At 45.1% G+C, this 71,259-nt stretch overlaps 4 protein-coding genes across 4 annotated transcripts; 1 reads left to right on the top strand and 3 right to left on the bottom strand.

Annotated features, from left to right (window-relative positions):
• Positions 1-5,548: 5,548 nt before the first annotated feature.
• zgc:112294 (transmembrane protein 17A) lies at positions 5,549-7,350 on the bottom strand. Its single transcript, XM_062543857.1, has 4 exons — positions 7,224-7,350; positions 6,856-6,959; positions 6,376-6,489; positions 5,549-5,875 (listed from the first exon to the last, which is right to left on the bottom strand). Exons 1-4 carry the CDS (start codon positions 7,348-7,350, stop codon positions 5,549-5,551), a joined length of 672 nt encoding a protein of 223 aa, XP_062399841.1.
• Positions 7,351-10,039: 2,689 nt separating this feature from the next.
• Positions 10,040-13,076, bottom strand: selenoe (selenoprotein e). Its single transcript, XM_062544132.1, has 4 exons — positions 12,957-13,076; positions 12,724-12,800; positions 10,834-10,912; positions 10,040-10,306 (listed from the first exon to the last, which is right to left on the bottom strand). Exons 1-4 carry the CDS (start codon positions 13,074-13,076, stop codon positions 10,163-10,165), a joined length of 420 nt encoding a protein of 139 aa, XP_062400116.1. The 3' UTR covers positions 10,040-10,162.
• Positions 13,077-22,581: 9,505 nt separating this feature from the next.
• On the bottom strand, positions 22,582-43,667 carry scarf2 (scavenger receptor class F, member 2). Its single transcript, XM_062542672.1, has 11 exons — positions 42,858-43,667; positions 39,819-39,877; positions 39,601-39,702; positions 38,687-39,206; positions 38,132-38,350; positions 37,794-37,922; positions 33,635-33,738; positions 31,455-31,569; positions 30,888-31,012; positions 27,204-27,356; positions 22,582-26,334 (listed from the first exon to the last, which is right to left on the bottom strand). Exons 1-11 carry the CDS (start codon positions 43,019-43,021, stop codon positions 25,166-25,168), a joined length of 2,859 nt encoding a protein of 952 aa, XP_062398656.1. The 5' UTR covers positions 43,022-43,667; the 3' UTR covers positions 22,582-25,165.
• A 950-nt stretch (positions 43,668-44,617) lies between these two features.
• prodhb (proline dehydrogenase (oxidase) 1b) lies at positions 44,618-56,984 on the top strand. The gene is made up of 14 exons (XM_062542671.1): positions 44,618-45,087; positions 45,907-46,115; positions 48,230-48,264; positions 48,395-48,544; positions 48,708-48,772; positions 48,902-49,018; positions 49,391-49,464; positions 49,709-49,790; positions 50,056-50,148; positions 50,418-50,564; positions 52,602-52,777; positions 53,161-53,259; positions 53,951-54,039; positions 55,225-56,984. Exons 1-14 carry the CDS (start codon positions 44,740-44,742, stop codon positions 55,410-55,412), a joined length of 1,872 nt encoding a protein of 623 aa, XP_062398655.1. The 5' UTR covers positions 44,618-44,739; the 3' UTR covers positions 55,413-56,984.
• The last annotated feature ends 14,275 nt before the right edge of the window (positions 56,985-71,259 follow it).

Genomic DNA, 71,259 nt, shown 5'->3' with positions numbered 1-71,259 from the left:
ACATATCTACACAGGCATGAGCGTCTGCACACGTCTGAGGATTAACGTTTCGATGTTTTTGTTTTTATTTGCTCATCTATTATTACTCATTCCATCCGTGTTCTCACTATGTCGCCATGTATCAACTCAGTAGGCCTACTATTGCACTTCTTTCCCCGTTGCCAGTAGCAAACTCGGCTTGTGGCTGGCTGCAGGGGTGTAGCTGTGGAGACATCACCTGAGGTGTCGGTCCCTATAGAAATGCACAAATAGCTGCAGCTTCCGGATCAAAAAGGCCCATTCTGCAGTTCAGTGTCACCGGGGGAAGAGCAGGGGCTCGGTGTCCAACTCGGGGATGACACTGAGGCAAGCTGATAAGTAATTATCCACAGTGCCCTCCCTGCCTTCCCCCTCGTCCTCCCAGCTTTGCATTCATTGACATTCAGTAGATGCCACGGAACCCTGAGATATATTACAGCTCTTTCTGCAGCAGTGGCCGTCACCACAAAGAACAGGCGTCCTCGCTCAAACGAAACATAAATTAGAATGTTTTTTCCCGTGGTGTTCCAAGTCATTATCGTCAATTAAAAAGTATTCCTCTGTCCCCACAGCTATACATTTGGGCAGTAATGATTACAGGAGGTACAAAATGGTCTACTTAAGAGTTATGAGTTGTGAAATTACAATTCTTTAACCATTTGTCTATGACTATAACTTGAGGCTTGTTTTATTTATAAGGCTTTGCACTACAAAGCATTTGAGCTTGATATGAGATCTGCATTTTAAATTATACCTGGGGATGAGATTATGGGCACTATGACTTATTCATGAGTTTTCTTCTTAAGGACTTATTGCCAATGACATACTGCATCACCCACAAGAACTTTCTCCGGCTGTTTGAAAACAGCACAGTGCTATATAATTAGGATAAACATTGCTGGACGTATTGGACACTTGGGACATCTCTGCCAGGGCTTGTTGATGCTTAAGTCTGTTTTGTGATGTTTGGCTCTTGTTCAGAAGACAGGTAGATAGTTCAGATTCCGTTCAGATTCCATGCACAGAGCCAAGCCTAGCCTTAAACATAGCCTGGTGCTGAAAGCCCGTCTTTGTCTTTTAAAAAGATCTCAAATCATTGTTGACAACTGATAACAAGGCAAAGCAAGGCCAGGCGAGTTTATTGATGCAGCCCATTTCAAACACAGGGGTAATTCAATGTGCTTTGCATAAACAAAAGCAAGGAATAGTAGTGAACAATTGAAGCAAACAATGATGTTAGTTTAAAAGTAAAGTAGATAAAAGACACTATGTATTGCGAAGTGGAGCTATGTATATGTTGTGGAGGAGCAAGTTTGTGACTGCTACATACTGTATATATTTCCTTTCATGCCTATAATGAATTTGCAACACTGAGAAAATGAGTAGGAAAAATTGGGTGTAAAAAAAAGAGAGAGTGGAGAGGAGAAACTGTCCATCCAAACAGTGTGAAAGGCATAATGAAGCCATCCACTGAGTGATGCCATCAATCACTTTCCCATTTCACATAAAAATGGCCTATTTTACACGTCATGTCAGAGAGAGATAGAGAGAGAGAGAGAGAGAGAAGCAGAGGCAGAGATTGAAAAGAAAGATTGCTGTCTCCCCCAAAAGACCTTAAAAACACTCTGGGAAGGTCTCCCATTCTCACCACCCCACCCCACCCCACACCACCCCACCCCACACCACACCGCACCACACATCCCCCTCATCATTAAATCCAGTGAGAGGGAGAGGGTAGGTGTCTGCTACACAGGTGCACCCCTGGAGCTCACCTTCGCTGACAAGTAGCTGTTCAACCTGAAGCCAAGGAGGCGGTCCCATAGAAACCATTCAGCACCTAGAGAGAGATTCAGGAGATGCTTCCTCTTTTAAACATAGCATCTATACACCTAGTCAACTGGCTGATGAAAAACACATTAGATTGTCTTGACAGATATCAGGGAAGATTAACCTTTAGCTCTCTTCCTGTCTTTTAACTTTATTTCTTTTTTCTCCCATGCACCGTTCAGAAAAAAAGACAGGACACAGAAGATGAAATTGCGTCCATGAGCAGGTTGCGAAACAAGTGAATTACACCAGTCACTGAGCCGGTGACATGAACTAATGCCGCACAAGAGTAAGTGGGAGTCATCTTGCATTTCCTGTCGTTTCCAATGAGCTGCAGTAAGCTGCAAGGAGCCCACGAGGCCTCGGCGAGAGATTTGTGATGGGGGAGGATGAGGATGAGGATGTCACAACACACCTAGCAGGATGGGACCTGACACTTGCTTCTCATTAATGCTCAGCTCGCTGCGTCGCCACTGGGCCCATGGACCAGAGTGCGTGATCACTTCAGAACCGTATCGAGTCATAATTAGACAAAAGGGTGTGTGTGTGTGTGTGTGTGTGTGTGAGAGTGTGTGTGTGTGGGGTGGGGGGGGACGACCACCACATGCAACGGAACTCTGTGCACATTTTCTGAGGGGAGAGTGGGGCAAGCACCAGCGAAACAATGTGTTGGGAGAGATAGAGGCCGTCTGGGCCTGCCTCTCCAAGCCTATTATTCAGTGCTCTCCACCAAAGACAGGCAATTTGATGAGGCAAATCCTTAAGGGCCACGCGGCAAATGGGCTCCAGATCTCCAGGGGGGGGATTTCTTTTCTTTCATTCTTTCATCCTCTCTTCCATTCTTTCTTTCTTCGTACACTCCCCCCCCCCCCCCCCCCCTTTCACCTTCTCAAAACCCCACACCTTCCTCAACTCCACACTGCATTCATTCCTTTTCAGGAGCAATGGGCTCCACACGTACTGTATGAAGTAGTGCTGATGAAAAGCACAGAAAGGCCAAATCTGTAATCCCCCACCATGGAGCAGCCCATGTCTGAGAAGAGCGGTGAAGGTGGCCTCGGAGATCCATTTTACTCTCCCTTGAAATATTTCCCCTTTTCTCACTTGCCTCAAATTAATAAAAAAATTATGCACAATCCCAACTGGACCTGGTACACCAAATTGGGTTCTTTTTTTTTAAAGGATTTGAGAATAATTTCTTTGACCGTTCATGCTAGCGGTGTTGAACATGTTGAATATGCCAATGAAAGGATCTCTGCCGCCATAGATGAATTATGAACCAAATGATAGGACCGCTGTGTGGTGTTGCTACCTGCTACGCAAAGAAAATTAAGAATGCTTCCTCGGATTTCCTCCATCCCTCCATAACTGCTTTGTAAATGTGTTTAGTCACACTTACTAAGTCCTCTCAATTTCCTACTCCTGCAACTGTTTCTAAGCCTCAAGTCTTCCATCCTCTCACCTTGGTTACTCAGTGACTGTGTACTGTTTCACAACGGCAAGTCTGCAATGACAAAGTATACTTTGGTGACACCTAAATGCACGTCTGTGTCCACATTGCGCTACTATACTGTACTTCTGGCATTACGCGGCAGTTATATTACACGTGTGTGTGTGTGTGTGTGTGTGTGTGTGTGCGTGTGTGTGTGTAAATATCAAAGAGCCATAAATGCAAGGCGTAAATGAATCCTAGGTAAAATTAGATGCTGCTCCAGAATGAATTGAATGCACACATGCACACGCACACATTCACAAGTGGTGATAGGGGTCCAAGCAGATTTGTCTGTGTCTGTTGCAGTGCTCCCCACAAATGTTGCACCAAATTTAATCTGCATGCAAAGACTGTGGCAGTGCAGCAACATGGCACATTTTGTAAACTTTCGTAAGCCTCTACATCACAAGATATTGGCACATGCATGTCTAGGGATTACTGTAAATTGCAGCCTCCTGAGAATGTAACGTTTTATGAATGTGCTAGGGATGCAGCATATCAGATCTCATTAGCTTTGAATCTTTCTATTGGACATTGGCAAAAGTTATTTTGTCTGCTGAATTTAGTCTGGCGGTTGGTGGTGACCATTTTGTTGAGTGAGCCAAATGCAATTTAGGAGATGTGAGAAAATGTGTCCAAGTGTAGGCATACTGTACCCAATTTCAAAATGGTGACCTCAGCAGTTCTTGAGATATAGAAATGCATGAATTGCAGTATCCTTTCACAAAATGTTGAGTGCAACTATGTTGCTGTAGTCATGGTGATCCTGCATCTCAAATATAATATTGGTGATTAAAGCACCGCATTTTTGGTTTTGCAATAACTACACCACAAATGAGTCACATTTGGCTGGGTTGATGTGACTCTTTGAGACCAACATACCACAACATTTTTGTAAATCTTGGGTGCAGTGGTTATTGAGTTGTTCAGTGCTATCTACTTTTGATCTACCTGGCTTTTAGGGGGCGGTGGACCAAAAGCCTCTATTCCTTATCAGAGCAGTGGTGCTGCATGCATGCCAGCTTTTCATGAGAGTGTCCCAGGAATGATTCAACATGGCGGTCATAATGAGTGAGTCGTATTGGATGCCCATCCGTATTTAAGAGCCACATTTTAATCTCTGCTCATTGTCTCAAATGGTTCATTTCAAGGCCACTAAAATGTGGCAGCAGAAAGTTTCTGAACACAGAAAATGTCTCGTTGTGCTTGTTCTGTGTCTATTCGCTGTGTGACCACCTGAGGAGTCTTTGTCTGACAGCCTTTCCCCACTTCTCCTATCTCCTGCCCTGGCGCAGCTTGCCGTACTGATTGCCAAAGAAATGCAGCCCTATCTGGCTGGCTTAATTCCACATTACCTATCATTTCCAGATCTCTCAGGCCGGGCCCAGAACACATAATGGAATGATTCCTGCACTTTAGTCACACACGAGTCTGACCACTTTATCTAATCTCCAAACCAATTACATGTCTATTTCCCCCCTGAGACTCATTTCTGGCCTGACCCACATCAATCCCACATACATCAAATACTAGAGAGGTTCCCATTTCCTCTCCGACCACTGCGGAATATCTGTTTTAGCCCAATCATGTTATAGCGTATGAGCGGTTTCCTGAACTAATGTGAGCTGAAAAATCCTCAGTTATCTGACATCAATCTTACTACATTGTAGCCAATTTTATGTCCTGAGGAATTTCTCTTCATTTTCACCTCCGTTTGAGATGTAGCCACCTACAGTATCTTCAGTAACCATTCATATGTGAACATTCAAAATACCAGCACCATTTTTACTCGTTCATATAAGAACATGTCACACAAAAAAGGTCAAAATGAATGCTGCATGTCTCAAATCAGTAACAGGGGAATACATCTTGAACATAAGTCCTTGACAAACTGTGGCATTGCTGCAAATACCAAAAAAAAATCACTGATACAGTATAATCCTTTAGTGCCACCATGTGGACACATGCCAACCACACTCTTCGCCATCTTCCTCTACAAGCCTGATGTGATGGGCCACACAATGATTAGCATGCCACACTCAAAGTGATGGCATGTCCGTCCTAGGGGAGGCATTCATTTCTCAATGAGGTAATTAATCTCTTTGATGGCATTTTTATCTCCCCGTAATCGACTCCGCAAGCCCCCATAACATCGCCCCCCTCCACACACACACACACACACCCTCCGGTGACTATCCAGCAGTCGTCCGCTCAGTAGGGCGGCATGTCGGCGCCCGTGGGCATGGGCAGGACGCTCCTGCCGTAGTAGGAGGTGGCGAAGGCGTGCGCCACGTCCATGGGGTGCAGGCTCTCCACCTCGGCGAACTGGCGCAGGTGGAACTGCAGCGTGAGCTTGCGGCTCATGTTGCGCAGTGCCAGGAAGGAGGCCAGCGTCTCGGTCAGCACGAAGACCAGGTAGACGCCGTGCACCGCGCGCTCCAGCGGCGCGATCAGGATGGCCTCGTCCGTCAGGAAGAACAGCAGGATGGGCAGCTGGAAGAAGAAGGTGAGCAGCCAGAAGCCGGCCAGCTCTGGCACCTGATGAAAGGTGGGGTGGGGTGGGGTGGGGTGGGGAGTGAGGAGCGCCAGAGGATAGGGAGAGAGGAGAGAGGAGTAAGGGCTCCCCTTAGTGGCCATAGCGACTCAGTGGGAGGACACAATGCACAGATGTGACCGCACATGGGCACTCACAGATTCCCTAATATGTACACACTGCAACACAAACACACACACACACACACACACACACACACACACACACACACACACACACACACACACACACACACACACACTACATACAGTTTATACTACATACAGTACAGTTCATACACAGACTCTCATGCTGAAGCACCAAAACACTCTGATTCACCCAGACTCCCTCATACAGAATGTATAGTATTGCATCAGAATCAGAGTCATATGTATGCTTACAGACTGTGAATACAACCAAACCGTCTTTTCAAGCTGCAGTGTACTGTATTTTGTGTAACTGTATAACTGTAAGTATATACTGTATTTTCGTGACTCACACTTACCTTTTCCTCTAGGTTGCCAACGTAACCCAGGTATATTCTCATGATCTCAAAGACGGTCAGGAGGACCACACCTGTCACTAGAAGGCACTGGTAGTAGGTTGGCAACATAGCAAACTGCGGAGAAGAGACCACAGCACGGCAAATTAGAACTAGAACTGCAACTGATCTTAGAATTAATTGGATAATCGGCAGGTAGAACCAGCACCGAACTGGCACTAGCACCAGCCCGGAACCAGCACCTGGTTCGTGGCGGTGGAAAAGGGGTATTAGAGTGATAGACTGTATATAGACCAGAGCCGTATAGTCTATACGGCTCTGATGTAGCTTAGCAGAGTCCTATGAATAGATCTATCGGCTTTGGAACAGTCTATGCTTAGAATTGAGCAATTTAGAATTAGAAAAAAGCCTTAGAATTATAACTGATCTGTTCTGACCTGACAACCTAAACATTGACCACATCACTAAAAATCACTCACTCACCTTTAACTCTAGCATGACCACCTCTGAGATCAACCAGAGGGGGAAGAAATACATATTGAAGTACATCAACATTTGCAGAGGTAGATGGGCCACCACCTCATTGTCTGAAAACAAAGTTGCAGAATACACACAGAGTAAGCATTGGTTAGTTAGGAACTGAATATCACATCAGTTATGAATCCCATAACAATTTCCTGCTAAACTGTAACACACAACCTGTCTTTTAGTCATACTGTGTAATTGGCCAGAGGTGGACAGAAATACAGTTCTGGATGACTGGCCTGTTCTTTGTGTATTTGTGTCTGCAATGTACACACTGTATGCGCTGGTATGCTTACTCGAGAATTACACGGAGGGTTTACGAATACCTGCTTTGTCGCTATTGTCCCGGAAATCGCAGCTATCTCTGGTCCTGTTGTTGGCAAACACGGAGCCACTGAGGTTTGCCAAGCCCAGGCGGATATTCTGAGGCAGGGGGGTGTAGAAGACCGGCATGCTAGCCCTTGGCTCAGCAGGCCAACCCTGCTTACTGCTGCGTTGTGAGCGGGAGCAGGCAGGTTGGTTTTTCTTAGCTTCGCTGCAGGATTAGAGGTGGACAGCCTGTCTAATCAGATTAAATCAGACGGGCCAGTCTGACATGGGATTAAGCTGCTGCACTCACCACCTGCCTTGCTGCTCCCCACGCCTGCATGCTTTCAGCATTTATAAGTCAATGCTGAAGTTTGTCTGGGTCACACTTTCTGGAAGTTTTGGCAGTTAAAGGAACACAATGTTAACCATTCATACATAGCCTACTTAATATGTGTGTATGTGTTAGTGCACAACAAGATCTGTATTAAGAGACATTATACATGTGTTAGGTCTTATTCAATCATTTCAAAAACTTGATTGTGCAACATCTGCATGTTGTATTATGAGATCCATGAGAGTAATGCATTCACAGCAGCCGAGAGAGAGAGAGAGAGAGAGAGAGAGAGAGCGAGAGAGAGAGAGGGAGGGCGGGGGGACATGATGATGCCAATTGGGCTGGGATAGATGGCATGGAGTGAGTAAAGGAACAAAAACGGACTTACCTTGTTAAAAACGCTTAATCAAGGATGCAATTGTTTTGGTTTGAATATTGTTTACATGTAATGTATTCTAGTTTGTAGTAGCTAGTAGTTAAGCACTACCCTAGTTCAACTTGTAAATTACGTTCAGTTATATAATTTAAGTTAGGTTAAAATATTACTAGTACATTCCACATATCTGTACTTGTCCAAAGTATATGTTCATACTCATATTACATAGCCATATTTGTTCTGGTCTTATAAGGTGACTGCTAATACATTATTTAACTGCTTATATATTCTAAATCACCTTCTGTCAACCAATTGTACACTACTGTCGCACTGACTGCAGTATACTACTTGTCCTGTCTATGCACCATCTATCTATACTTTGTACATTTTTTGCTTTTTGCACTTCTGGTTAGACCCATACTGCATTTCGTTGTCTTTGTTCTTGTACTCTGCACAATGACAATAAAGTTGAATCTATCTCCAGTAATCTAATTTCAAAAGAGCACTGATCAAAAGCTTACATGAGAGGAAGGGCGGAGAGGAGGCGTAGTGTGTAATTTCTCAGATATAATGACCAATCTGTACATCCATCAAGTCAATGTTTTCCTACAAATTCTCTGTAATCAAGTTTCTTTACTTAATTGAGACCATCTCTCCTCTACAGTACACTCCCTTTCTCTGTCAGCTATTTAACCATCTGGCATAGCATTTTCCTGTTTGCCACAATATGTTTTCCATAAAAGTGAGAGACATTACTGTAGCCAAACAATGTAAGTCTATTTAGGCCTATGTTAGTCTGGTTTTCACCATACTAAGCTCGATCTTTTAGATTGAACATTAGTCTGGCGAGGCTGCGCTTTATTTCTACACTTCGCGACGCTTCAGTTTCGCTATCGTCACGTCACCAGCCAATAGCTTGCCAGGACTAGAGTATGGCAGTTTCTGATTGGAGCCAAAGGTTCTGGCAGTAAACAGAGGGAAAAGATCTGCTGGTTTCCAGCCTGAGCTGCCGGGCGAAATTCGAATCCCCAACATGTCCCCCTCAAAGTACAGTATATTACCATTACTGCCTTGGATTGTTACAATATACCTCTTAAGGTCAACTACAAATAAGCTCTTTGTCCATATTAGGAGATCTGGTATCTTGAGATTTTTCTTTTGGGAGAATAACATGGGGATTTTGAATGATCACACCTGTTAAATTCTCGCAAAGATGAACAAATTGGTAATACAAAAATGTTCCTACACACTTTTGTCCTCTGCATTTGAGTGGATACTGATCTATAGTAGGTCAATATACAGTACACTTTGATTTTTGCTACCCCAGAGGTAACTTGCAATGCAATTTGGCATAGGTAGGTAGCTTCAATTAAGTCCCGATCTCCTTACATGGGCAAAGCTTTGGGAACTTTTTGAGGTCTTCAGAGTTCAATTAGACGGAGAGCTACAGTACATGTAGATGATTGCAATGAGCATTAGTGTTTTTATTAAGTTCATAATTTTGGGTTTAAAACCAAATGTTCATAATTCAGTTAATTATTTTTGTTTTGGTTTTACAATAAGTTTTGAAATGATCCAGAATATTTTCTGATCTGATAGTCATCAGATGGTTATGGTTTATTACAATGTAATGATGATGTAAAATGCTGCCATTGCTCGCCATGAGTTGGGATTCACTGGTGGCTATGTTATCCATCCCCTTCACAACATCTTGGCAGGCCAGAGAAGTAGCTGCGGATGCCTCATCTCAGTGTTCTACAGGACCGAACGGTTCAGGAGATCTTTTGTGCCCACATCCATCAGGGTTCATAACCCCACATGCAGTGGCAGGAGCTCATGACCAGAGCTGTTGATTGCTCTCTCGCTCTGTCTCTCTCTCTCTCTCTCTCTCTCTCTCTCTCTCTCTCTCCCTCCCTCCCAAGTCGTCCAACACTCTCTCTATGCTTCACCATCACCCATTGAACAACTGAACAATTATTTGTACTTCATTATTAATGTGGCTATTCTCTTTCTAAATAAATGTTGGTGTTTTAATCATTTGTCCTATCTAGTCTTTAAACCTATAAATGACTCGTATCTCATAATAACATTTTTAATGTTTATTTATCAAATAATTGGTACAGTGTATTTCAGCCAGCAACAGCATGCTTATTTCATCAGTGTCAGGACCTGGCTTGCGCTAAAGCCTTTGGGTCCTGACCGTCATTGTTAGCAGTGCAGTGGCAAAGCTTGACCACAAGGTGTCACTACAGTTCATCTCGCGGTGCCCTGAGAGGGAAGTGCTGGTACTCTTCAGGAACATCCTCTCCCTTCGCCGACCTCTTGTAGAAGCCCATAGAGTCCAGCAGTTTTTCGATTTGCTTCAACTTCATCTTCTTCACTTTAACCGTCTGTTAAAATAGCATGAATATTCAGACACAATTGGTAGCATTTGTTGGTGTTTGATTAACTAGCCTAGGTAGTCGACCTCTCTTAGGCCTTCACTACAGTAGCTCCTGCTTATGACAGTTCAACAGAATCTGTGTTGATCCGCCACTTTTCGCCATGTACGGTAGGCTCACAAGCTTATTTTGGATGGTCCTCTCCACATAATGTGTCAAGAAACATATTTGAAAGGTAACTTATTGAGTGCCATAGATGTTGTGTTCACTAGCATAGGCTAGGCCTACTGCACTGTATCTAAGGCTAACATTGGGGCAACTGAAATCCAGTGGTCTTGTTATGAACATTCACTTTACCACATAACTTATTGATTTATCAGGTACTGTTTACAACCCTATACAGGTAAGATAGGTTCAAAATACAGTGTGGTCCCCATCTCATGAAACATTTAAAATTGAAATCTCACTTCAGAACAACTGTGCTGTAGGCATAGCCTACTGTAAGATTATGATGAAGAAAAAAATGAGCACTTTACCTTGACAACCTCATCTTTATCGTTGTAGAAAATTAACCTGGGGTTCTTGTCCTCTGATGAATCATACTCTAGGTTATGACTGAAGTCGGAAGGTCAAGGCATGTTAACATATGAATTAATAAACAACAGTTTGACAGGCTTTGGTATTAGTGGCATAATACATGTAATTGATTGTAGATCTTAACAATTTTCTGGCCCCAGCTGGTGTCTGGTTCAGTTCCTCAGGCGTTGAAATTCTGTTGCAGCTCTTTGTAAATTATTAATTTGATTTAATGCCCAACACTAACCTCGGGTCCAGTAAGGTCTTGGAAGCAGAGTCAGAAGTAGTAGCAGGGATGGGCAGTAGGCTATACATGTATTTCAAACATGTATTTCAAATACAAAATAGTATTGTATAATTTATATGTCATTGGGTTGAAGAAAATAGCATCATATTTTGTATCAAATAGGTGTGGGGTTTTTTTGTTTAAAACTACTGGCAAATATTTTTGGTAAAAACAATATTTTTGGTGGTGTGACTTAAGAATGCATGCAAAATGCCAAACAATGAATGTAGCCTCTGACTTAATCATTTGCCCAGACTTGCTGGGATCTATAATATCGATATTCAGGAAGATGAACCAGTGCAAGATTAGGTTGCTCACACACACACACACACACACACACACACACACACACACACACACACAGACACACACACACACACATACATAATACACCCCCTCTCTCACACCAACCTCAAGTTTTTTGAGAACATTGAGGTTTTTTTCTAGAGAACTTTAACCATCAGAACACGGAACCTGTTGTGGTTCCCCTGCAGCATTGCTCCAAAAGTTCAACACATCAGCAACACAATGAAAACTCCATATGTTTGGCTCTTGGCATCAATATGACCTCATTTTTAACACTTACACTGTACTCAGTTAGTTGAAAAACAGTGTAACGGGTCATGATCCTAATCAACAGCTTTACACAGTGCAATATCAAGTCTACTGGGCATATATTGACAATGTCAGATATCATTCTCTGTATTATATTTCAGTGTACCATGAGTTTGAAGGCGTTATTTTAAGGTTTACTGCATTGGGTTGTTTTAAGTCCACATTCTATGGCTCTCAATATGTTTGGTGGTTAGTTTGTACCACTTGATAAGTTCAGTTTTGACTTTTTGAGTACATCTCTGATACAATAGGTTCTGAGATGCAACAGGCAGGTCAGCATATTGATCTGTTGACTGTTTGTAGATTTATGACATGTCTTGTAAGCAGACAAAAGCTGTTGCTCTCAAGCACAGTCCACTTTATCAACTGAGTCAGTGTAGTGCTGAAGAAATGGATCACAGTAAGTATAGGGATAGGCAAGGTTTGCAAAGTGATTTCATGCTCCCTTTATAGAGGTAGTATTTTCAAAATAAAAAATACAGTATTTTGTTTTGATACATGACTACGTATTTGATATGGGACTACAGTATTTTGTAGTTTGTATTTTGATACACTTAAAATGATGGTATTTTATATTTAATTTTGAAATACAGTACATGTTTTGCCCATTCCTGAGTAATAGTAAGTAGACTATACTACTTGTCTTCCATAAATAAGATAGACAGATCTTGTCCCATAGAAGCCTAAACTAAGAAGAAAAAATATACTTATATAGCAAGCAAAGACAGAAAATTGAAAGCTTCCTCCCAGATTTAGCATTTCCAATGTATTCAGAAGGTCTTGTTGCGTGGCACTGCAAGAGGATCAACATGAGCTTCCTTGGTGCAGTGAATTTGCAGAATGCTAAACGCTACCTAACCCCCAAGCTCCAAGCTCTCAAAATGATATGTGGTAATTACAGGCAACATATGCTCATAATCCTTATCCAGCCGTTTTCTAATAAGGATACTACAAGGCCCAGCGCTCCATGAGGAATTTGTAGAGCTCAGGCATTTTCTTGATGGCTCATCCGACTACACTGGGAGCCTGGGGTGAGCGGAGCAGACAGATTGAGAACAGGTTAGCACGCTCAGCTCGTGACATTACACAGAATGAAAAAAAGAAAAACAGCGTAACCCCCGAGTAGGCCTACGACACCCCTGGGGTCCCTGTCATATTAGCCTGCCTGCCCCAGTGGCTTACCATCAGTTTCCCCTTGGCTATGACAAGCTCTTCCCCTGGCGATGCCTCGGTAGCGTTCTTTGCGGCCCCCGCTCCTGTCGAGCAAAGGACTAGGACTCCGACCAGTAGTGTGGCCCACATGCTTGAGGCTATAGCCGTGTGGCTTCCCCAGCTGCTTCTCCGTCGTTTGAGGCTTCACCTGAGCAAGGGGGCAGATATGGAGGGGTGGCTGGGTGGCTGGGGGGGGTGGTGGTGGTGGCCGTTGTGGTTGCAACACGTCGTCCCCATGCGCAGCTTTGCATGTGTCACTGTGCCATTGGCCCACTCAGTATTGGAAAGGAATTCAGATCTAAATCAAATCTGTCAGGTTTTTTTGTTTTTTTTTCATTTTCATTGTTTTATTGACTGTACACAGGATATTTAATGTAGTATTACAACTTGTCAGTTTATATAACAGTTTAAAAGGTGTAATACCCTTTAAGGGGAAAAAATAGGTTCTCCTCGCTCTCCTCATTTGCTGCATTGTTCGCAGTCCTTGAAAGCATCTGTGCTGCATGCAGATTTTCTCACACCCTCGTGTTGATGAATAACCCATGCTGACAATCTTTGTTTTAGCACAAATTTGAATTATGGCCCCCACTCCTTGAAGTGCGTGCTCGCAGCTGCATTCTTGCCCCACGCAACAATGCTGACATAAAGATGGAGACCGAATCAAAAAAAGAGCATGAAAGACTCTGTGTTACATTAGCAAATTTGATCACTATTAGAAACATCTGATTCCTGAGCAACATTCTTCGTTGCTGTCTCAGCTGTGATTCAGTTCGATTTATTCGCAAGACTAGAGCCATCACAGCTTGAGAAGATGCTTTGTATTTGAATCATATGCTATTCATTCTTTTACTTGCATGACTTTGTTTAACAGCATGTAGACTGTTCTTCAGTGTCTCCAAAGTGCACTGTGTGTGCTCAATCAATGCTAGTAGCGTCATGCCCTTATTGGGCAGTGAATGGACGATATCAGAAAAAAAAAAAAAAACCACGGTCAGGCTTTTGAAAAGGTCAAAGATGACCTACAACATATAGAGTATAGACTAGAGCAATCCCTTTTCTTGTCTTACTCTCAGATAAAACAAGTATCTGAATGTCATGCATTGAGCAAATAAACAGTCCTTTGAGACTACCACCACAGTACGGCCAGACTGAGTTGCTCTTCTCCTTTGTCATTTCACCAAACATTGACTTGCTTTAAAGTGGTTCCCACAGGAGTCCGCAACCAGCATTATGCAGCATTTGGTTCTGCGGTTTGAGTTGAAATGCTCCTGTAGCGTGTCGGTAATGACCACAGATTAATGGGAGGTCTGGTTCTAAAAGTGCCCGTTGAATTAGGAGACAGGAGTGTATTTACACTAGGTCACCCTCAGAGGGCGATAATGTCTAAGTCTATATTTATTGGCAGCGCGGCGTCTGAAATGTACTTCCAAACGCTAGCCACAGACAATTATGCTTCCAACGAAAATAAACCATTCCCGATAGGAATGCTGCAGAAAAACCATCCCGTTCTGTCTTTTCCAGGCAGAGACGGAGCCCCGGCGTTCGCACTCTGGACGACGTGTGCAAGCGATGATGTGTCAGATGACAAAGAGCTCTACATTTTAAACAGACCCAGAGTTACTCTGCAAATCTACAGTCCAAACACTAAAGGCTCCGTGCGGTTCGTTCGGAAAATTGGTGCGCATGTTTAATGCAGTGGGCCCGTTTATCTACATGTACATCTGGAAAAGGAAACCTTGACCCGATGAAAAGGGGGAAAACACCAAAAGGAGTATGTGTGCCTGCCTGCACGTACAGTTCAGTTATTGCTGTGTGCACATCCATGAGTGGCAGGGCCCAGATAGACTAATAGCCCATAATGTTTGTCCAAGTCAACGCTTCCGTTCCGCAAGCAAACGGAAAGGAGTGAATGAAAGAGGAAGCTCAATTAATCCTAAAAATACGAAGAGTCTTATGTGCCTGTATGACCTCACCCTGGTGGACACATCCTCTTTTCTGTCCCCGAGATTTCTGGAGCTTATGTTCTTTAAAGGATGCAGAAAATCTCATAAAGGCCCATATTACTCCAAAACAAACAGGCAGTCGGAGATATAGTGTGTGCCGATATAATAACCCTCATCCTAAACATCCTCTCCTGAACACAAACACATTGATCCAGGGCATATCCCACCTGTCGCTTTCATAAGAGTTACTCTTCACAGACAAAGCCACATATCCTTGGACAGAGATCAGACGTCCTGTTTTTATGGCAGCCCTCCCTTCCTCCCTCTCTCTTTCTGTCTCTTTCTCTCGCTCCCTCTCTTCCTCTCTCCTGTGATGGAGCCTCTGATCCAGCAGCGGCTCCCAGCATGCTGTCCGCACACACAGTGGAAGAAGCGGAAGCTCTCGTGTTTTTTCCCCTCCCTCGTTCCACTGGACCTCTAGGCCCTGGTCTTCTGGTTTCTCAGCCCTCGGCGGTCAGCTTGTCGCATCCTTGGTCATTAACGTGTCCGACACACAAACAAGCCCTGCGTGTGGTCTCCGGGAAATCCACAGCCGGTCTTGTTTCAGGGACAGAGGGCCGGTAACACAATCAGCTCGGAGAGTGCAACATAGTGTCATGGTCAATCAAGGGAATTATGTTAGCGTTTATGTTAAGTTATGCACTTAGTCCTTTGAGTTTGTGATGTGTTATGGTTTGTATAATGTATTGTTTTGTTATAATTTGTCTATTGATAGAATTTGAAATTTATTTTGCTATTGTCCTTAAATTTAGCCATACCATGCTTTAGTTATTATTATTATATATAATTAACTGAGTGACTTATTTGATTGCTATTCTCATTTCACTGTTTTATTTCTCATTAGGTTAGTGCTTAAAATTATTGTTTTACTGATAATGTTACTATTCTCCCTAGTTTGTAATTGTTCACTGTTAATTTAATTTGTATTGTTATTTATTTGTATGTCGCTTTGGACAAAGGCGTCTGCTAAATAACCATAGCCATAGCCATAGCCATAGCGTTTAGCCTTCTGTAGCAGACTGCACAAGTCACCTTAGCCCTGTTCATTTCGGGGGGCCAAACCTGGTGCTTGAACTCAGCTCCTGGGCCAAGAGAGGTTTATACTGTCCTGGGTTAAGCTTGAACGGGGCCAAACCTGGAACTAATGCCATAGGGCCACGGATCAAGCACCGGGTACTTACCCATCACAATGAATGTTTTGCCTGGATGAATTTATGAATTTTGGCAGTTGGTAAAATGGCCCATGATGGAACTCTAGCATGGTGCTTCTAGCCTAGGCCAAAGTTCTTTGGTTGAAGTTTCTGGGCTGGTGGCCCACAGTAAACAAGGCTCTTGTGCAGTAGACTAGTCGAGAGTGGTACTCACAGTAGCACCACTATGGATTTTCTCTATTTCTCTCGCATCTGTTGTTGGTCTTTGTCACTGCTTTGTACTGGGTCATACACTCACAGTGCTATACCGACAGCACGTTTGATTCATGTCACATGACTTACCTATGAGGGAACAACTTGGAAACAGTCCATCCAGCAGCTTGTAGATATCGGGCTCATGCAATGTGATATGAGATTATAACACATGCACCAGCACACTTCTGACAGCTAGAATGTGTCTGAGTGAGACATGCAATATGGACACAGACGGACCCTGACTGAGCTTAAACAGGACCCACCGAAATTGTATTCTAAATGTCTGGCCAAAATATGCTGTCAACAGCTTTGTTAAAACATATATGATAGGTTATAAATCTGATAGAAGTACACAGAGGGACTTGAGACCCCACATCACATAGGCCACACATAACCACAATCATTTAGTTCAACATGGACCAATAATTGGTCCAGTGTGATTCATTAGCGCATGGCTCTCTCAGTGCCATAACAAATGCAGTAGCTCAGACATAATCCATTTAACTGCAACCAGACTGTTGAATTTCCCACAGACTTTGTCATAACGTGTTTATGTGATGGATGGAGTAAAGAATGGCTGAAGAAACGATTAACCTTCATTTGATAGCTGATCCTCGAGGCTGCAACCTTCATTTGATACTTGGGGCTGCTACTACCCAGCTTGTATTTTTATGACAACTCTAGTCTGGTTCCCCAAACAATGAGATTGCATCATAAATGTGAGCTCATGTGAGCTTGTTAGGAATATGGTTGTTTTGTATGACGCTATGCCAACATGCCATTCTTCTATTTTTATATGTTAGAAATGCTTCAGTCAGGATTGTGAAAAAAATCTTGGTAATTTCTGTGAGTGTGTCTATAATGATAATTAGACAACATACCCATTTGTTTTTCTTATAGTCGCATATTACACTAGTATCTCACTCAAGGATGCTATTTTGTCAAGATTAATTTGGCAATTTTTGATCATGGTTTTAGCATATTATGAAATTTATGACTTGCAGAAAGTGAAACTAACTATGCACTCTTCATGTCTGCAGTTCACATCCACAACCGATTAGAACATCAGAAGACGACCTCTATAATGTAACATCTCTGTGGTTGCTAAACTCCAGACATTTCCTGATTGCTAATTTTTTGTTTTCCTTTCCTGCTATTTGGCAATCCAATGCTGTAGAAGCACCTAGCATAAGGTGACTTTAACAGTGACATGCCCTGTGTGTGGAACCTGTAGTTTCCTCATCGCGGACCGGCCATAGTTCATGAAACGCAAGTCAGTCAATAATGTCACCTTGTGCATCATTAAAACTATAATTAAGATATTGTTGTAGACGATACAGTATGTATATCGCACATCCTTATGTTCAGTCTAGCAAAGTTTCATGTAGAGTTTCAACTCTGTCTTAAGAATTTCTGTGAAACAATTGACCAAAGCTTTTGGCAAAAGAATTGAGTTTTAGCTCTGTCTCAAGAATTCCTGTGGAACAGTGGACTAAACTCTTTGGCGGGAAAAAAAAAAAAACCCATGCAGAAACTCTATCTTCTCAATGGAATTCATCGGAGCACTGCAGTGTGGGGCAATTTTGCGGGTTTTTGCCCCGTAAGACTGCAACTGGGCCCAGTGTTTACATGTTCGGAGATTGGAGGAAATTGAATGGCCCGTGACATCATGCCGGATGCGAGGAGGGCTTTAATGCTCAGTGTCCAGGCACTGACCACATCACAGCTCCAGCAGGGGCACCCGGGCTACCACTGCAGCTCCTCTCTCTAATCCGCCACTGGCTAATAGGAAACACATGGCTGCCCGTATAATGGCGGCAGCGGAACGAGCAGGGCCTCTGCCACATGCGCACCGCGCCACAGCCACGCTCGCACGCTCGGCCCCCGGGCCTGCTGAGTCGGCCATCCAGCTCCCGCTCCCGCTCCCACTGCCGATTTTTGTGGATGACAATCCAGTAGCTCTCACCTGGAGTAATGAGAAATGGATGGCTTGGGCTGTTACTACTGAAATGAGACTGACGGCCGGTTTATATGAAACAGTTACTGCCCACTCGTGTAGAAAAATTGGTCAAAATGTGGATTTAGCAAAAAAAAGAAGAAGAAAAAAAAAACTTGAGTGCGCAATGGTTTTTCAACTTTCAATATACTGGTATGATACTGAAGTCATGATTCTTCATTTTGGTTTTGAAATTGAGCTTTTGAGATGAGCAGTCAGTGACAGGGAACTGTGCTATTCTTCCTCAGTGTGGAGAGAGAGAGAGAGAGAGAGAGAGAGAGAGAGAGAGAGAGAGAGAGAGAGAGTGTTCAGCCTGCCTTTAGAGTATGTGAAAATTGAAACCTAGAGCCAACGCTCTGCTTCCTTCCTCTACACAGAGAGAACGAGGGAAGAGGGGGGAGGATAGAGTCAGAGAGAAGGAGAGGAAGAGAAGGGGGAGAAAAATAGAGGGAGACAAAAAGGGAGGGGGCTGTGGAGGGAAAAGGAGAGAAATGAGGGAGGGAGGGAGGGAGAGAGAGAGAGAGTTTGACCTGTTTTCCATTAGTCCCAGATCCTCTTTAATAAACTCGCCACAGAATTATGCTGACAAAGGGGGAAAAAAGCACTGCAATTTAGAGGTGCAGACAACAGTCACCCAAACCTGATTATCCACGTCTAAAGTGTAATAATAAGGATAGAAGATTATTACATAGTCAAAATATAGAAGGGGTCGCTTTCCAGCATTGAAGCTTTCAATGCAGTATTGGCATTTAAGAAAAAGAAGTTATATAAGCTGTTCACTTCTGTGTTGACTCATTCCATGATGCTTAGCATAGGTTTCCGTGCTTTAGTGTTAAGGTAGCCTTGGGTGGTAATGTTGAACTTTGGCTTTGGTACTGTTTAGAATGAGCTTGGCAACTGCCTGATATTGGATTGGTCAGTCTTAAATCACGGTATGAGAGGTCTAAAACGTTGCTTGAAATAATATAATGCTGGAGACTCGTGTGATTGCAGAGCCATTTCCTGGGTTAAAAGCTGACCTCAGCATTTTGTGGTTTACTTCGAGGACAAGTGCCAAATGTTTCCAGTAAATGTCGTTTTATGGCAACGCCATGCATAAGTATATTGGTACATTCAGCCAAGACAATATAGGGTAATAGTGCAGAATAACATGGTTTTGACTTGAGCGCTACGCCATTTGAAGATCCATTAAACAGACAGAAACAAGCCAAAATGACCCATGACTTTGCAGCTATACTCCGACCAAATAATCCTCTGAGCAAAAAAACTTGCCTGCAAGCATAACTGGCCTTCAGCAAGAGTGCCAAAAGACTGAAATGGACCACACCATGTATGTATTTTGTTACCAAAGAAAAAAAAATACTTGTGGTAGGAATGAGGAATTTTCAATTCTGAATATATGATCTGTAATATATAAGATTCTAGTTTGTAAAAGCCTCCACAGGCGTCTTCATTGAGCCCAGTGATAACACATCAAGCATGAGGTACTGTAGGCTAAACATGCCAAGGTTGTTTTATGCAATGACTTTATACTATACAATTATTGGTATTTGTTGAAAACAACAATTGTTAGTAATACTGTTATTGTTCATAATATGGTAATACTAATAATAATAATAACAATAATAATAATGATTATAATAATAATAACAAACGCACCAACAACAACATAAAGTCCTTTCAAGTGAAACTTTATCCGAGCTTCTTTCTGCTTTGCATTGCAGAAAATATTTGTCTTTTTTTCCTTCACTCATAAATTTCTTTTCCTCCACTTTTTTTCCCTTCTTCTTGGAGCTGAAATAGCTACCAGATGTGGATGCAATCTGTTCCCGTTGCCATAACAACGAGGGGATCTGAATAGGCCTGTGGCCCTGGGTTTTGTTGGCTGGGTTACAGGTCTCAGTCTTAAGGTCTGGTTGTTTCTGTAGAACTGGCACTTGATTACGGGCCAAACTTTGAGAATATGTTTGGACTGGCAGTCAACATGTCATTTCATCCCCTCCCCCCACCCCCTCCTCTGCTGCTGTGCACGAATCTCCCTCCCCCACTTTCCACTAACATCGGCCCCTGCCATATCTGGAAGTTATCACGTATAGGCCCAGTGTTTGTCTTTTTAATTCACGCCACAATCCATACAACCCACACTTGGTATAACCTACATTGTTTTATTGTGGTGATGTTTCCATTTAAGTTGTATGGAATGGAAGAATATGCTAAGCTGCGTCTGAAAACACCCCAAAGTCTACTGAAAACAATGTACATTCCTGGCTGAGACGCACACATAACTTGTTGAGAGTGTAATGTAAGCAGACCCATAAGATGTTAGGCTTTCAGAGCTTCTCTGTACAGCTCAACAGAGCATCAGCACCTACCACTGAGATACTGACGCAAACGTGATTCAGTGATTTTAGTGCCCCAGAACTCTCGTCCCTGCCTTGGAGCAGTCTTCTGCTCACAGGCTCGGCAGCGGTCGCTGCAAAGCAGAGGTCTGCTGCTAGGTTGTCAACCGCTGCGTCACACATGGTCAGCTCTCACGGCCGCAACCTCATGCAACATTTGTGGTCTTTGTTTAGTCTATGTCAACCCCTGAAAAAAAAGTCAGACCCCCCCCCTCTCCTTTTCCCCCCGCCCCCCCAAAAAACAAAACAAAACACACCAAAAAAAAAAACCCAGCCATGTTAGTGGGGCGCCATGTCAGCAGAGCCAGCCCAAAAGTCTCAGCCCCCGAAAAAAAAAAAAAAAAAAAACTTTTCCTCTTCTCTGGATTCAATTACAGGTCACATGATCTGCGTGCGCCTGTGAGGGCACTGGGCTGCCGTTGCGGCTCCTGCTCCTATAGCCACTCGCTGGTTGGCGACCGTGCACCCTACCCCCCTACCCCTCCCCTCCCCTCCCCTCCCCTCGGAGCGAGGGAGAACAAATATGTGGCGCATGATGCATTAACTGCAGGGTCCCCGTGCACAGACCCCTGACTGTTCCCCTTCATGAAAGGCTGCCTTGTCCCCTGAAGTGGAGGCCAGTCGTGGCTTTCGCTCTTCCTTTGATGATCCTGTGTGTGACCGTGTGCTAAACCTCACTCTGGAGACACACAGGGGGAGAACAAGCCAGAGAACAGCAGAGATGGAGGGAGAGAAAGAGACAGAGAGAGAGAGAGAGAGAGAGAGAGAGATGATGATGCCTTGGGGTTCTGAACTGCTCGCACTCTGTGAGAGGGCCAACCAGCTACAAGTTTTGTTTTATTTTTAGGAAGTGGGACTACGGCTGCACACATCTACGAGGGCGTACAGTAGCAATTAAGAGTGAGGCGCTGTGTACCAAAACAGTAGAGAGGGGCAGTGGCTGAAAGGAGGACGGTGAGGGTAAGAGAGAGAGAGAGAGAGAGAGAGAGAGAGAGGAAGAGGGGTTACTGCAGGAGAGAGTGGAGGGCTGGTTTCAAAGAGGCTGCAGAGAGAGTTACCAAACCACCAAAACCGGAAGCTGTGAAATATCGATGACCGGTCAGAGGTAGCCTGATTACCATCGACTTTCAAAGGCTCTGCGAGACTTTAGTCTGACCAACAGCCTGTGCTAACATGGTTTCTCCAAGCGCTGGTTGACCCGCCTCCTTCAAGTGCCTCGATTTGCTACTGGTCGATGTCAGAAAGCGGTTTGCCGAGTTTAAACCAATAACAACACCCTTTCCTCTGCCTTGAACACGCCTCTACCCAGAGCCGTTGGAGCTGCTCAAAGTTGATTGGTTCTCGACCAAAAGGGGCAGTTCCGCAGATTTCGGGAACTCAGAAATCCTTTTCCGATTAGCAGTTGACCAGACCAGTGACAGCAAAAGCCTGAAGGCGTTACGTCACTGGGAGGGCGTGCCAGGCTAGGGGTATTCCCTTAAATATGAACATTGAGTCATATATGGATGACATGTTGTCAAGTGGAAATCCGGTGGTAAATGTGTTGTAGATACAGTATGTTAAGTATGACCATAAGTTATGAGTCATGGATGAGGAGATTCATATTTGTTGATAGACTTATCGGCTTTCAAAATGTCACCTGGAATAAGGTCAGAGGAGCTGTGCGGGCAGGAGCAGGGCAGAGCTGTGTGCTCTGACCATCACTGTGGACGCGATCTCATCACGGGAATTTTGATCTTTATGCATCAGTAATCAGGACAATGCAGCCGACTGCACCAGGAACACAATGTGTCCAATTGCTACAGTTTCATTTTATTTTCTTGAAGTAACTGAGAAACAACGCATTTACAAGAGGAACACACTGTCTAGTGGAAACGAGTTCTGTTAACATACCCAGGTTTACTGGTGAAAACGAATGACTGGACCGGTTAGATATAAGATTCTCTTTTGTGTTTTAAGCAAAATCTCAGTCCTCAAAATCTCATATCAGACCTCCAAACATTTACAATCAAAGCATGTTTTCACATAGACATTTGTGCAAAATCATGTATAACTGGTCTTGTCGGAGTGAGTTATTTGAAAAAGGCAATTTTAAATAAACCCAGTGGACCATTAGAAAAGATGGATATGAATTGGCAAATCATTTATCTGCTTCATGCAGTTCATATTCCAAAGAACAAGAATCTCCACAGAGAAATGACAAAAATAATATCTCACAACCACTAAAAAGTCTCGAGTATACTGTAAAATCATATTCAATTTTTGTACCTGATGTTTATATATAAAACGAGGAAACAAACAAAAAGGTATAAAGAAAAATGAAAGCCAGTTCATTTAACGTAAAAATAACATGAGATAGCAAAAAAATCACATAAGCACAGCTTACAGACATAGACAAAATATTATTACAAAATATTTTAACGTAGAAAAATAACCATTATAACGACTAAATAGTTGTACCATTATAGAAAACAGTTGCAACCATAGTAACAACAAATTTTTCCTTTACATCATAAGCACGTGGTCTTTATGTCATACTGCTGTCTGTACACACTGACACTCACTCTTACGGTTTCAATCGAACGACGCACAGGACAGTACAAAACACCTAAATACATTGCATCTAAACTCAAAAAGCCTCCAGTTTTCTTCTAGTTTCATTCTAGTATTTGATTCTAGTCCTCAACTTAATAGAGAGGGTATTCCTGGTCTCAGAATAACCCACAAGTGCTTGTTAGGCCTATAACTCTGAACATGATGTGTTGTTCCATAATTACATGGTATGACAGACTGACGGGAGACAATGTGTGCAGGAAAACCGCTCAGAGAAGACAGTCATCGGCTAAGCATGTATGTGGCCGGCATTCGAGAGATGGTCCACGCGTACCATTCAGCTCCGGTGTGGTCTCTTGCATAGGAAATAATAATAATTCACATCAATACCTGTGATTTAAACAGTATGGTTGGAGCTTTGATAGTGATTACATGGACCTGTTATGGTATATTATTCCATAATGCTGATACAATGAAAGATAAACATTTGAGAACCATTGGCTCAAGTGAATAAGCAGAATACTATTATTATCTTGGCAGAGACGAGTATCTGTGAGCATGTGTTGTGTCTGTAGAGTAATTTTGGTATGCAGTTTTAAAAAAGTATGCCACCTTTGGTTGAATAATAGCCACCACAGTCTGAAGTCTGAAACTGCCATTATAACGGTACTGTATCTCAACCCATCTGTAAGAGAGCCTAACACAGGATTGTCTCACACACACACAGACACGCACACATTCAGTCCCAGCTTGAATAGGAAAGGCCACTGTTGACTAAAACCTTATACCACTCAAAGGCATGACTTAACTTTTTAAAGGCACTTTACTGTTAAACTGCATGGTCAAGAATTCCAGTGTGGCTCAGTTGATTGCACTGCCATGGGCACAGACCGCTGCATGTTTGGGTTTTGACAGGAAGGTTATTTTTCACATCTCCTTATGCAAGGCATCAAGTGGTCCGAGGGAGCTTGACAGTGGTATGGTGATGGGCGCCGGCCAAGTTCAGCCGGGCCGCACTGAGGCATAATTTATCACAATTAAATTGCAGTGTGCACTTTGAACTAAAGAAAATGAAATGCCAATCATGGGTGAAGCCACCATTTTGGAGATGACAGAGAGTTAACCTCAAGCCCCACAGGCTATTCATCTCACTAAAACGGGTAATCATGGAGCCAAATAAGTTTTCCAAGTTCCAAGTATTAACCGAACCTTGTTGTAGATACATATGGTCTATAGATTACAACAAACTGAATTTAACCCTATATATGTTGAATATGATCAGGATCTGGATTGGGCAAAGTCAAATGTGTCTGCATAACCAGTACCAATCTTTGGATAGGTCAGTAGCTGATAAACAAAATCTTTAAATACTTTGTTTTGCATAAACCACCTTGAAAGTACTGGATACTGCAGAACTCAACAAAACATAGGACTTATGCCACTGTCTTCGAACACAGATTAGAACACCCATCAATAACATACCTTGTATAATAGGAGAGTATAATATATACTAAATTAACTGCGTATAGTTTGCATACACTTCAATTTATACTATAAAACCAAGCTTATAACATTACCTCAAAACCCATGTACACATTAATACTGTATGGTAAAGCATTCCTCTTAGTTCTTTGTACTCAAGATTATTCTCAAGATAAATTGCTGCTTCAGGTGCAGTATGCCCTGGACCTTTTACTTCTTCTTCAAAAAAAAATCTTGTTTTGTATCTGTTTTCTTGACACACTCTAACAGTCGTTTGTCACTAATGAGAAAAAATCAACTGTGGGGTTCAGCGAGCAGCACCGTTTGAGACGGAACAGCACTAATTGTTTTTCACTACTTGAGGTGGCATGATTGCTGTCTTTGGAGTGGTTTTGATCTCGGCGTCGGGGGCGTTACCCTCCTTGCCTTTCTTTCGCGGCGGCTTTTTGATGGGGGTCTTCTTGGGCGTGGACTCCCCCGCCACCTCCACAGTCTTTGAGCCGTTCATGCTCGGCTGTTTCGTCTCCGGCGTCTCCGGCGTGGTGTCCGTCACGGGCCCCACCATCTTCTGCAGGCTGCCCGTGGTGGGCAGCAAGGGTTTGGTGGAGGCCTGCATCTGCGAGCCGCCGCCGACCGTGCGCTTGGCCTTCTGGGGCGGCGTGGGCTTCTCGCGCTGCGCCTGCGTCTGCGCGGCCGACAGCCCGTTGGTCTTGACCCCCACCAGGCCCTCGTTGCGGTTGATGGACTGGGTCTTCTCCTTGAGCTGGGCGGCCAGGAGGGTGGCGGCCTCTGAGTTCATGTGCGGATGCATGATTTTGGGGCTCTTGGGCGGCTCCTTGGGGGTCGCCTCCACCTCCTTGGGAGCCTTCTTCTCCGAGTGGAAGTTGCTGATCTTCTTCAGGGCGCTCTGCACCACGCCGTTGATGTGCTCCCGGTGCTCCTCTGCCGTGCGGCCCTTGTGAGGCTTGGCCTTGCTGGGGGACTCGCCTCCCTCGGTGGCCTTGCGCTCCGGGCTCTTCCTGTCTTTGGGCTTCCCCGACTTCTCCCGGCTCCTCTGCTTGTCGCCGGCCCCCGAGGAGCTCCTCTTCTTCTCCACGGGCGGGGTCTCTCCCTTCCCTTTGTCTGGCTGGTTGGTTCCCGCTGCCGTGCCGTGGATCCAGGAGACCTTGGGCTTGGTGGAAGGGTCGGGCGGCCGGGGCTTGGTCCTCTCCGGAGACGGAGGCTTGCCGTTCCCTTTGACCTCCCCGGCGCTGCTGTCCTCGTCCTCCTTGGACTGCTTGGAGAGGCGGGCGATGCGGGCGTAGAGGGCGCCGGCGGCCGACTCGGAGCCGCTGGTGGAGCCCTCGCTGTCCGTGGATTTGAGCAGCGGCTGTTCGCTGCCGTCGCCCGGCTTGGCCGGGGTGGTCTCCTTGAGGGACGTGTACTCCCCGGCGTCGTCCTCGCTGGACGCCACGGTGCTCTCGGCCACGGGGACAGGGCCGCACTTCTCGTTAGTCTCCCCGGTGCTCTCTGTGGAGCGAGAGGGAAGAGCGCAGCACGTGAAGGAACAGGTAATTGCACAGCCATTACAGGAGAGATTGCAAACACAGAGCAAAGCTCAGCAGCCTTGTCATATCAGCCCGGGCTTTCTTCGGAAAGCAACGAGTGAAATTTATAGCACTTATCTGCTCAAGCACTGCAGGCCTATTAAATGTGCATTTTTGTAAATTAATGTACAGCTGTGTCAGACTATCAACATGGTGATAACGGGAAAAAAAGTGGATGCCTCTGAAATGAATGTAATTAATTTGTCATTTGTTCTGCTTAATTAGGATTGAAATGGTGGATAATATCAGAGACGCCTGCAATTAGTTCTTATGACTGGAGCTGAGTTAATGCTTCACTTGAGCATGAGTCAATGGCTTCACTTAGAAGTGACAAAGAGGCAGACAGTCACAACAAGCACCGGGAGAAGACAAAGAAATCCTGGAAGCTAGAGGCAGAATGAAACGACAGAAGAAAAAAGGCAGAAAAAAGGCAAAAAAGAGAGAACGAGAAGGAGGGGCTCCTCAGAAAACACACGTCTGCCCCCCCCCTCCCCCCCTCCTATAATTTACTCAGTGACTCATGCCTTGGCCCTGTGCCACGTGCTGACTTTACCATCCTTGCCATTTCCTGTTTGTATACTGAAGCACACACAGGGCAAAGAGCTCGAGGCCAAGGCCTATCATAAGCTCGATCAGCCTCTACGATGCTATCCCTCAAAGTAGGTCACGCCATAATTGCTCCGAAACATCAACCCGCCCGTCCTGATGGCCCCGATAGCTGGGTCAAGCACCGATCCCAATAAGCGAAAAGTGTTATCTCTGTGCACTGGGCTTTTCCCAACTGGGACTCACCTTCGTGGGGTATGCAGTACACGGGACCGTCCTCGCTGGTCTCGAAGGACGAGAAGGATTCCTGGTCGGACCAGGAGGGGGAGTGAGGCTCGACCTCCGAGGGGGGCTCGATGAAGCTGCAGTTGAAGGTGTTCTCAGGATCATGGTGGGCTACTGGTTGACGCAAAAGAAGGGAGGCAAAAAAAAGGGAAAAGAAAGAAAAACAAACCCAGGAGCATGGGGTCAGGCAGAGTAAGCCCAAAGAGGAGTCACTACATTCTTGGTGAAACAATACCTCCTTCAAACATGACCTTTTACACACCGATGATAACAGTTTAGGCCACAGCCGTCAAGCGACTGTGACAACTAGCTTTAGCGGAGTGAAGCCGGTCTGTAATCAAGGTGTCATCGTTAGAGTGTGAGCCGAGGGCTGAGAGTTGTGGTCTGTGCTTCCCAGGAGACTGCAGAATGCTCTCTCTCTCTCTTTTTCTCTCTCTTCTCTCTCTCACTCTCTCTCTCTGCCTAATGTAGGTCAGAGCTTTTTTGTCCAGTTGAAAGCTCTTCCCTCATGCTTAATGTTAGGGCTTTCTGCTGACCTACAGAATGGGGACGTCTGTGGGATGCCTGTGGTTCAGGCACATCTAAATCCCCGCCGAGAGCAGAGAAGGGAAAAAGAAGGGGGGGATACTTTTGACATCAGCTGCTTCGCAGCGTTATTGCGCGTGACTCCAGCCGTTCCGCTCTCCGCAAAAACGTGCCAAAGGAGGCCGACTTTCCCCGTAATTGAACTGGAACACGCTCTCCAGGGGGAGAATCTACAAAGGAGCGACTATGACAAAGACTGTCCTTGTCTTATTGTCTGTTCAACTCACTGAGGGAAGAAGAATTATTGACATTCAATTATTCTTCCATTAGTACGGCGACATGTCTTCAGTCACATCATTATCAAATGACCAAGAAGCTATAAATCTTTTTTTTTTTCTTTTTTTTTTTTTTTTTTTACTGACTTCTTGGACAACATAAATGCTAACATTTGAATTACAGTGACCCATCTTCAGTCAACAGCAATCGTGGCACAAAAAGAGGCAAAAAGCACAGTCAGGGTCTTTGTTCACTTTGTGGATAAGAGCAGCAGACAACTGGTGCCCCAGAAAGGGTACCCAGACAGGCCACTGGGAGACGAGCGCGACTTGGACGCCAACGGGAGGCCAACCCCTCACAGTGGCCTATAGACAAAGGGACATATTTGACGCTCCAAAACTAGAGTCCAATGCCCCCACGCCCACCCCAGCTGCTTGGGACAGCAGGTGGTCTCCGGTCCCCTCAAACTTTTTTTTTTTTAGCGTATGCGTATGGAGGACGGGAGGGCATGGGATTTAGTGGAGAGGATTTCAAAATGGCCCAAGGCGAGCCAGAGCCTTTCAGAGTCACAATTAAAAGCCTGTCCCGATGTGGGGATGCATCTGGACAAAGTTTGCTCGGGCTCAGCTATTTTGGTGCAGATGGAAAACTAATTACACAGGAAAAACATTGACTGACTTTAAGACAATGTGAGTCATCTTGTTTCAAACGAGAATAAGATCCATGAGTCGAGATTCCAAAATGCTATGAGTCATAAAGACTCAGGCTGTACCCCTGGGTAAAGAGGAAGTATGTGTGTGTGTGTGTGTTGCATGCGCGCTTATCCGTGTGGATGTGGGGGAGGGGGACTATTTTCACCTACAGTATCTTGTCTTCTCCAGCTCTTTTGGAACTAGTGCCACATTGGACTAACCTCGGATCTAACCCATGCTGACCACTTCCTGTTTTGTGCTCCTCATTTATATTCCTAAGGCCCCCCCCCCCAGCCCCCCCCCCCATCCCTTCTCTCTCTTTCTCTGGAATGCACAGGTCTTAGGTGTCCCTCAGAGAGTAGAGTTACACAGCAGAGGAGCGCAGGACCTCGAGGCAGCGGGTGGCCAATGAGACACGCCACGCAGCATGCTCTGAACAGGAAATGGGGGTGTGTGTGGAGGGTGTTGGGGGGCAGAGCGAGTGTGTGAGAGAGAGGGAGAGAGACAGAGAGAGGGAGGGAGAGAGGGAGGAAGGGAGAGACTCCTACTATTCAGTGAAAGACTTTTCCAGGGACTAGACATTGCATGTGGCAAATTTCAACAGCAATTTTCCCCATTTGTTCTTGAGCACGCTTGTTTAGGGCCTGAGAAATGTGTCCATGAAGCTCTGTGTCATGGGATCGCGGCCGATTTGCCATCGGGCCATGCCGACGTTATGGGATGTCTTGCTTTGTGACATATGGATGAAAGAGATTGTTTGTGTGAGAAGCTGACTGTTTGACCCCCTTACAAAAATGTGTCTCTCTCGTTTTTTATTACCCCAACGTGAAGCTTATTTGCTTTTTACTCCACGGCTTTTGTAACCTTTATTTTTTTTTAAGGCAACAAAAAGCACTGCGATTCAGACTCTTTTCTGCACTGCCAAGCCAAGGACATCTTTTCACAGAAGGGGCCCATGCTTCAACACAGACAAAAAAGCACACAAACTTCCCTATACTTAAACCCTCCCTAACCATACACTGCACAATAACTGCAACATAACAAAAATATTCAGAGAGATGCACAATGGTCTCGTTAAAATCATGTAATTTCTAGGGGAGGGTGTGGTGCCAATAAAACTAGTTCTAGGCTCTGGGAAGGATTAGGCCGGCGCAACCCCACTAGGCGTTTCTGTCCAGACACAACGCTTTCAAATCAGCCAAGACCAATGTCACTGTAGCGGCGCTCGCACTACGTCAGGAGCTGAATAAATTACAGGGGCATTATGCTTCCCCTGCTGTCAAGATCTGAGACAGTTCAAATGTGGTGTGCTTACACGAGTTACATTTCTCCCCGCCCTCTTAAGATGTAAACGTGTGCGAAACACCTTGTGTCTGACATTTGCTGATTAAACAGTCTGAGATTTAAATCGTCTCATTTTTCGCACAACATCAGCTTTTTTGGCATTGCAGATGTATTTAACAGACAGGTTCAGACAGCCTGTATATGACGAATGTGGCTCTGCCTAACCCCCCCCCCCCCCCCCCCCCCCCTCCCCGTACTAAAGAGGGGATCTGGCAGGCATGAGCCTTCCAGCCACACAGTCTCCTTAGAGAGCAGGAGCGCTAGGCCCCAGACACAGTGTAGCCTTTGATAAGGGATCTCTCAGCGCTCTACCCCCCGGTCCAGCGGTGGTTTAATAAGCGCTGGGAGGGAGGGAGGAGAAAAAAAAAAAAAAAACAAGTGAGGAAAAGAGAGGGAAGGAGAAGGGGCGACCGGGGGGGTTGGTGGACTGTGTTTAAGACTGAGGCAGTATGAGCACATGGCATTCGTGTGAGCCAAGAATAATAATATGGCCTGCGACCAGAGCGTGCCTTTCCGATGAAGCGGCATAGACATTAGGTAGCCGCAGTACACTTTTCAACTTTATCCACGGGCTCAGGTTTGTTTCCGCGGGAGCCTAGCTCAACACCACCACTGTGTCTGCCTCTAATTTAACGCACGGGTACACACATTCTGACGTTCAGCAGGCGACAGGTAAACACTGGAGTCTGTCACTCGCCGTAAACATCATAAACACAGACAGGATAGCTGTGCTGGGGCTTGTGTGCTGTGTGTGTACTGTGTGTGTGTGTGTGTGTTTTTTTTTTTGTGTGTGTGAGTTTGGACATACCGACGACTTTGGGCAGCTTCTGTCGACGTAATGGAATCCGCGGCAGCTTGGTGCTGATTCGGCTGAAGCGACCGCAGAGGAGACGCTTGGCCTTCTTGCTGCTGGTGGAATTATCCTGGTCTGAGCTGGGAACGAGAGAAGCGTTGGAGAAAAAGAAAAAGAAGAAAAAAGAGAGAGAAGTTTTAACTCCAGCATAAAGACTCGGCGTTACGCAATAAGCCACAGAGTGCACTGCTAACCATAGTGCATTATATTACGATGAAACTCAATGCTCTCATACTCTCTTTCCGTCTCTCTCGGCCTCTCTCTCTCTCTCTCTCTCACACACACACACACATACACACAGAGAGAGAGAGACACACACTGCACAGACTGTGCCATTTTTTCTCAGATTTGTGTGCCATTTTCCTTCAGTTTGGTAAACATCCAAACTAGAATTGACACGTCTCTCTCTCTGTCAGTCAATCAGAAAATGGATGGCATAACACTGACACCCTTCCGTGGCTGCTAAACAGCTCCTTGCCCTCCGCGCTTCTCCTGCCAGTGCCCTGTCTGTCTGTCACTCACTTGATGTCCCCTTTGCTGTGGCAGAGACAGCAGCAGCAGAGGAGGCAGAGGAGGAGCACCAGGAGGAAGGCCACCAGCGACCCGGCCGCAATCACTCCCATCCGCTGGTTGGGCTCTGGGAAGAGGGAGAGAGGAAAACAGGAATAAAGGGAAAAAAAAAATAACAAGAGGGTATGCCAATCTGCTCCCCACACACTGCCAATCACACACTTACACACACACACACACACACACACACACACACACACACATACAACCGTATGCCAACACGCCCTCCTGGCCTCCGACGCTTGGGGTTTTGTGGTGCCCTGCAAAGTATGTCGAGGGTAAACCCTCAATCGCTTTGCTCTCTCTCATATACGGCACCTGGAGTTAATGGCCCGACATAAAACCTTAGGAGACTTTTAATGCCTGCTGTATTAGTCATAAAGAGCAAGGGTTGCCGCTTTTTCTTTTTTTTGCTGCGATGGCACTCACAACAGGGCCGTGTGTCTGCGTTTGCCATTGTCCGAGAGTGCTCGTCTCTGAGCGAGTTAGCAGGGGGAAATGAAGGGAACGGATCCCCCTAAATAACACGCCTCAGGTTAAATAGCGCGTGGACGACCCTTGGCCCCTCATTTAATGGCCAGTGTTTGCTTCTTTCGGTTTGTGGAGGTTGTGTGTGTGTGTGTGTGTCTTTGTGTGTGTGTTTGGGGGGGGGGGGGTACTATTCACGCTTAAGCCGATGTGTGGAGACAGATGTCTTTCTGTGTGTGTGTGTGTGTGTAAAGGATGTGTGTGTGTCCGAGCGAGAGAGAGAGAGTTGGGGACATGAGTGTGCTCTCTGTGTCCACAGCTGTATGAGGAGAAGGGGGAGGGGTCTGAGAGGGGGAGTGGCGGTGGTCAGGGGATTCAGTGACATCACCACCTCCTGACATGAGCGCTGCTGCGCTGAAACCTCTGCTGATCCTGTTCCCCTCAGGATCCCTTTTCCCTTCCTGCACAGCCTCTCTCCACGCAGCCCCCACCACACACACACACACACACACACTGGGCCAATGCAGGCCCCTGGCCAACAAACACAGCCGTAAAAATAAGACACCGGTCTGGAAACGCCATCAGGCCTCCCTGTGTTAAACCTCGGCTAGTGTCTGCTACAGTGACCTACATACTCAAAGACACTCCAGACAATGTGTGTCACCAGTAACAACTGTATTTTTCTCCATTCGCAGACTTTGTAAACACTAGACAGAGTTTTTATTCTTCTTTTCTCATTTTCCCCCCCTTTCTTTTTGGAAAGCGCTCTCGATTGTTTTTTTAGGTCACAGTAGGGGAATTATATGGTTGGGTGGAGAAAAAGGATTTTCAGTCAGCGTTTTGAGGAAAACTGTTGTAACAACACACCACCTCTTGTATCTGGTCTTCAGCTCTTGCCATGTCCTGTTCTACCCCATACTCTCTCAGGCCAAATGTATTTCAAAAACATGGTGGGGAAGGGGGGGGGTTTCCAACTAAATAAGTATTAAGAAATACTACTGGCAACCTAGCAATGAAGGACGATGTGACTGGGCCACCATGATAGATGTAACGATGCATTCTAATATCCTTATGCTATGAACCTTTGAACTGAATTTGTTGCATTTTAATTAAGATGTACTGTTTGCATGAGTCATTATGGTTGGAGAGAAGCCGTTGGCATCTCTCGCTATAGAATATAAGTCATGTATTTATCTCTGTTTATGGTTCCCATAGCAGCAGCTTGACCACTCTGCTTCTGCATGACCATTACGTCTTCCACTCTTAAGCAACACGCTGTCATGCAGAGCCAAACAGGAAGTGACATCAGTCATCTCACACAGCGAACTTTTTTCTTTTTTTTGGGCCACTGCTAAAGCTCTTCCATCTTTGCTTGGAGCAAAGGGAGAAGTTCGGCGGAGGTTTCTGTCTTAATAGTTTTGACCTTCTGCACAGGATATACTACCTTCCTATTCGCTGACACAATGGAACAAACAGCAAAGAGAGAGAGAGAGACAGAGACAGAGAGAGAGAGAGAGAGAGAGAGAGCCATTAGGGCCGTGGCAACAACACACAAGAATGTATCAAAACTATTTCCCATGCAGACTCCACGGCAGTGACGTAATGCGCAATCCATTCATCTACGGCCAAAAAAACAGTGTGTAAAAGATTGTTGTTTTCCTTACGCAAATTGCAGGCTCCAGACACAGGGTTGCAGTTTCTGTCGTGGCACGGGCAGGTCTGGGCACAGTTGACTCCGTACTGGCCAAACTCACAGGTGAGATTACAGCTGAGGAGAGTTGCAAACACAGAACAAAGGGGGTCTTTTGAGTGATGATAGAACGTGCATACTGATGGAGATGTTAAAAGGTAATGTGGAGTTTGAATCTTTTGTAAAAGGGGAGGAACTAGCAGCTCTTTAATCCGAGCGGCACACTGACAGGCACTCGAAAGGCACTGAATAATGCCATGCATATATTAATTTCTTCCACCCTTTGATCTTTGCGTGTGGAAAGGTGCATGATGTGAAAACATTATAAAAATATTACTTTGATGAAAAGATAAAAGACTGCAAAAAGTCTGAGTCATTAAACTTTTGTATTGAGGTGTGTATGAGGCTTTTAGTTAAATAAAAGCCAACCATTTCGACAAGAGATGATATCCATTATTAAATCAGCAGAGACAAAGTCAACTAAAACACAACAAAGAGTTATGTGATATTGATGGCATTAGATAAATGGCTATCACAATTTTTGATGTACTAAGTGCTTGCACTTTACATTTCAATTAACTGAAAAGAAAAACATGAACAGGTTCCAAAAGAGCCTGTTGCAATGTGGATAGGTCTGAGTGAATCCTATCCTCAGATCATTAACTTAAAGGAAAACTCTGTTCATTTTTCATTTAGATCTCCATTTCTCAAGGTCACGGAGTAATGTTGGTATGACAAAAAAAAAAAAAAACTACAGTACCACTTACTGTACACTCCGGGGGCACGATTTTAAAGATGCCCCCAAAGTGTAGCACTGTAGCTGCCTGGATGATCTAGCTGTTGGCCGCAGCAACTCAAGCTACAGTAGGCAGCACTAATTTCTGATTTGTTTTCTGAACTGACAGTACTCAGTGACCTTAAAGAGACCCTATGCAACTTTCTGCAGGAGACGATCGCTCTTTGTTTACATCTGGAAGTCTGAGACGAAGAACCACGCTTGCAATTTATATATTTAAATATAGCCTATACATGTATAAATATACACGCTAAAGCTGTCGGGGAAGCTCTGCAGAGAAAATGCAAGCATAAAACGAGCGAAAACGAACAACGAAACCGAAAGAGAGAAACAGAGATGAAATCGCCAATCCTGCATAGTTCCTCTTTAAGAAACCAAGATCTATGTGAAAAATTGCCTGGATGTTCCTTAAAGTATCACCAAGCTAAGTTAGAAAGCTACTGGAGAATCACAGAGACACTACTGACTACCTATTATTACTACCAGGGATGGGCAGTATCTACGATACTTAAAATACGCATCTCAAATATTTAGCATTATTTTGTAATTTGTATTCTATTGAGTAGAAAAAAAGCTTTGTATTTACTATCAAAAAAACGTTATAGGTGTTTATTTTTGTAGTTTTAGAATGTTGCCAATGTTTGTAGAAAAAACCCACAATAGCCTACTTTAGGTGATGTGATGACATCATACAAATACAAAACAATGAATGAAGCCTCTGACTGGTGCTGACTTTGTAATTTGTCCACACCAGAGCCATATAGATATCTCTAGGGCTCTGGTCCACACTAGTTGTGACCAGAATACTGAGGTTCAGGAGTAACGTGTAGGTTGCTCACACACACAATACACCCCCTCTCTCACACCAACCATCAAGTTCCTTTAACCATCAGTTTCTTGAGAACTTTAATTAGCACATAACACATGGGAACCATTATGTGGTTTCCCTGCAACATTGCTTGTGTATCATCCATATAGGCCCACTGGTGTCAACAAAACCCAATTTATTGTTTAGTTTTAGTTAAATTTGTTAAAAAGCAACTAAAAAGGTCATGATCCTACCTGATCAACAGCTTTACACAGCGCAATCATTCTGAGCATGCCTTGACAATGTCAGAGACATTTTCTGTATTATACATCAGTGTACCATGAGTTTGAAGCCGCTATTTTAAGGTAATAGAACTGCATTGGTTGCTTTAAGCCCACATTTTGTGGCTCTCAGTAGGTTCGGTGGTTAGTTTGTACCACTTGACAAGTTCAGGTGACTGATCTGTTGACTGTTTGCAGATTTATGGCATGTCTCATAGGCAGAGAAAAGCTGTTGCTCTCAAACGCTGCCCACTTTATCAACAGAGTCAGTGTAGTGATGAAGGAGTAGATTAAATAGACAAATATGGAGAGTTTACACAGTGATTTCATGCTCCATTTAAAGAGTATTTATAAGAAGATGGTATTTCATTTTCTTACATGACGTTGATACTGTGTTTTGTAGTTTATTTTGATACACTTAAAATGAGGGTATTTGATATTTTATGTAAAATGCAATGTGATGTGGGTGATTTGACATCCAAGTGCAACATACTGTACCACTAGGATTTTATAAAGTGACAAAAACGAAGTTTTTCACACACGTAAGCAATTCAATGTGCTTTGCATAAGCAAAAGTAAGAAATGCTTAAAGTTACAAAAGAGAATATTTTAAACATAGCTTGAATTAAGTACATCATTAAAAGTCCAATTTCACAAGACTAAAGAGACCAATAGACTGAGTAAGCACAGTAACTGAGTAAGAAGAGACTATTATGTTTACATTCTGTATCCTTTCAGACTGTTTGGGTCAAATTAACCCTGGATAATTTTGGTATTTGAAATCAATAGAAACATTTACATTTGTGTTAAAGTTATTCAATATGTCTTTATCTCAATTCCCAACTAGTTTCAGTTTTGACATTCACATTTCATATGTTGAATAATGTCTGATTGATCACTTTCAACAAAGTAAGTAGCATTCATTATTTGTGATAATACTATGACATATAAGAAAGCTGAGGAGGTCCTTCAGTGTCACTAGGACCTCAAATGCTTCACTGTGGGATTCCTTTAGTGGCCCGCTATGGGATCCACTGCTGTAAAATAATGTGTTCTGTTATTAGTAATATTTGTCATGCCTATTGTTTTTACAGCATGGTTTCTTATTACTGTGACCAGAGAATACAGTGGAATTTCTGGAATTGTATCATTATAAGTTACTGGCCAATAGCTGCCAAGGTTATTAAACATTTCACAGGAACTTTGTCTTTTTTTGTCACAGTTTTCCTTCAGTGGCTGAAAGGTTCTTCTACCTGCTCTCAGTGTTTAGTGACTTAAAGGGGCACTTCACCGATTAGCATTAAGCTTTGTATCTTTAGAAAACCAGTCATGTTTTTGAATGGTCGTGCATCATTCCCTCAGTTTGCCTTGAGATGGGAGAAATACGGATTTCAATGTTGGACTTCCTGCTTTCAATGATGTAAAAATCATAATTTTACATCATTGAAAGCAGGAGGTCCTATTCATGGGTTTCATTGAAATCCGTATTTCTCCCATCTCAAGGCAAACTGAGGGAATGATGCACGACCATTTAAAAACATGACTGGTTTTCTAAAGATACAAAGCTTAATGCTAATCGTTGAAGTGCCCCTTTAAGCGTTTGGTTCCTCTATCAACTCACTGTGAGGTTCCTTCAATGGCTTACTGTGAGGTTCCTCTATCAACTCACTATGATGTTTCTTCAATGGCTTGTTATGGGGTTTCTTCAGTAGCTTACTCTAGGGATTCTCCAAAAGCTCTGATCGCTCACTGTGTGGGTCCTCTCAAGGCTAGCTCAGAACTTCCTCATCAATGCAGGCTCATTTCAAATTCTGAATGATCCTCTTCCACTACACTATCGCCCAGTCCTTACTCCGTGGTTCTCTGACCAGATAATCTTCTCCTAAATATCTCGATCTTCAGTCTCCAGCTTATGTTTCCGGTGAAGGACTCTAATTGAAGGGTCTATACACAGGGAATTGACCTCTGCACTGTCAGGCAGAGCTGTTTATCGGTGCAGATTTGAGGGTGTTTAGAATGTTTTGGAATAACGTTGTGCAGGATCCCACACTATAGAGGGTAAAGACTGCATTACAGCAGGAACGTTTTGGGCTTGGATGAAAATCGGTAGCTTGTATGTAAATGAGTGCATGAGAGTATGTGTGTGTGTGTGTGTGTCAGCTGTCAGCCAAACTATAGTTTAATTTAAAACGAGTCATTCTGACTCGAACACCACGCACGCGTTAAAAGAGAATAATGACAAACTCACTAAGTCCCATGGAAGCCAGGATCACACAGGCACTCTCCGGTCGCAAAGTGACACTCCCCGTTAAAACAGTGGCTGCAGTCATTCTCACATCTGTCTCCATAGGTACCGTTGGGGCAGCGCACCTCACAGCTGCAAGAGAGGAGGTCCACAAAGACAACTTGTAAACAGGCATCGTGGCACTATCTGTATACATACCGGTATACGACTTGTAGAAATCAATTCCTGATTCTGATTGTCTCATTTGATTGATGCATTAGTATTGACCAACTGAGCATACTGTCTAAATGAGCACAGAAGTCACTGTAGATTGTAACAGTGATCGTAACAAGGAGTTATACCGATCTCCGATCCAGCCGGCATTGCAGTGAGAGCATTTGCCATCGATGCGGCTGCAAAAGTGCCCATCTTTGCAGGGCGGGCACTCGTCCTTGCAGTTCTCCCCGAAATAGCCGGGGGCACACATCTGGTCACACTTGGTGCCATTCCAACCCCGCTCACAGGTGATGCAGCGACCCTCGGTCACCTTGCAGGGCTGCTGCCCTTTGCAGTGGCCACACCTGAGGAAGCAGCCATATTGGGGTCAGTGTAAGGAAGGATGTACTGTACGTACACTCCTCTGTTTGCAAATGTTTTTCTCCATCCACAAAGAAACCACATCCACAAAGAAACCACAAAGAAAATAACAAAAATTGTGTACATGACATGAATACATTAGTTCTTGGTGGCTTGACTTATGCTGATGTAATGTAGGCATTGCAGAATGAAACCACGCACTCTCATCTACAGCCGCTTGCATTGATTTTGAAGTGACATATCTGTCCTGAGTTGAACTGAGTTGGCTAGTTTTAAAGATTTGTTGTTGTTGTTGTTGTTTCTCTAGTTCTTCCTCTCACCTGTTCCTGCAGTTCTGCCCGTAGAACCCAGCGGGGCACGGCTCGCGGCAGTACTTGCCCCGGTAGCCCGGCTTGCAGGTGCAGGAGCCGTCGGCCTGGTTGCACTTGCCGTGCGCGCACTGGCAGTAGCGGTCGCAGTGCTGCCCCCACAGCCGCTCCCGGCACTGACAGCGGCCCGTGAACTGCTCGCACGGGCTGCCGCTGCAGGTGCACTGGCTGTTGCAGCTGCGCCCGTACCAGCCCGGCTGGCACAGGCAGCGCCCGTTGGCCTGGTCGCACACCGCGTTGATGTGGCAGTAGCAGGTGTTGGCGCACTGCGGCCCCCAGAAGCCCGACTGGCAGGTGCACTTGCCCGTCTCCTGGTCACACTTGCCCTTCTGGCAGGCGCAGGCGTTCTCGCAGTTGTGGCCCCAGCGGTTGGGGTTGCACGTGCACTGGCCCGTCACATCGTCGCACTTCCCGTTGGGGTAACAGTTGCATTTTCCTTTGCAGTCTGGACCCCAAAATTGGGTGGGGCACTCTGATGAGAGAGAAACACACACACACACACACACACACACACACACACACACACACACACACACACACACACAACACATGTTTTTCTTTCTAGGCCAGCTGTCACACCCACCGTTTTAACAAAGGCAAGCAGTGGTTATGCAGTGACCAGACATCCCTCGTCTAAATCATCTCAGAAGACGCACATCTGTCTATCTGCGCCACATTATTTGCTCTTTAAAACACATCCAAGCACTTTTTATCTCTCTTGTGTTCTTCGTGGAGTTCATAGTGCATACGCCAGCATGACAACAGATGCATGCTGGGATATGTTTGTGATAGTGAATCTCAATAATTCATCACCATTGATGCGATCTGCCAGAGAGTTTACGCGAGTTCAGAAAGTGTTTGCTTACTAGTATCGCAGCTGGCTCCAAAGTATCCGTGCCGACAGCGGCATTCGTTGGGCCTGACGCACACCTCGTTGTCCTTACAAGTGAAGTTGCCCTCACAGAGAGCTGTGGAGCAAAAGAAAAAAAAAAAACAAGGATCCGAACAAGTCGGTGGGGTCAACACAACGGGACTTGAAAAGACGACGAGACGTGGCCTAGTCAACAAAAAGAGCGATACGTACCCCTCATGCACTCATCGCGCTCCTGCTCCCAACCGCCACAGCACACAAGCTCGGATGACCTGGATAAGAGAATGGAAGATCAGTCACAGGGGGAGAGGGGAGTAGATGCAGACAGAGCAGCCGCGTCGCCTGCGAGCTTATATCGCTCCCAGCCCACTCCCGTGTTTGATCTCGGCGCTTGTGTCGGTTTGTGCGGCTTACAGCACATACTCGGGACGTCTGCTTGCCATCTGCGACGTTTCTTCAGACTTGCATATCACAGATGCTTTACAAGTGCATCTCCCAAGCACTGAATCATTGAATACATAAACACCACACACACACACACACACACACACACACACACACACACAAACAATAACACATGTCTCCACGTTTGGTTTTTAAACTAATGGAAGCCCTTTCAAACATTAACCCATGGGGGTCATGGCACATCACACATCTATGTGTGGAATGAAGTGACTGCTGGAGGAGAGGCCTGGGTTGGGGCGTGATTAGCACTCCTCGGGCTGAGTGTTAGCGGGAGACAGCATGTCTGGGCCTTCTGACAAAGCCCAGGCGGCATTGGCTTTTTTCTCTCATGGGTATACTATACACTCTCTTACTACGGAGGAGATACACGCCACGCTGTAGAGTTCACATCCCTCCTCCCTCTCCTCTGAAGGATGTGACCTCCCCCAGCTCCCTCTCCACACTTCTGCTTCCTTTGGAGTGAAAACCCCAGCTTTCAGCCAACATCACCCCCCCCCACACACACACACACACACCACCACCACCACCCCAACCCCCTGTTTGCTTTTCTCTGGTTGCAACCCCCACTCCCTTCTCTAACCAGGGGTGTACACAACCACAGCCTTGATTTCTCGGCTTCAATAAAACACACTACTCTAACGTCACTCGGCCTAGTTTTACTAACATCACTGATTTATTGTCAATGTGTCAACACAGCGTCCGGAGAAGGTAAGGGACAGGTTAGATCCCTTTTTTATCAGTGTGGTTTTGCCCATTGTACGCACGTTGCACTGCAAGTTGAGTTACAGTTCCACACATTTACGTAACTTAAAGAAAACTCTTCATGATGAAAAAGCAGTAATATTTCATATACAGTCTTGTGATGTGATTTCATTAAATCTTTGCTGTTGTTGTTTGAGGTCTCAAACAGATGGGCTTATGTTGGAACAATATCGCTGTGGGCATAGTTAACACCCCTTGCCCTTGGTGAGGTTTTGTGTGTGTGTGTGTGTGTGTGTGTGTGTGTGTGTGTGTGCGTGCGTGTGTGTGTGTGTGTGTACACATCCATATGTACAGTGTGAACTTATGTTGTCAAATTTCTTTTCTTTAAAAAAAAAAAAAAATTAAAAGCTAAGGCTGTCGAAATGGTTATGTTTACAAAAGGGCTGAAAAAAGAAATGGTTTGAAAATAACTTTTCAATTCCCAGCTCTGCAAATAACTTTTCAATTCCAAGGCCACAATGCTACAGCTGCGATAAAAAAAAAAGGCACCGCTTTATTGTAGAATGAATAATGCATGCCAGAGGGGAAGAAAAATAGAGTAGCCATTTAAAATCATTCAACAGTATATACGTGTGACCTTGCGAAACGGGACTATTTTACGACTGTAGCTGTGAAAAAAAGATTCTGTATACGATAAATGTTTGGAGACTTTCCTGTCATGCCCTACACTGAATGAACTGGGTCAATGTAGAAATGAAGCCACACAAATGGCGAATGAAGTAAGGGAGATTTAAAATTGATAGTGAGCTATTTCCTGTTGTGGATTAAGATCGTAGTGGGTGGCGCCATGTTTTCTCTCTCTCCATCTCCAGCCTTGACAAGACATGGCCTCAGACTGGAACTGCTGACACTACAGCGATAGCTGAGCTGCTATTTCTCTCCTCATAAACAGTCTGAGAGGTCTATTTACAATACTGCTCAGATTGGTTCCATAGCATGACATCTAAATGTGATATACAGTAATTGCCTTATTAATACAGTCAATATTCTTCCTATTAACTGTTTACAACACTCTTTAGGTTTGTTACCATTACACTACTTGGTTAAACATGGATAGTGTCCCACAGCACTCAAGAAGTCCTGTTTACATAACACAATAGTGTGGCCTCCGAAGTCATGTGATTGAATTACACGGCTTTTATCAAATCTCACAGCATATAAACTGTGCACTAGCCTACCTGTCATCGAGTTACATAATTTACTCCTGTTTTCACCTTCCACATCCAAGCCAAGTCCCTGAGTTTCTTGACCACACTCTTGACCAACTTTCTGGACTTCTTGGCCATGGCTTAACCACCCTCTCTCTCTCACACACTCTCTCTCTCACACACACACACACACACACGCACACACACACACACACACACACATACACACACACACACACACACACTTGAAGAGCAGAAACCTGCCAAAGCTCACAGTGACCCTCGATTTTACAGAAATGGGAGCAAACCTCTCTAAGCACATGACAGAGCCAAGCCTGAGTCGAACAACATCCCAAAGAACCCAACAGAATGCAGAAAGCAGAAAACAAAAAAAATCATATTTTATTCTAAATTGTCGTCGACGACCTGTGCCACGACTTCAGGCAGTGGCCTGCAATTATGGCGCCCCCTAGAGGAGCATTGACACGGGCTAATATCCAGATGTGAACATCTGGGTGGCTGCTCAACACATTTCCAGTATGTAAATGAGCTCTATCTTGCAGTAACGTGCTGGAATCTTATCATAAGTATTTTCTTAGGGTCACTTTTACCCATAAACCACTGCGTTTCAGATGTACATTTCTTAAAAAAATAAGCCACTGTAAACGTTAAAGGGTCATTGCATAACACTCTGGTATATTTTCATCAAACCTTTTGTTTTTCTTGCATAGCAAAGAGAAGTCGAAAACTTTCAGGGAAAAGTTTAAGAAGTGCAATAAAAAGAAAAGGGAAAAAACAGAAGCATCCGTGAATAGGCTACTTCCCCCAACTCTATAAACCGTTATTCCAAGCATTGCTTTACGTTGGTTACACTTACCCTGGCAATTTGCATACATTCCTACCCTTAGGATTGAGTTGAGTTGAGTCTTGGCTGAAAGTCGGAGAAATGAACAAACACAACACCACGGCAACTGTAAAAATACTTTTCAGTTCCATTGTACAAGAAACAGCATCCTTCCATGCGCCTCTTTTGTCAACCATTCCTTCCAGTTAGAAACAGAAACTTTAAACTGATCTTTTGGCGACCCTCTGTCTTCCTTGATATAAAAGGTACAACCACACACGTCAGGAAAACTCTCATTTGAGTTTTACTCCTCAGAAAGTATTATCCAAGTTCTTCGGAAACAGAAGAAGATATGACGACCGTCTACGCCATGAACGATTAGTGCGAGAGGGTGTAGCAACACCAATCCACAGAGAAGAGGGCGCACAAAAGTTATAAAACCCCAAAGTTTTACTCGTTGCTTCGATTCCACTTCAACAAGTGACTCCACCACTGGAATAGTACTCCAACCATTTGTATACGCAGCAATGGATTAAAAACAAAAATCCTTAAAAACTATCCATTAGCCTAATAACTTTGCTGGTGCTAGGACGATGGAAACTGGCGCCCGTCTTCGTGCAACTTTTTTCAAGATAGGTAGGCATCCAGTGGTTCACTGGAAAAGACTGTACATTTGAACACACATAGGTATATTGTAGACCTTCATTTTCTGAGCGGAAACGGGAGGCGTAAAAATGAATCGTTGCGCGTTTGCTTTTTCGTCGCGCTCATTTCCAGGAGTGGCAGAGGGAAATTCCTGATTAGTTACCCTATCCTTGGCCCTGGCTATGGGGAATTAAGTAAGCTAGCCTTTCGTGCGCAACAGTTGATTTCTCGGTCTGATAGAAGTCACTGGACGACCGCTACAGGGTGGGTGTGCCACAGAAAAGACGCTTCTTTTCCTTCTTCCCCCCCTACTCAAAACTCCATCATACCCAAAACATAAGCCCACAGTTAAACAAAGACTGTTCAAAAATCTGTTGTGAGGAAAAATGTACACTGTACAAGTACACGTATATTTGTCTCATCCAAAGTGATTCAGGAATATGACTATTAAGCCAGACAGGCCTCAAAGGTAACATAAAATGCAAATGATTAGGAAGACAACGGCTCCCCCCTCTGTCTCCTTGAGTGAACTTTCAAACCCTCGTTGACGTATAACATGTGGTCATGATGGACAGGACTGTAGTCCCGGTTCAACGTTTCTATCATGTAAAACATCAGATTGTTTATCGTTTCCATTGTTAAGAGATACACAAGGCTTCAAATAGGCCGCTGAATATCATGGTATGTCATCCTCATAGCGTGAATGACATCTCCCAAATAGCATACATTAATGTTTGATATGACTTGAGTTCTTTGACTATTATTTGTCCCTAATGGAGAAGTCCACTCCCTTGTCTGTATGGATCGCAACCGCCACCCCAAAACAAGAGAATATGTCGGTGGGAGACTGGGAGTTAATCTTGATATCATAGGCTACTTGTTTTTGTAACAATAATCAATAAGACGACAATGTGTTGGAAAGTGATGCACGTGTCAATATCATCGTACAGTATATCTATGGTCTATGTGCATAATAAGGGAAGGATCTGGCCATTTATGCATGTGACAAATAAACTTCCTTGTTTGTATCCTTGTATCAACGCAGTTGCCTATGTAAGCGCGCCCGAATTCGAATGGAAGAACTGATGGCATAATGTTACCTTATCAAAGTCAAGCGTCATAGAATCCTAGCCAACCCAGCGCTCACGTTGTGTGATCACGTTGGCGGTCTTGGCAGGTGATGTATAAACACAGGGCGCCGCACCTCCTAACTACAACGAATGCTTAAGCACTAATAGTAGGAGTGTCAAGCTGCTATACCTTAAAAGTTATGTCTTACGCCAAAGCAGTGCCTGTTTTCGCGCGAGCCGGTTTAGACGTGAACCTTAGAAATATATCCGCCGTGTCCGGCCGACGATTAGGATCCACAGTTGCTTCCACGCAACGGAACCAGAGTTCAGAAGAGTCAACAGATATCGACGGCGCAGTGCCCAAAACCGACGTCCACGCAGATCTCATCCAGCAGAGCAGGACGCATGGCACCAGCAAAAACAAGATCTCAATTGATTTTAATCAGACCAAAGAAGCATACAAGAGCAAAGACACGGGTGAATTACTCAGAAGTTTGGTTGTGTTCAAACTCTGCTCCTATGACCTCCTGGTTGATAAGAACAAGGAGGTATGTGCGTGCTGTGCTGGTGTGCTGTGTGTTCAAAAATCACGCTGAAATGATTTAACAAAAGGTTAATCCTCTTTATTTTCGGGGAAAATGTTAGTAGCCTATTCCTGTTTAATATTGAACATTCTTATAAAAGAAAGGCCTATTAGCCTATGGGTTCGTAATTTATAATTCATATCAAAATAAACCATGAAAGGAATAATATGAATGATAACTGAAAGTCATTTGTGATCTGTGCGTCATTCTCTCCATGGTATTACTGTCTCCAATCATGTGAGGTGTCCAGTTACATCACCTATGGTCAGCAGAGAGTTTGGAATTACTTCTGCAGTTAGAACTCTCTTTGTCCCGGTGATGGTCTGTCCTGGCACCTTTTGTTACTGTCAGGCCTATTGTGTCAGATTACTGCTAACTCAAAAGAAAGAACACTGTGTGTGTGTGTGTGTGTGTGTGTGTGTGTGTGTGTGTGTATGTGTGTGTGTGTGTGTGTGTGTGTGTGTGTGTGTGTGTGTGTGTGTTTCTAAAGTCAAAGGGGGACAGGTAGATACCATTTGATACAACATAATGCTTTACATTTGAAGAGGATAGGAGCAAAGGGCACCCAATGCAAGTCTCAGGGATCAGATATTGAATGCCATTAGACACTGAAAGCATGACATTTTGATTTAAAGGTGGGGAAATGCTTCATTTGATATGAGCACATTCCTGCCAAGCTGAAGCACAGGATCCTCTTATTGTAAGCAAAGCATGATGTAAAGCAAAGCCTCAGTGGCTGCTTTTAATTCAGCTGTAACTATAGTCTCAGTTTTGTTTTCGCAGATTATGGATCTCAGTAAGAAGATCCTGGGTCAGAAGACATTTGAGCGACTCATGAAGATGACTTTTTACGGGCAGTTTGTGGCCGGGGAAGACCACCAGGCGATCAAACCCCTGGTCCGGAAGAACCAAGCCTATGGAGTGGGAGCCGTCTTGGACTACAGCGTGGAGGAGGACTTGACAAAGGAGGAGGCTGAAAACAAAGAGATGGAGTAAGCAAGCACCCAATCCAAACAAAACCTCCAAACACAGCCCTGGAGCGGGCTTGGCATGTGACAAGCAGAGCAGAAACGTTCAGTAGCGTCGGGTACGGGTGGTGTGTCGGTCTCCTCCTCAGGCAGCCATATGTGATCAATTGAAAGCATAACTTTGAGACATGGATTCTATTTGCAGTGGTACACAGGCAGCCCCTCTTTCCAGGCAAATCATGGTCCCGGCAGTGTATTCCATTCCGGAAATATGTAGCAGCGGCTAATGCAGACCTTTAATGCATGCACATTTAACCAGAAGTATTTGCCACACTATAAATCTCTCCATGTTTGAAGTAATCAGAAATAGATCTTAATTTGATCTGCAGTTCAGAATGTAAACAGTGTGCTCGCAGATTATTGGTGGATGCGGTAAAGGCCCCCCGAGTCTGATTGGATGACTGTGCAGCTGTTAAAACAGTCGGTTGTTTGGCGTTTTGTAATAAGCCACATGAGTCAGATACTCTGACTAGTCTTGTATAAATGGACAGCAGGATAGCACTTGTTTTAGACGACATGATCATAATCTTTGTGAGAGGCCTTCCCTTTATTCTCTAAAAGAGCATTTTAGGTATTTGTTTTATTTTCTTTTGGAGCTTTTATTTTTATATGTGTGTTCTTCTCTTGTAGCATTGTAATAATCTGAGAGTATTCTTCTCAGTACTAATATCATTTCTCTATTGTAATACCATCAGAATTCCTTCTTCTATTTTAGAGACACAAAATATTCTTTTAATTGTAAAATAGTCGGAGAAATGATGTTTAAAAATTGCAATAAGCAGTGAAACATTTCATTCTATTTAGATTGAGGAACAGAAAAAAAGAAAGAGGCCCCTTTTCAGTGAGAGAGAGGTTACATCAGGACACTAGGGGGGGTGGGGGGGACAAATCAGGCCCTGGAAGGTTTCTGGCAGCTTGCTTATCTTCGAGAAGTGCCATAACCCCATCTGAGCACTCGCCCAGAAAAAGTGCCACCCTCCCGAAGTGACCAACTCGAGTCAATTACTGGAAACCTATTTTTTTGTTACCTAGCCTGAGAGAGAGAGAGAGAGAGAGAGAGAGAGAGAGAGAGAGAGAGAGAGAGAGAGAGAGAGAGAGAGAGACAGAGCAGAACCTGATCATCAACAAATAAAAGGCCCTTTCCTTTTCCACCTTGTGTATGGGAGTGCTGCGGTTTCAACCGGTCATGCATCATATATTCCCCCCATGGATGTCATAACAATATTGTTCAGGCATTCTGTGCCGCTCAAGTGCTGCTTTATGCTAGCACGGGCTGTATAATGAGTCCATTACTGTAATATGTGCGACTTGGCGTTGTGGAAACGGTAAACAGAGAAGGCGCAAGGTCTCCCTGTCGTGCATTCTCAAGGAGGTCTTACATTCTGTCCAAGGTGCTCATGATGCAGGGAGGAAATAATTTAGCACTTGAGAGCAGGCATAATTTGCGTGTGTTCTCCCATGACCTCAAGGGTACACCTCACGCTAACACTCTCTCTCTCTCCCTCCCTAATTCTCTCTCTCTCTCCCTCTCTCCCTCCCTATTTTTCTCTAATAATAACCAGCTGGCCAGCCAGGCCCGAGTCTGTAGACGTCAAAGCCTTGTCTGACCAGTGAGTGGTTGTGGGAGGTGGCGATGCACGGCTCTTGTGAAGTGTGCGGTGACATTGACGCGGGGATAGTGGGTGTCGTGTGACAGCGTGCCGGACCTCGTGATCTCGTGAAACAGATCCAGGCTGTCACATAGAATCCTGCCCTTTCAATAGGTCACATCATACATACACCTTTGTGTATTGAGTATTGAACATGGTGTTTTTGTGCTGGTCGTATGATGTCATAACCTTCGAGGGCTTCGGGAGCACCCATTTTTAGAATGAGGCTATTTATAGAACTGTCTGCTAGTCTAATCTGTCATCTGAGCAGAGTATTGAATGACTTTATTTTCACCTTTAACTCAACAAATATCTGCATGACAAAAACATTACGCAAGCCCCTGTTAACTGTCGGAAGTCATAGGAATGTGTAAATACTGTAGTAGAGCCCTGATTTTAATCTCTGGTTTGTTTGCTTCTCTCTTGAAGGTCATGTGTGTCTGCTGCAGAGAAAGAGAGCCCAGGTAGAAATCAGCCTCCTTGAATGTCATCTGTTCCGTGTTCTATTTGATTGGTGTGTGTTCTGTTTGTTTGTTTGCTGTTGTTTTGTGTTGTTAATGGATACCGTTACTCTTGCATTTTTGGGCAATGAAGGGGAGAACCTGCGTGAGAATAAGTACAAGGCCCACCGACAGTTTGGAGACCGCAGGGGAGGCGTGACCGGTGCACGCACCTACTTTTATGCTGACGAGGCCAAATGTGACCAACACATGGAGACTTTCCTCAAGTGCATCAAAGCTTCAGGTGAACAGGGAGCGTATGAATATCCAGCCCATAATATAGGGGGTGGGGAGGGGTGGACTCAGGGGGGGGGGGTCTTAAGCCAGTTTTAGAAAGAGTACAGGTTCAAAGAAGAGCCCCGGCCTTTAAAGCTGTCCTTTCCATCTCTCCTGTGAAATGGCAATAGGAGGGAGTTCTGAAGACGGTTTCTCCGCCATCAAGATGACAGCTCTGGGGCGGCCGCAGTTCTTGGTGAGATTGATACGGTTCATTCTACAGTGATTGAGGCTCATTTCCAAAAAGACCTATTTATGCAAAGGCCACTCCACACACACACACATTCAGTCGCTCAATTCCAATCCGGTATGTGTGTCAATGCAGCTTCAGTTCTCAGAGGTCCTTGTGAAGTGGAGGTGCTTCTTCAATTTCCTAGCTGCCAAACAGGGAATGGAAGGTGTGGACGTGCTGGAACAGAAACTCGATCTGGGGAAGTTGCAGGTATTACATGTAATACAGTATAGCCTTACATTGCAGTTTATTTGATTAAGGTCCTTGTTTGTTTGTTTGTTTGTTTCTTTTAAAGGGACACTTTACATTAATCAACATGCTCTTCATTAGCATAAGACAAGTCAATTTAGTACATTTGGCTACTCAAGCTCATTTTTTACTTGTATAGAACATACTACACTATACACACTCTTTAAAATACTCTGTGACCAATACAGCTATGAGTCTCTGAGCTTCAGAGATGTAAAACGCATCATGTACAGTACAGTATGATTTAATCATTTGTGTCACTGTGATTTTTTCCTGATTTATTTATCAGCGGGTGAAGTCTGGTACATTACTGCTACGTCACTTATGTTGCAGGCATATTTGGAGAAGCTCGGTGCCCAGGGTGACTTTCAAAGCTGGTTCACAGGAGAGAAAATCGGCTCGTCTGGGTAAAAGAAAAAAAAAATAATATTCCATATATCTTATATCGCAGATATCATGGTGTCTTAAAAGCACCATGCTCTGGGTGAAATTTGTGTAATGCTTCAGAATGATAAATGATCTTTCACAAACTCACTGACAAATAGATTTTCTTTTGCAATACTCTAAATGTCATATTATTGATGAGCCTGTTGTCTTATATCTGCCCATTTTACTGAGCAGAGTAAACAAACATTGTTTTTATTCCAACAGAACCATTGACCTGCTGGACTGGAACAGCTTGATAGATGACAGAACAAGGATTTCCAATCTTCTCGTTGTTCCAAACCTTGAGGTAGGTAAAGTGGGTTTGGATATTTTAAGTGGAGATAATGAAGGGGCTATATTGATCGTCTTTATCTAAATAGTCCCGTAACTCTCTACACATTTTAGTGATGTCCGTAATTAAATAGATAAGATTGGCTATTCATTTTGTTGCCAAAGCACGCGTCGCGCGCGTGTGTGTGCTTAAAGTCGGATGTTAACAAATTGCACGGCAGCCGGCGCCGCAGCTCAGCTTATCGTGCTGCTTCAGCGTGTGTTTCTGCTTGTTTGACCAGACAGGTCAGCTGGAACCGCTCCTGAACAAGTTTACCGAGGAAGAGGAGGAGCAGATGAAGAGGATGCTGCAGAGGATGGACGTCTTAGCCAAGGTACGGCGACGAGCGGGGGTTGAGCGAGCGAGCGAGCGAGCGAGTAAGCCAGGGTCACGCACGCAGTGACTTTTCTAAGCCATTATCTGTGTGGCGCTCAGCTGAGACCCCTCCAAAGGCCATCAAGAAAGGGAGGACGAGCAGGACACCTTTGATGTTGTCCGCCCATGAGGCTGCCCACGGATGAGGGCTCTCGTGGGGGGGTGGGGGGGTGGGTGGGTGGGCGGAGAGGCATGTTGTGTCAACAGATTTGTTTTGCTGTGCTGCAGCATGCCGTGGAGAATAACGTGAGGCTGATGGTGGACGCCGAGCAGACGTACTTCCAGCCGGCCATCAGCCGCCTGACCCTGGAGATGCAGAGGATCTTCAACAGAGAGAGCCCCGTCATCTTCAACACTTACCAGTGCTACCTAAAGGTCAGCCTCGGCTCCTCAGTGGCTTTTGTGTGTGTGGGTGTGTGTGTGTGTGAGTGTGTGCGTGCGTGTGTGCGTGTGCGTGTGCGTGTGCGTGTGCATGTGTGCGTGTGCATGTGCGTGCGTGTGCGTGTGCGTGCGTGTGTGTGTGTGAACGCTGAGTAATGGGCTTAGCCACGGGAGGCCACAGTATTTGAAAGACATCAGAAAACTGTTCATAAATTTACAACATATGTTCAGAGGACAAAAGTGACCATGTTTTGGCTTTTAGCTACTATTTATAAATCTTACAGGTCATGGAAATTAGCCACATTGTTTTGGTACCAGATGTCAGCTGGTCAACTTTTCGCTGAGGTGTTTTGATACTATGGATCAGGCTGCTAATTTGGTTCATACAGTATCAATCATGTACAGAACAATTACTCACACTTCTGTTAATTGCACTTGGCCCTGTTATCGTTGTACTCGTGGTATCAGCTATTGCCATTTCGCCACTCTAGCATAGCGTGCACAAGCTTCCCTGATTGACTTTGTCAGGAACTGCTATGAATTGCAACCAGTCAGGCTTTAGATCTCACTGGTAATGTGTGACAGTGAGTCACAGAGAATAGGCTGTTGTGATTATGATCTTGCATGTTTGTTTTGGTTACTGTTTTGATGATAGGAATTTGATCAAGGTAAACACCGGCTCTGCATAGACATTGTTTTTCTCCCTCTAACTGCCTAATTATTTATTTTCAGAATATGTAGTGCAGATGTTGTTGGACAAGCATTGGTGGAAGGACTGAAACTCATGAAAACATACACATCACAGCTTGTAGCTCAGACTACTGAGGAGCTTAAAAATATGACATTTGATAGAACACCTAAGATAAGGCCTTACATTTTTTATTTCAATTACAACACAGTCATGGCCTGATGTGCACAGTAATTGCATTTTGGTAACATAGGGCATTTAAATGCTTGCCGTGACTTCTTTTTTTCCCCCCTTCTTCTTTTAATTTGCGTACAGGAGCGAGTCGTGCCGCACAGGCGAGCCTCAGGTGTCATTTTCTGCCTGAGCTGCTGGAGCAACACATTAGTGACACAGACACAGCCCAGCCATGTTGGAGGAGGCCAGGCCACGAGCTTATGGCAGCAGTCACTCCATTAGAAATGTCGACCGTTTTTAATCTTCCTCGAGGGAACGGCCTGTTTTTGTTTTTAGAATGCATGTGGCATTCTCAGTTGTACACTGAGTAGTTTGAAAAACACCGGAGAGAGTCGGAGTGATGGCTCTTGAAGATGAATGATGAAAGTGTTTGGCATTGTGACTGATGTGCAGGCAATGATGTGCAAGAGACATGAGAAGATTGACGGACTCATAGTTGTGTCAGTTGCTTAATAATGATAATTAATTATTATAAATGATTATTGAAATAATCATTTATAAATTGTGTTGGCCGTTGGGAAAATATACGTACTACTCATGCCTGAGATGTAAACAAGGCATTATTTCTGCTGGGTTTATGAAGAAAATGTTTGCTTGCGTCTATGGTGTCCATTTGAAGAATATGGATGATCTCCACACAGGTCTATCTATCACTCTGCCAGTCAAGCTTTGTCCTCCCATTCATTATCTAACAGGGGAGGGTTTTAATGACCCAGTCTAGTCGAACACTTTCACTGAGAGGTCGGAACATATTTGATAATGAGTGTGAGGGTATTTATTCCAAGTTCACATTCACATTCGCAGTGTGAATGAAGGCATTTTTCCGTAATGATGTTCCCTGAAGCAATTAAAAGTCTGACCTCAGTCGTGACATGTCGTGATTCACTCGTCTGCAGTGTGCAAGATGACGAATCTCGCTTTTTTATAATTCTGACAAAAGAGCTTAGTCCCAGCAGACAGACACAACTTTGCCTCCATTTGGGGCTCTATTTTCTTCTTTCTTTCTCTCTCTCTGTCTCTCTCTCTCTCTCTCTCTCTCAAACTCACTCACTCACTCATTCTCTCTTTCACTCTCTCTCTCTCTCCTTTTCTTACCCTGTCTCGCTCAGGAAGCCTTTGATAATGTGTCTATGGACGTGGAGCTGTCGAGACGCGAGGGCTGGTACTTTGGTGCCAAGCTAGTGCGGGGCGCGTACATGTACCAGGAGAGAAGCAGGGCTGAAGAGATCGGCTACGAGGACCCCATCAACCCCGACTATGAGTCCACCAACCAGATGTACCACAAGTGAGACACACTCTCCATTATCTTTCATGTTTACCTCTGAATAGCTATTTTTGTGTCATCAAAACACTCATGATTCCACAGACAGACGGGTTTTTATAAAAGTACACAGACTGCACCAGGCCATTCATAAGATAAAATCAATCTTCCTCTTTCTGAACTGGATAAAACCAGGCAGTACAAAACTAGCAGATGAAACCAACAGAGTATTGCTGCTCCCTTTTACAGAGTAGAATCTATGATGCATTCAAGAAGAAATGGATGCTTAAAACACACATATCTGATGCACAGAATGGCTTTCAATAAGCCTTTGAAGCGACGGTTTGTGAATCGATATAAGGGGCTGACTTGAATGTCAAGCCTCCTGCTGTCTTAACCCCCTATAGGTGTCTGGACTATGTGCTGGAGGAGATTGGCAACAGCAGAAGCGCTAACGTCATGGTGGCCTCGCACAATTTGGACACGGTCAAGTTCACCCTCAGGAGGTACGGCTCGCCTTCAGCGGCTCACAGTCAGAGACCAACACGTGTGCAGGCTGCAGATTCGCTACTAAACACACACATATTCACTCAGCCTCACACACACACACACACACACACACACACACACACACACGCACACACACACACGCACACACACATGTGCTGATAGAAGGAGCTGGCTGGGTGGGCGGGTGTGTTGGCTAGCCTAGGCTGCAAAGAATTCTTCAGAGGTGGAAATTTCAAAGTGCTTTCCGGGAAGGGATGCTTCATCTGGCTATTCGTGGAACCTTTAACAATACAGAATGGTTCCGGAGTGCGCCCGTGCTCCCAGCGCATACTAACAATCATAAATGAACGCTTTCATATGCGTATACTGATTGGTGAATTTTGATTTCATACATGAATGTGCTAGACACACGGCAGCCACCTGAAAAGCTTAATATCACAAAGCGAGTGAGTCATCAGAGGGAATCTCATTAGAGAGATGTCTCGGATAGCTGCCTGCCTGCCTCAGCGTGATTCTCGCGAGCCTTTTCAAGATAGCATTGAGAATGTGTCAGTGTCTTAGCCCTGGCTATCCGTTTGTGCAGTGTGTGAGCTCCTGATATGCACTGCATTTGTAATAGCACTGATCCGTCTGTCTGTCTGTCTGTCTGTCTGTCTGTCTTGTCATTTGTGTGTGCCTGTTAAACAGGATGAACGAATTGGAGCTGGCGCCGACGGACAAGAAGGTGTACTTTGGCCAACTCCTGGGCATGTGTGATCAGATCAGCTTCCCCCTGGGTAAGGACATCAACCAGACCAGATGGAAGAGCAAGTAGTAGCACTGGAGCAACCATATCCCCTTCTCTTCACCTCTCTTCTCTTCTCTTCTCTTTCTCTTTCTCTTTTTCTTGCCCTCTTCTTTTTTCTTCTCTTTCTCCTCTGTTCTCTCCATTACCATATCTCTTTCTCTTCTTCACTCTTCTCCTCTCTTTTCTCTCTCCTGAACCCCTCGCTCTCCTCTCCCTCTCTCTCCTCACCCCCCTCTCTCTCTCCTCACCCCCCCCTCTCCCCCGGCTTTCTCTCACTCTCCTCACCCCCCCCCCCCCCCCCCCTTCTCTGTCTGTCGTTTATCCTCAGTGCTCTGTCCCCATCTGAGGTTGTCTGTGTGCATATGGGGAGTGTGTGAGCGTGCCAGAGCTTAAGGCATGGTGCGGTGCATACTGATGTGGTGGCAGCGCCGCGCCACGCCGCACACGCTCAGTAGGAGCTCCCCGTCCGCTCCCGTGGGCTGACTGACACCTAAATCACCATTATCTCGGCACAGGTGTCTTTTGCCACCAAACGCAAGCGTCTCATGATGACGCGCTTTTGAGAGAGGGGGAAAAAAGGAGGAAAAACAGAAAAAGTGACTCGCTCTATCTCATTTTCTCTCTCTCTCTCTCAATTTCTCTGTGTCTGTCTTTCTCTCTCTGTCTTTCTGTTTAGAGTTGACTTTTCTTCTTTTCCTTCTCTGCCTCCTGTTCCTCTGTTCATTCCCCGTGAGCTGTGTGCGGAAAAAAAAACATTTCGCAGCTAATGGGTTGGGCCCCCTCGCAGCCTCTTTAAGGTCATCCTGCCCCAAGAAACATCCTTTTATTTCTCCCATTCTTCTCCTCTCTAAATCAGCTTCTCAGCCCCCCCTCTCTCTTCCTGTCCCTCTCTCTCTTTCTTCTTTCCCTTTCTTTCTTTTTCTCTCTCTCTCTCTCTCTGTCTCCCTCTCCCCCACTCTCTTGGTCTGGCAGGTGAATGAGGTATCCCATTACTCTTAACAGTCTATCTGTGATAAGTGTAGCAACCTCCCTGCCTCCATCTCTCCACCTCTCTCTCTGTCACTCTCTCTCTCTCTGTCACTCTCTCTCTGTCTCTCTCTCTCTCTCTCTCTCTCTCTCTCTCTGTCTCACTCACTCACACATCCTCTCTGTCTCCTTCTCTCGGTCTCTGTAGGCCAGGCGGGCTTCCCCGTGTACAAGTATGTGCCGTACGGGCCGGTCAGCGAGGTGATCCCGTACCTGGTGCGGCGGGCCCAGGAGAACCGCGGCTTCATGAAGGGGGCGCAGGGGGAGCGCGACCTGCTCTGGAAGGAGCTGGTCAGGCGGATGACCAGCGGAGAGGTCTTCTACACGCCAGCCTGAGGACAACACACACACACACACACACACACACACACACACACACACACACACACACAGACAGACAGACAGAGACTGTTTCTCTTTCTCAGCATGCCTGCTGTCTGCCTTGTCACTATCTCACTTTTCTCCGGCAGCAGTCTCTGCAACCCCCTCGTTTTTTTCCAGCTGCTCTCTGTTTCTTTCCGTCTCCGTTAACACTCCTGTACAGCACCTCTCTCCTCTTTCTCTCTCTCTCTCTCTCTCCTGTTGTCTTCTCTCTTCACGCAATCCTTTTTGCTCTTCTTCTTTTTTTTCTGTCAGCGCTTCCTTTGTATGGCTTTATTTTCTGTCGGCCCCTGAACATCCTCCCTCTCTCATCGTTTCATTTCCCCCTCTTCAGCCTCCCACCTCCTCTCCCATAAGAGCTCTATATGGGCTCTGACTCTCAAAGCACTCGCCTGTCTTCAGCATTGCCTCTTTGTGCACGTTTTGGTCCCCACTTTTTCCATCTCCTGCTCTTATCTTTTCTGACTAGGCCTGCGCTCTCTCTCTCTCTTTCTTTCCCTCTCTCTCTCGCTCTCTCCCTTTCTCTCTCTTTTATTTCTCTCTGTCTCATCCACATATTTCACTTTCCCACTCTTTTCTCTCTTTCCTCTGGCTCAGAAGCATCCCCACAATGCCAACAGGCAGCCAACGCTGATATATCACACAGGCATCTTTACTACTCCAAAAGGGCTCCCTAAAATGTCAGGCGGTCCAGCTCTGCTGGTCTTTTTTATGGGCCGGTTCATCATCAAGTAGGACAACAACAATAATAAAAAAAAATAAGCGTGATTTAAATGGCAGTAAACAAGTGCATCAATATCACTTTCTGTTTATAATAGTTTGGATGCGAGGATAACGACGCCTCTCTGTGTGACGTATATGTTGTATTTATGTGGTGGACATTTATTCATAAAATATATATTGCCCGCGCTGAACTACACTCCGTATGTAAAGACCCCTGGAGGTAGCTGTGCCTTGTCGCACTGAAGGAAATACAGTCTAATATAATGCCATTGGTCGTGTCGCCCAGTATCACAAGCACACACGTGGGTGCACTGTGCTTATACAGCATATTATCGCTTTGGCAGAGACAATGCAAAGAGAGAGTTTGTAAATAATTTATGATGTGAATGTTAATATTATGTAAAAATTTACACAGAGAGATTAGTTGACTGCGGATGGATTTGCACCCATCCTTTTTTTTTTTTTGAATGATAAATGAAGGGTTTTGAATAATTCATTGTGTTTTCATTTTGTGATGTTATTGAAAAACTTTCTGTAACAGCTATTTTAGTATGGCTCTTCACTGGTTGTATCATGGAATGAGACATCGAGTTGTTTTGCTTGGATGTGTGAATGCAAACATTATATAGGGTATTTGATGGGGTTTTTTTTGGATATAAATTTAACTTAATCCAGCTCAGAAATTCTTCAGAATCAGAAGTGATGTTTTTCTCACATTATGAATTCCTGTCTAAAATGCCACACACACACACACACACACACACACACACACACACACACACAGTAATTGAAGCTGAAAAGTTTTATTTTGGGATAAACCTTGAACTTCCACATCAATAAAGATAGGTTACAGACTTAAGTTACTGGTTCCTATTAATGTCTCCATGCATGCCTTCATACAATAAAAGGATGTGTAACGTTCAATACAGTTCTAAGACTCCCCTGGTTATACGCATGGTTAAACAGTAAGACTCCTGTCACTCCAGATAAGACAGGCCACCCCCTTAATACATACATGCATGTATCACCTAACCTCCACTTCCTAAGCCTGTATTGCATTGTAAGCATGTGTGTACTGTAGGTGAGCCAGAGGTAGTTTCTGATGCAAATAGAAATTAACTTGTGCAACCACACAGACTACTCCTTTACAATGAGCCCAGCAGTGTGTGTCTGTGTGTCTGTGTGTCTGTGTGTGTGTGCGTCTGCATTGTGGCATGATGGACTGCAAGTGTACGTTTTGCTGGCCCTAATGCTCTGTGGTTACGATTTAATGGAAGCCAGACATCCAATTAATGCCTTCTCTCTGCCTGCCGCCCTCCTCCGCCTGCCTGCTGTGTGGAAAAGTGCTGACTGCTCACATGATGTCTCAGTAGCAGCACAGCTGAGCACTGGAGACGGGGAGGAGAGAGCTAGAGCTGGGTGCCCTGGATGGGCAATAAAAGAAAGGAGCCCTGATTCTTTGATGGCACACTTACGTAAGTCTCATTAGTAACTACTGCGCAGCGTGGGAGTTAAGTGGAGCCGACGCATCTCCGCCATGCATTTTTCTGTTCGGAAATGCTCGTAAATAAATAAATAAATAATAAAAAATACGGCATAATCTGCCCATTTCCGACCAGAGTGTATACACACGATCGTCTGGCTGTGTGACTGTGGCTGTGTTGTGTTACGCAAGTGGCGATCTTGACACACACTGCTACTCTGCTGCTACATCGCCACGGCATAATCTCACATTAATCTCCACGGGGGTGAGGCGGGGTGGCGGGTGGGGGTCATATTGTCTCTGGCAATGTGACACAGCCATGCACGGATGCCTGTTGTTGACTGTCAGAAGCCATTTCAGTTGGGTGATGGTCATTTGGCGCATTGAAAGGGTCACAGGAGTATGTGTGTGTGTGTGTGTGGGAGGGGGGGGGGGGTTATAAGGCCTGTGGATGTGATGGTCAGTCCTGCTGGGCCCACTCATCAGAGCCGGTGTTGCAGTATTGGCACCAGTGCCACCCGCTCTAAGCTACATGTGAACAAATGGTGGGCAAAAAGCAACAGATGCTGCACGCAGTAACTAATCTCATTGGTCTGCTGAGGGCCATATTTGAAGCAAAACAACAACAACAACAACAAAAGCAAGAAACAACGGCAAAAAAGCTTCAAAGCCAGCCTTCATTGGCTATGAAACAAACTGGCATGTCATTGATGTGGTTCCCAGTATAGTAATGGATGAATGACACAGATTGCTATTTGGACATACGGTGTGTGTGTGTGTGTGTGTGTGTGTGTGTGTGTGTGTGTGTGTGTGTGTGTGTGTGTGTGTGTGTGTGTGTGTGTGTGTGTGTGTGTGTGTGTGTAGGTAAGTCAGAAGGAAACGTGGTGCAGTTTTTGACGAGATGAAGGTGACAGAGGTGCAGTGAGGGACGTCACACGCACGCACATCACACTCGCTCCGAAATTAATTACCTTTTCTCTTGAATGCTTCAGCTGAGAGGCTGTGCCTTTTTTTTCCTTCTTATTCTCCCCCTCCCCGTTTAATTTGATTTTCATTTGGTGGCAAGAGAGGCCATCCTGATAGGAATACCAACAGAACACCCGAGCGGAAACAGGGGACGTCTCTCTATCTCACTCCCTTTCCCGCAGTGTCGTTCTAAATTGACAGGCATTCTTTTGCAAACCTCTTAAAAAAAAAAACCCTGCTGTTCTTCTTCCTTTCTTTCTCTATCTGTCTCTCTCTCTCTCCTCCACCCACCCGCCCCCCCACCCCTTCATTCAATCGGCGCACATGTATAATACATCATTAGACCGCTTTCATCTATATACTTTGATAGGTGTCCCCGTTTCCCTTTGAATAGGATAGGTCCATTCAGAAGGCACAAGCAGCTCTCGGATGAAAGAGGGAAAGGGAAAGGTGGGTTGTGAAGAGGGGGGGGGGGGGCATGGGGAGATGGAGAAGGAGCGGGAGTGGGTTTGGGGGGGGGAGGGGGGGTGTAGGTAGAGGGCTCTGGCTAATGAAGAAAATCCTCCTGCTTTCTGACAGAATGTGAGCTGTTCTGCCCATAAGACTTCCTCTCAGGGAGGCTGGAAGAAGGGGGAAAAAAATACATCAACCCTTCAAAATATGTTCTGAAAGCTTAATTTCATTCAGCCAGTAATCAGTCAGTCGTGATAAATTAATTAGATAGGGGTCATGCTTTGGTCCTTGTACTGAGATTAGAAGGTAGGGAGATTGAGGGAGTAGGGAAAAAAAGAGAGGAAATGACACAGCCAGCTACAAGAACACGCTGCGAGGTCGTCTGCAACATCGGTTGTGCTTTGTGTGACAGATGGAAATGATAAAGCATAATTAGGAGATTAAGAAAAAAATACGTTCTTTCACTGAAATGTCGGTGAAAAAAACATGATGTGATGAATTACAACACAAGTCCATGAGAGACACTTCTGAACTGCTGCTGTGAAATGTTTATTGCAGACTTTGCAGTGGAACATCTGAATCGGCCTGGCAAGCACGCCAGAGCTGAAACTCGCCTTGCTATTGCTGTGGAAGGATTGGGGTCATTCTTATTTCAAAACTGACAAAACATTTTCTCTGACTTCGGGGTTACCGCAGAAACCTCGAAGTGAATAATTGTGTGGAGGCAAACATACCAATGACAGCCCCCACATTTTTATTTATTTAGCTTTCTGAGTTTTCTTTAGAGGAAGTGATGAGTCACGCAGGGTTCTAGCCTTGTGCATTTGACCTCAGGCTTAATGAGAATGTGCCATGTCACTCCATATTACTTCACCCTCGTTATACTTAAAACATCTCCATTGATATCTCCTTTTCTTTTATCAACTTCATATCCGCTAGTGTGTGTGTGTGTGTGTGTGTGTGTGTGTGTCTTCCTCCACAACAGCATGTCTGCCTCTTTTCTCTGCCTCTACTCCCACTCCCAAACAGAAACAGTGATTCATTCCGCAGAGCCCACACATTTTTGTCATATGCCTGAGCAAATACAGAGGTAGAGATAGAATTCCAGAAGGTATTTCCGCTAGGTTCCAGTAGGGGGCAATGGCGCTTTTCCTGACCTGTAATCCCACGCGACAGAAATCCTTTCTCTCACTGCAGAGCGCGATAGATGCACACACGCGCGCACAGTCAGGCGGGATGTTTGTCCCGCATGGCGCTCTAGGCAAGAAAAATAGAGAATATTAGCATGGAGAGCAGTATCACTGATTCGAGCACATTGTTCTCATCTCTGTCTGGCTATGAAAGCAATATCACATTTCTATACAATATACACAGGCTTGCTAAGGGTTGTCAGAGAGTTGCTTCATCATCTTGAGAGGGGAAAAAAAGGACACGTTTTTCTTGAGGGTTAGTGACTATCTTACAGCATTATTTTAACATTATTTTCGTATTGTTCTCTCACAGCAATTCTAATAATGAGTCTAGAAAACCTTTCGTGAGACGATGTAATATCCCACTGCACTGTCGTTACTTTCGAGGTCAGTGTACCAAGGGAGCTTTAAGTTGAGGCTTCTCCGCCCACACATGTAGCCTACAGTACAACACCTCTCCCGCCCTCATAATGCGTTTCCCAGAAGCACTGTCATAACGCCTCTACCGCAGGCCCGTCCATTTCCTTTCATTTCCGGGACTGTAAACTGCTTAATCCCCATCTTGTAATATAGAATATTGCAATTATCATGTTTTTTTTTTCTATAAACATATAGGTCTACTAAGGCGGAAAGCTGTACATTTATATTCATTTCTCTGTGTACGGTAGGCAAGTCCTTTGTCTGATAATGACATACAAAGGTCTCAGACAGAGGTGGGCTTAAGGGTTTTTATTTATCTTCTTAAATCTGTGGATAGTTTTGGCCGCTGGAGAGAGAATTGTTTAACCTGTCTGAACAGCAGAAATCTCTCTCTCTCTCTCTCTCTCTCTCTCTCTCTCTCTCTCTCTCTCTCTCTCTCTCTCTTGCTGTTTGAGGTGATAGATGCCACGCTCACTCAGAGAGGCAGCACGCCACACATGGGAGCATGTCTGACTTTCCCTTTTCGTTCCCATTGATACAAGCAAAACAAAAACAACTTTAGCTTCACACATGCAGGAATACAAGCAGGTGCCACTGGTAGAGGGAAGAAGCAAGAGACAGATGAGAGAAATCTATAGAAAACGACCCAAGTCTTGTTTTTTTTTTCACGCCCTTGCATCAATTAATTTCACTCCCCACCCTCACAGCCACACACCCACATATATGGCTCAACAGTTTTCATTACCCAGAGCTAACCGAGCATCACAAATTGTTTGAGGTAGATTTGGTTGGCCCGTGATCAATGTGTCTCCCCTTTCAGATAAGCAGTTAAGGAGTGAGGAGTGGTGACAGTGGTGATGGTGGCAGAGGCAGCAGAAGGGGGCGAGGCTTTGGGTAAGTCTCCAGCTTTGATTTTCCTGCTTGAATCCAGCCGGTTAAGTGAGGAAGGACGTGTGAATGTATCGGGGCCAGGATTACCCACCTCCTCCCTCCCCCCACAACCCCATCCCCATCCCCCAGCCGTCTCTATCACTCACAGAGGAGCTCACATGCCCGGAGAGGGCTGCCTGCTTGCCTGCTTAGCATAGCCTGCCCTCCCTCCTCTTCACCACCACCACCACATACACACACATATGCAAGCATGAACACACTCGTACACTCACACAAACACGAGCGCGCGCGCACACACACACACACACACACACACACACCAGACAAGAGCAAACAGCCAGGCTCACTCCGGCATGACTCACACTGCCTCATCTCAGGCTGCTCCACAGTACTGCACTCAATGCCGCTACCCCACCAACAATCATATTTGTCTCACAGTGGGGGGTATACACACGGTCATACATATAAAAATCCACACTCGGTCACTCTCTCTCTCTCTCTCTCTCTCTCTCTCTCTCTAACACACACACACACACACACACACACTCTCTCTCTCTCTCTCTCTCTCTCTCTCTCTCTCTCTGACACACACACACACGCACACACACACACGTTTCTCTCTCTTTCAATATCACATGGGTATACACAAGATCCTCCACAGACACCCATATTTGAGAACTCGCAGTGGGAGTCATTAATAAAGAGTGAAAATAAATACACATTTATTTAAAACCAGGAGCGGATTTAGAGCCTGGCTCCAGCTGTTGCTTTCCTAGGCGACCGACCTTGAGCCCACAGTAGAGAGGCAGAGGGAGAGATGGAGGGAGCATGTGAGGGTAGAAAGAGTGAGAGATGGAGAAAAAGCAAAAAAAAAAAAAAAAGATGCAGTCTCTGAACTCCATAGGCAGACTCTCACACTTCTGATTAAAACTCAACCCTAAAAGAGAGAAAAAAAACAAGGCTGTGAAAAAATGATCAGGCAGTGACTTGCACAAGGTGAACTGAGACTACATTTGACCGGCCCGTGCGGTCACTCACCCCAGCCTTACTGGTAAAAAGCCGCCCCCAGGGTGACCTAGATGCTTTTTACGATGTACCAGTGAAGTGGTAGCCCGTTAATCGAGTGGTATTCAGGCACATTAACCCTAACCTCTGGGCTCAGACCGTAAGAAGCTTTATGCAATGGAGTAGGAGGAGGAAGAGGGGGAGGACGTGGAGGAGGAGGAGGAGGAGGAGGGGCATGGCGTTGGGTTAAATCACACCATCACGGCACTGAGTCAGAACAGATGGTGCAGATGCCGGTGACAGCGGGCGCTCCCACTCCCTCGCACTCTCCCTGACGTAGAGGTTCCGCTGGAGCCGGAGCCGGCGATGAGTCCTAGCATCCTAGTGAGTGACGGCACAGCAAGGTCATGGTGACCCAGACCGCCCCCCGCCGCCCCCAACCCCAACCCCACCCCCTGCCACTTCCGGATACCAGAGCTGCCGCCACCGCCACCGACCTCGACCTCGACTCAACCCTACCTTAACTCAAGTCAAACAAGACACAGCACAACACAGCACAACACAGCACAACACACAACTCAGCACAACACAACAGCTGGTCTGGTGCAGCACTTGGGTGAACTTTGCTTGGTGCCTCATCCAGGCACGGTGGTGTTGTTCTGCTGTCTCCCAGGAGAGCTTGTGCTCGTCTCTCCCAGCCTCACGCTGCACTTCATTGACACGGCATCTCCTTTACAGCTCTTGACTTGGTTTCATGTTCAACTCGTCGGTGTTGGCAAGAGACTGTAAAAAATGATATACTGCATATCTATTTGTGTGTGTGTGTGTTTGTGTGTGTGTGTGTGTGTGTGTGTGTGTGTGTGTGTGTGTGTGTGTGTGTGTGTGTGTGTGTGTGTGTGTGTGTGCGTGCGTGCGTGCGTGCGTGCGTGCGTGCGTGTGTGTGTGCGCATACACGTGCGTGTGTTGTGTATTGTGTGTTGTGTGTGTGTCTGTCTGTGTCTGTGTGTTGTGTTTGTTTGTGTGTGTGCGTGTGTGTTGTGTGTGGGTGTGTGTGGGTGTACTGTATGTGTGTGTTTATGTGTTTGTGTGTGTCTCCACCACAGCCCTCTCCAACCCCCATTCATGGTGTCATTAAACACAAGTAGCATGTCTGGGAGGTGATGCTGTCACCGCTATGATTGACAGGCATGCCTCCGGTCAGTGTCGGCAGACAAAAATCAATAATGAGGCTAACTGACTGACTGATGGCGGCCCAGATGAGGACCTAATGACTGTCACGCTCATATCCTCCAACAGCCAGTCCCAGTTTAGCCCCGACACAGTTTTTATACGAGCTGACTTGAATGGGAACATCTGCCCGGTAACACACATAGACGCACACCAACACACTCGGGCAGCACATGTAGCCTATTCATGATCACCCCCCCCCACACACACACACACACACACACACACACACATAGAGACACACCCACACACACACACACAAACACACAGAAAAAGGGAGAGAATTCCTTTCTACTGTATGAAGTTTTATGGCTGTATCGATCTGGAAATTCATTTGGCTGTCCATGCCTGTTTGTTTCTTTAATCAATAGGTGATTTGTTGCCGTGTAATGACCTTGTTTAGGACACGTGCAATCGGCTCCACAATTGCTGCTCTCCGAAAGCCCAGTGAGTGAGTGAGCTGATCTATACTCTCTGAAAGAGAAGAACAAGAAAGAAATATAAAAACCGCAGGGTGGATAAAATAACGAAATATAAAATAATGAAATATAAAACATAAATACCATCATGTATTCATTTTCTACATGTATAATACCTAGCAGATATGTCATGATGCAATAAGTGCACTTGCCAGGATATGGTGTAGGGATATTTCGTAAGAGATTGTCAAAAGTTCATAGCAGGACTGTGGGAGCTCTGTGAGAGTCGTTCTGATTAGGCGCATGAGGCTGACACACTGTACCCTCCGTTAGGATTTGGAGAAGGCAGCAGCAGCAACGAGAATAACAAAGACAAAACTGACAGCTCCGATTCGGCAACCGCCGAGCAATCATGAGCGCTCAGTATATCTGTCTGTCCACGAGCACCCCGGTGATTTACACGGGCCTGCCAGGGCCTGGCACATATACACAATTACTCATATTTACGGCGCTGCTTTTATTTGGCCAGTATATTGGCCCCAAACGAGCCTCGTTCTAACCTCTGCCTGCATATGTTCAAACAAAGGCACCATTGTGTGAGGGTTGTTAATAGTTCTCTGATGAGAGTCAGTGTGGCTGTTTGAGGATTTGGCTTTTTTTCTGTTGCGCACATAGGTGCGTACTTATATATATATATATATATATATATATATATATATTGATGCGATGCTGATTGCAGTCAGGAGCCCTGCAGAGAGAAATATAGCCACTTCCCATGTTCTTTATACTAAATATAAAACATCTGAAGCATCATAAGTCACAGCTAAAACAGCTACAATGCCAATGGCCAGAGTGCTTATAGGGGTTCTATTAAGAAACCCTCATCAAAGTGTTCTGTGCTGTACTCCAAGAGTTCCTCTATGAAAACAAGCTGCAGGGAAGTTTCTCCTCTGCCTGAGTTGCATGGTTAGCACTGTACTTTTCTGAAAATGAAAAAAGACTTCGTTGGCAAACAAAGTGATGGCTTCCATCTGTTCAGCAACGTGAGGGGGAAAGCAGAGAGAGTTTTATACAAAGAGAAGTGACGCGCACGCACAAGAAAAGGTGTGAAAATCCGCCTTCATCTTTGTGAGTCTGATTGTAGTGTCTCTCCCCCCTGTGCGCAGATACGGTAGACGTTTATATGCCTTGCAAATTTCAACTCCTCTGTCTTCTTTATAGCTTGAATGAAGCAATGAGAGAGTTTCTTTTACCCTCAGCTATTCAAGTCTCCCTGACACATCGTAACCTAACCTTTGGGCAAATTTTTTACAATACGCGTAATACAGTCAGTGAGTGAAAACCGACTAAAGTTTAGGTCAATAAACCTTTCAGATTTGCCTGGGGTCAGTGAAATCATCCAAAAGAATATGGTAGATAGTATTTTGCATGATAGGGATTCAGTTCACTGAGAAAATCAGTGGGGGTTATGTTCAGTGATGGATTAGCCTGTCCTGTCTCACAGTTTGTAAAAGATTTGAAGAAAGAACCAATATCGTTTTTGTTGGATGGGTATTGTTCTTTGAAAGAATATTGACAAATGATCTGTCAAACATAGTGAACAGTTGGTCCAATGGTATAGGGGCATCTTCTGGAAGAGTGATGAAGCCTGAAGTATGAGACAGTAGAGTTGAAACGCACAGCTGTACAGTTTGAGAACACACACACAGAGATTGGTGAAGTCGATCTTCGAAACACAGGATCCTACCTAACAAAGTATTCAGTGAGACAGGCTATCTATAATGCAGAGCATATCTGAGAGAATATAAAAAGGCCTCCTTCTGAAGATGAATGTGAGTCTCTGCATTTTATATAGTATAAGTCATCGTAGAGACCACTTACAGCTGTGAAGTAGTTGTTGTACATTTAACATAAGAACGTCTGCGCTTGGTTGGTTGTTAGGTTTCAAAAACACTGGTTGCCTAGCAAACACGAAAAAAAAAAACCCCGTCACATAAATCTTCTTATGACACTTTAGAATGCTTAAGTCAAAATTCCCCATACGCTCCTTAAATGACGTTTGGATGTATTGCTAAGACTATGAATTATGTCGACTGGGTACTGGAGGGCCCTGCTTCCTCAGTCGGAGAGAAGGCAGTATTCCAACTTTGTGCCGTGAGTAGACAGGGCATGGAGTAATGATTAATGGCGTTTACATTACTGCTCGCTGCCAAACTTGTCCATGCTCCTTCTGAGAAGATGGGTTAGCACAATTTAACCTCTGGTTGTGGGAAATCTCCGGATATTATGAAGGGCCAGGTTAGACTGATTAGATTCCAGGGAGGTGAATTAATCATGTGCCTATCAATACAGGGGACACACATTGATCCTGTTATTTTAACTGAGACGAGCAGATAAATAATAATAATAATTAAAGAACCTGCCATGTCACAGAGAGCCCCCGATAAATCCACCAATTAGCTTCCCCCTCACACTAAGAATAACTCAGGTGTGTGTGCAGCTTTTGAAGGCGTTTCTGAGCACTCCGTTAATGGGGAGGGGAGGGGGTATTGTTTGTTTGCGGAAATGCGTGGGTGAGTGTTTGCTGCCAATTAAAAGGAGTCAATACTGCAGCAGCTCCAAGTCTAACATTTCTGCGTCCTATTTTTTCGTACGATTATCGAGGGACCGGCATCATTATTTTTTCCGCCCAGGCTATTCCCTGGCCCTTAATTTATAAGCCGCACAAATAGCAACCCAACAGGCCCGTGAGAAAGTGCATGATAACCGGGCAGGCCCGGGGTTTGATGAGCGGGCTAACGCAGCACCTGACGAGGCACTGACCCTCGGAGGCTAATTAAAACGTGGAGAGGAGACTCCGGGCTCGTGTGAGAGCAGCTGTTTGAAGATGCGTCATGGTTGGGGTGCCCCCCAGGAGACTGAGGAGGTGGTGCTGGGGGGGAGTGGGGGATTCTCCTGATTGATGCAGGCTGCATGTGATATGGGAAAAGCCAGGGCTCTACAGCGGCAGAAGTCCAGAGAACAGCAGAATGGGAAAATAATAGGCTTTTTTTTCTCTCTCTCTTTCTCTCTTTCGCAGGGCTGTCCTTATGTGTGCATTTGTGTGTGTCTGTGTGTCTGTGTGTGTGTGTGTGTGTGTGTGTGTGTGTGTGTGTGTGCGGGTGGGTGTGTGTCGGGTGTGTGTCGGGTGTGTGTGTGTCTGTGTGTGTGAATGTGTGTGTGTGTGTGTGTGTGTGTGTGTGTGTGTGTGTGTGTGTGTGCGTGAATGCAGAGGAGTTGAGCGGGTCGGTGGGTCATGGGCAGTTGCGGAGAGAGCAAATTTTCACATGAAAGAGGAAATGGATGCGTGACACAGTCTCACCTGCCTGTCGACACAGCTGGCCTGGCCCATAAATAAGGGATTGGTTTTGGCCACCGGGGGGTTATTGTCACTCGGTGTACACACAAGACACATGCACAGAGAGAGAGAGAGAGAGAGAGAGAGAGAGAAGAATGGAGAGAGATAAAGAGAGGCAGAGAGAGAGAGAGACTCATACTTTTTGTGATGCCTATCAGAAACATAGATGTTTACACAGTGTAGTTTGAAACTTTCTTATAAAGTAAATCAATATCTTCTCACCCAATAACTGACACCTTATCGGAGCTTTTGGGAATAGAAGGCTCATAGTTACAGCACGGCTGTGTTCATGGTGAAACAGATGAAATAGATGAAATCACAGATTATATGTAGTCTGACACTCGGTTTCTCTCTGTCTGGTTGGCTTTCCCTCAAGATCAAGAGAACCAGAAGGATGACCAAGCCTGTGAGCTATATCTCCACTATACAGTAGTACTTCTTTACAGTCCAAAGCCCTGTTCCCCTAACACAGTGAATCTTAGAGGTTACGAGATTCTCTATGAGTGACTCTGTTGTTGAGTGTTCTCTATGAGTGATTCTATTGCAAATATTTGTTGATGTTTACTTACAGTATGTTTCTCAATTACCATGTTAGGTAGTAATTTGGTAACATCAGATTATGCCCACACCTGTCCTTTAGACTTCATATGACATACATGTAAATCGACAGGAACATCTTTATCAACATCTGCATATAAAAGTTTAGAGTCTCTGAACATCTCTGAAGCCTGTGACACACACGCACACACGCACGCACGCACGCACGCACGCACGGACGCACGCGCACACACACACACACACACACACACACACACACACACAAACACACACACACACACACAGTATGTCCAACATAAGCTTGCCCTTTGGCACCTACTGTACAAGTGCACTGTAATTTGCCTGTGCACTCTGCTGTTGACCCCAGTTAGAAGTTGTTGTTAAGAAGCTCTTAGCTGCAACGACTACTCCAGAGCACTCATCTCAGCATTGTCAAGAAGAACTTAAGTTCGAATGAAATGAGAAACTCTTTGAATCTAGTGATGATGATACATACGAAGGGTTTTATGAGCTACTTAAGCTTACAGTGCTTATGGGAAATATCAGCCAGGAATCTCACATAAGAAGCTCAGTGAGCAACTTATCTCTATTTGTTATGGTGTATTGCGATGGTTATAGCTGCATGTTGGCCATTTTTTCACGGTATTGTTTCCAGAACATAATATAATAACATGTACGACTGTATAGTGTGTGAAGTATGGTGACAGACAGGAAACTAGATGATAATTTTTAGAGTGAACTAAAAATGGAAAATATGGGGGCGGCAAACATGTCGAGACTATGGGTATGTTGAGAGAGGTATAATGGACATAGTAGGTCTGAAAGCATTTATTAGTTATTCCAGACACACCAGTGAGGATGCATGTCAATGTGAATCTCTGAACGGAAGCATTCATGCATGCATACACACATTGAATAGGAAATGTTGGGAAATTAGATTCTAGGGAAGGAAATATGTTGAATGTCCTCGGACTTCTGAGCTGCTGGTGAAATCCGGTGTAAATTCTCCTCCTGCTCCTCCTGCCTCGTGTGTCTCTGTCATGTGGCTCCACACACAGCCATCTTTTCCAGTTAAGGCTCATGTCTGTGCACCCTCAGCCATCCTCCCATATGCCCGCGTTGGGGTTATCAGTCCAGTGTGGTGGCCAGGTTGTCTATACTCCGCTTTTAAAGGCAACTGACTTATCATCTACCATGATTACCTGCAGCCATCATTTTTTTTCACTCGCTCGCACAAACGTGTGTGGAATAGCAATTTTCCCCAGCAATTTGCTTTGTGTTGCCCCGTGGCGGTGGAGACCACCAAGCCGAGATGTTGTCGTCCACCACCCCCCGCCCCCCTCTCATTTTTTACTAATCGCTGTGACATTAAGCTCTATATTTCATCATAACCGCATGATGGTTCCTATCTGCCACAGAGATTTTCCCCCTTTTCTCACCCAGCAGAGAGTCGGAGCGGAAACACCACTTCACATCCCAAAACTAAACAGATGAGAGCAGCAAGACTGGAGTGGCGTGAACGAGTCTGTCTAATGAATGAGCTTGGCAGTGACAGGAGCCTCCTGCTCCCACACACACGGAGAGAGAGAGAGAGAGAGAGAGAGAGGGAGAGAGGGAGAGAGAGAGAAAGGGAGAGAGAGGGAGGGAGAGAGAGGATATGTGTGAGAGAGAAACAAACAAGAGAGTCTTTAAGTATTTATGACCATACCCACAAGGACTGTGTCAGAGGTGTCATCACATTCTTTGAATTAAATCAACATCCATTCCCCATCCTGGCGAGGGGAGCTGCTTGGAGGCAGTGGGGGAGAAACAGGAGCTGGGTGCTCTGGGACCAGCAGCTTGCTCTCTCACTCTTTCACACTCACTCACTCTTTCACTTGTTCTCTCTCTTTCTCTTTCTCTCTCACATACTCGCTCTCACCTTCTTTTTGCTTTCCCTCCCTATCTCTTCCTGTCACAGTCTCTCTTTCTCACCAACTTTTTTATCTGTCACTTTCTCACCTCTTCTCTCTTTGCTTTTACTCTTTCATGTGCGCTTCTCTTGCGGTCTCTCCATTCCTCTCTCCATCCTGCCTCTGCATTCCCTCTCTTCATGTTCACCTTTCCCTTCTTTCTCAGTCTTACCATTAATTGGCTAAAAATATCCCAACTGCCAAAAGCATGCGGGGTAGAAAGAAGTCACGGTAGATGTGAAGTCACCGGTTAGACTCAATGGGTTTCCTGTGCGTGAATAGTGTTCAAAATGTCCGTCTATGGCTCGCTCATCATTCATCATTGTCATTCATGGCCATCTCTCGTCTCACAGTTTCTCTCTGTGTCCCTCTTGCTCTCTCTCTCCCCCCCTCTTTTCTCCTTCTCTCTCTCTCTCTCTCTCTCTCTCTCTCTCTCTCTCTCTCTCTCTCTCTCCATCTCCGCCTTTCCGTTTGGTGGCTCATTTGACTGCGTCTCAATGCAAAATTGCAGGCTGGGTGCCCCAGCATGTTCTCTGGCCCTTTAAGAGTCTATCTCAACAGTCTCCTCAGGACACCGCTGGCCTAATCCCTCAAAACAAACAGACACGAGAAACACCAAAAGCCCCTCAGAGGAGGAACGCCGGGCAAAACACACAGCCGCCTGTTCTCGATGACAAATCCTCTGCCTACTGCAATGAGCAGGGATCACAGAAGAGAGAAAGAGAGAAAGAGAGAGAGAGAGAGAGAGAGAGAGAGAGAGAGAGAGAGAAAAGCACAGAAAGCTGGTGACAGCCACCAATGACAATGACTGAGTGAGCAATCCAAGCGCATTTTAGCATTGGCCACGTCTTTGAAACCAGATCCTTCTGGACGTTTCTGACTGTTTACCATGATGCCAGTTTACCCCATACAGTACCTTGTGCACCAGCTGTCACTTTTTCAACCCCGTTTTGAGACAACATTTACGTCCCGCTAGTGTAAAGCGCTACTTCAAATCACCACAGCGAGGTTCGCTGCCTGACTAAGATGGATCTGTCTCTCGAGTGGTCCCCCTCAAGCCATGGTTATGTCCAGGCCAGACTGAGGGACAAATACAAGACTCATCGGTCAGGTCTGAG

Source organism: Sardina pilchardus, chromosome 8, assembly GCF_963854185.1.
Source record: "Sardina pilchardus chromosome 8, fSarPil1.1, whole genome shotgun sequence".
Taxonomy (NCBI): Eukaryota; Metazoa; Chordata; class Actinopteri; order Clupeiformes; family Clupeidae; genus Sardina; species Sardina pilchardus.
Note: the sequence above shows the minus strand (reverse complement) of the source record. Positions and strands in the feature narration are given on the sequence as shown.

Coding starts and splice junctions, on each gene's coding strand:
- zgc:112294 (XM_062543857.1), bottom strand. CDS start 7,350: ATGCCGGTCTTCTACACCCCCCTGCCTCAGAATATCCGCCTGGGCTTG. Junction 6,960..7,223: donor GGACAATAGCGACAAAGCAG/GTATTCGTAAAC, acceptor CTTTGTTTTCAG/ACAATGAGGTGGTGGCCCAT. Junction 6,490..6,855: donor TGGTCATGCTAGAGTTAAAG/GTGAGTGAGTGA, acceptor TCTTCTCCGCAG/TTTGCTATGTTGCCAACCTA.
- prodhb (XM_062542671.1), top strand. CDS start 44,740: ATGTCTTACGCCAAAGCAGTGCCTGTTTTCGCGCGAGCCGGTTTAGAC. Junction 52,778..53,160: donor ACCAACCAGATGTACCACAA/GTGAGACACACT, acceptor AACCCCCTATAG/GTGTCTGGACTATGTGCTGG. Junction 54,040..55,224: donor TCAGATCAGCTTCCCCCTGG/GTAAGGACATCA, acceptor CGGTCTCTGTAG/GCCAGGCGGGCTTCCCCGTG.
- scarf2 (XM_062542672.1), bottom strand. CDS start 43,021: ATGGTTGACAAAAGAGGCGCATGGAAGGATGCTGTTTCTTGTACAATG. Junction 33,739..37,793: donor CCTGGCTTCCATGGGACTTA/GTGAGTTTGTCA, acceptor AACTCTCCTCAG/CTGTAATCTCACCTGTGAGT. Junction 31,570..33,634: donor GTCTGGAGCCTGCAATTTGC/GTAAGGAAAACA, acceptor CCCTCTTCCCAG/AGCCCAACCAGCGGATGGGA.